Raw genomic sequence first — 55,782 nt, forward strand, 5'->3', positions numbered from 1 at the left:
CAATTGTAATGCAGTGCACTTGATAGGGTGTCACAGGATTTGTATGGGAGCATCCAGAAGGGACACATGACCCAGACTAGGAAGGCGAAGGAAAGTGATACCCAAGGTGATACCTGGAGGTGGAGAGGAAGGAGTCAGCCAGGCAAAGGGAGTGGGAGGCGTCGGGGGCGGGGAAGAAGGTTGAGGAAGCAGTGTGCGCATGATGCAGTCCAGCAGGGCCAGCACGGAGTGGGCGCCAGGAAGAGGGGAAGAAGGGTCTGATATACACCAGGGCAAGGAGTGTTGGACTTGGATATAAAGAGGGCCATGGGGAGCCATTAAAGCATACTAACCAGAAAGGACATGGCCCATTTGTGCTTGAAAAAAGTCACTCCGGCCACCATTTGGTCAATGGATTGAACATGGACAACATTAGAGGCTGTTTCCAGGGTCCAGATGAGAGATAAGGATGACCTGGACCAGGGTGGTGACACTGAAGAAAGAGACGGGTACCCAAAGTCAAGGAATACTGAGGTGGTGGAATCTACAGACTTGGTGACGATTGGATGGTAAGAGAGAAAGGGAAATTCAGGGTCATGTTTAAGCTTCTGATATGGGCAAGTGAATTCCAGAAGGCCTGGTGTCTTAGTCCATTCAGGCTGCTATAACAGAATAACACAGACTGGGTGGCTTATATACAACAGAAATTTATTTCTCACAGTTCTGGAGGCTGGGAATTCCAAGATCAAGGCACCAGCTGATTCGGTATCTGGTAGGAGCCAGAGGAACAGCTGTATTCTCACTGTGCCTTCACATGGTGGAAGCAAGCAGTGAGAGAGATCTCTGGGGTGTTTTTTATAACAGCACTAAACCCATTCATAAAGGCTCCATCCTCATGACCTAATCACCTCTGAAAGGACCCGCCTCCAAATAGCATCACACTGGGGATTATGTTTCAACGTATGAATTTTGGAGGGACACAAACATTCAGTCTATAGCCCCTGGGGAATGTGTGTCCTAAGACCTAGAAGAAAAAAAGCCAAGGACAGACATGCCCCTAATTATTCAGCATGGCTCAAAGGAGCTTCTTCCAGGCAGTTCTCCAAGACTTACAGCTCTTTTTTAGACAAACCCACTTGAAGCCCCCGTGGAATATAACTCTCAGAAGCAGCTATGTTAATCCCAGAGGAACCTGCCTCCTCCCTGCTCCTGTCTAGCAAATCTAACAAACAAACAAATGAACAAAACACCAGCAAAGAATGCTCTCAGTGTTTAAGCGTAGTTGTAGTGGAAAACAAATTGAGCAAAGGAAGAAGACAAAGATAAAAATTCACTTTGGAATCAATCTTCAATAAACATCAATATTTATTGAATATGAACTCTGGGCCCAGCCTTGTGCTCAGGGTTTCAGAAATAAGGAAGAATAAGAGAGCCACTGACTGGTGCATTTGAGGGTCTAGCTCCTTCAATAGTAATACTTCTTATGGTAAATTACTGCACTGGCATTTGGGTTTATACCCCATTCTCGTGTGTTTGGTGACCCAAGTCAGTCCCTAGGGCTTAATCATCTCTGTGTTTTCACAAAACTGAGTTTTTGTACTTTAAAGCTGATAAGTAGACCTACATAAGTGAGAATCATTCCATTGGAAGTGATTGGCAGGCCTCTCTAGCATTTGCTCCAAAAGGAGTAATTTGAGGGCGGGAAGACACAAAAGGTGTTGTCTCTGAGGGTTCCAGAGTATTCTCTGCATTTGAGTTGGAAAGCTGGGCCCAATATTAGCCCAAGACAACTTCTCAAAATGTTTCTGGCTAAGGGAATGAGTCTGCGTGCCTAAGGATCTAAAATGGGACCCCCCCCAAACATTCTGCCTCTGGGGGCGCACTCTCTCTCCCAGAGGAATTGAGGTGCTTGGCTGAGGTTACAAGTGCAACCCACCACTGAATTCACCAAACAAAATTTTTTCCTGATTTGAATTCTCCCCTACTTTCCAAATGAAGGTCAAATTAAGATAGCAAGAACCAACTTCCACCATAAAAAAGACCCAAACCCAAAAGAATATTTTTTTTTCTTTAAAGTTGTTCAATGCAATGATAGTTTCTACATTTGAGATTTGAGGTTCGGGAGCATAAAACCATGCGCTGATGCAATCTTTCTTTAGGTTTCGAAAGAAAGGCAGGTGAGTTTCCATTTGTACTTCCATTTTCTCCCTGGCTTGGTGATGGTGTCGGATCAACATTCCAGAGCTCCTTCCGGACGGCCCTTAAGCCTATGGAAAAAAGTGATTAAAACGTAACTGAGGGACGCCAATATCCTGGTGTATCAGTATATGGGGATGCAAAGGGGAGGTGGGACAGACTCGAGTTTAAATCCAGCGACTTTAAAGGTTAACGATGACTTTGTTTTTATACGAAGGAGCCAGTCCCGGGAACACCCATGCGGCTCGAAGAAGAGGGAACGAGTCTGAAAACCGAAACCGGCCCAGGACACACAGACGATGTCCGCGGGGCTCGCTAGTCCTGCCGGCCGGCGGCACGCGCACTCCGCGGATGCACCGGGCCCACCCCAGGGCCATCTCGGCCGGGGGACCCCCGCCGGGGAAGCTGGGGCTGGGGAGGAGGTGGAGGGGTGGAGGAGGGGCGGCCTGGCCGAGGCCCCGCCCACGCCCTGCCCACGCCCCGCCCCGCCACGATTATAGCTGATGACTCAGGGCGGAGCTCCACATCCAAGCGGCGCCGCCGCCAACTTATCTGGATGGGACCAGAAGTTTCTAGCCGGCCAGTTGCTACCTCCCTTTATCTCCTCCTTCCCCTTTGGCAGCGAGGAGGCTATTTCCAGACGCTTCCAGCCCTCTCCGGCCACGTCACCCCCTCCTTTAATTCATAAAGGTGCCCAGCGCCGGCTTCCCGGACACGTCGGCGGCGCGCACGACTCTAGCTCCGGTCGCGGCCAGCGAGCGACTCTGCACCTGGAGGTCCGGCACCCCGCGACCCCGTGACCCGGCACCCCGCGATCCGCACCCCGGCGGCCGCCCCTCTGGGCCGACCCCGACCCAGCATGAGCGCTGCCACCCACTCGCCCGTGGTGCAGATGGCGTCCGGCAGCGGCGCCGGCGACCGCGACCCCCTGCCCCCTGGCTGGGAAATCAAGATCGACCCGCAGACCGGCTGGCCCTTCTTCGTGGACCACAATAGCCGTACCACGACGTGGAACGACCCGCGTGTGCCCCCCGAGGTCCCCAAGGTGAGCAGGGCCCGCGCCGCAGGCCGCCGGCTCAGCGGCCCCCGCCCCCGACGGCCAGCGGTCGGCACAGGGCCGTAGGGGGCGGCTGGACTGGGCCGGGCTGCGGGGACGCGAGGCGCCAGGTGCCCGCCGGCCGTAGCCCGCCTGAGCTGGTGCCCCGGAGGTCAGTGAAGGCCACCTGGGACGCACGGACCCCCCCAGAAGGATACCAGCTCTCAGGGGGTCGGCCTGCTGCCCCCCCAACGAGCCCCCTCCCATGGCCGGCGTCGGGGCGGGGGGCAGGTCCCGGAGAGGACTGTCCTCCCTGGGTCGCGTTTGGTTTCCGGGGGTCGGGCGGGAAGTGGGACCCGCGCGGTGGCGCCGGGTCCGGTCCACCGGCTCGATTCGAGGGGCCGTGGGCCAGGAGACGAGGGGAGGCCGGCCTGGTTAGCATCGGAGGCCCGGGCCAGGCCCCGCCGCGGCCTCCGCCCGGCTTCCAAGACCGAGATCCTGGTTTCACCCTGCTGACCGTACTTTGGCGGACGCCGGGGGGCCATTGGCAAGCTGGGGTGGGGGTCTTTTAGGGTCTGTTAGGAATTTTACCCCCTAAAGTTCCTGAATTCGATTGAAGGTGTCTTGACTTCACCCTCCCATCTCAGGCACAGAGTGACTCAGGAGACTGGATGTAAATTCATTCTTTTTTTCCCCATTCTGTATTTGAAATTAAAATTGTATTATTGGTTGAAACTGTTTTCACTAAGAATATATTCTAGTATGACTTGTTAAAAACAAGATGCTGTTCTTCCAGGCAGTTTCTAAACTAAAGATGTGGGACTGTCTCCTAGTTGGCTATTGCCTTAGACATTGCCTCACACTGGCAAGAAAGAGACTTTTTTTTTTTAAATGGCAATACATTCCCTTCCTTGTTATGTTACTAAAATACCTAGGATTTGTTTCTAATACACAAATAACTGTGTAGTAATACTTTTGTATTAGAAGGATGCCTCATTTACATATATGCAGGGATATATACTACTTAATCCTTAGAAGCATGAAAATTTGAAAATAGGAGCTTGGAATGAGTCTGTTAACTTAAAAAATTATAACTAATCGTACTACTCTTGTAATTTTCTATAAATTTGAACTTTTTCAACATATAAAGCTTGACAAAAAGAAATATACTTAAAGGGTAGTGTTACGTTGTCTGGGCAAAATAAAAATAAAAGTCATAGAGAGTTAATAAGTTATTTTGAAGATTTAAAAATTCACAAAATTAAAAATGCTTTATAAATCATTATTTTAGAAGAAAGATCTGTGTTATCCACCTTCATTTTTATGCAGTTTTTTCTTAAAAATATTTATAAGACTGGTGCCCAACAGTGAGACATTGTAAATTCAGCAGCTTACATTTATAAGAAATTAATTGTATATTTATTTCTGAAAATTAGTACCAGAGGCTATAATTAGCTGGGATGGGCGTAACCATATATACTTTTTTGCTTGTCTGTTCGGCCCATTATTGAGTGAAACTGATGCTCATTTCAAACCAGCTCTGTTACTGCAGCCTGAAAGGATGTAGATCTTTACTGTGGGCAAAAAAACACAAAAAACAAAAAAAAGTATCATTTTGAGGCTTCCTTCCTATAGAGACAGGGACAGTCGGAATCCGCTGGCATCCTTGGTGGTGAGCGAAGATCAGGTTTGGACACATCCACTGTGAGTGCAGGGTTAAGTCCCGCCTTGCTGGCGCTTTGTTTCCAACATGAAACTCACTCAGCACGTTGAGATCTTCGTGCATCTGTACAGTGGATGGGTTAGGCTGTGGTTTTATAAACTTTTTCAAGGGGGAAGAAAACAGGTTGAGTTACTATTATTGTTCTCGACAAGTAGAAAATGCAAGCTACTAAATCAGAAGTCTGATGCTGGAAAAGTTGATTTGAAAATTTAACAGTCAGAATTTTAAACTGGAAAAAGGTCCTTAAAGACCTTTTACCCCAGCCTCTATTTTTCTGAGAAAGAAACCCAGAGAGGGGCTTCCCTGGTAGCACAGTGGTTAAGAATCCGCCTGCCACTGCAGGGGACACGAGTTTGAGCACTGGTCCGGGAAGATCCCACACGCCTTGGAGCAGCTAAGCCCGTGCGCCACAACTACTGAACCTGGGCTCTAGAGCCCGTGAGCCACAACTACGGAGCCCACATAATAAATAAATTTATAAAAAAACACAAAAAAACACAAAAAACAACCCAGAGAGTTCAAGTGTGTTTCCAAAGGCCACTCAGCTAGTACCAAGAGCAAAGAGAGAACTACACTGAAAAGTCGATAAGAGGCAGTGTATCTGTTCAGAGGAAGGTAGAAGTGTCTTAAATTTTTATGAAACTATGAAGCGTGCAGGCTGGAATACTTGATAATTTTTGTGTCCTCCCAACCATCAAGTATTGGGTGGCTGACTTCTGTTCTGTGACTACTTAGATGGTGATGGCTGGATGTGATCAACTCAAGAAAAGAGCTCTCTTTACCAAATTAATTACTTGAGATTTCTCAGCACGGTACCAAAACATAGGGAGAAAACTAACATTCAGTTCATTAGCTCTGGGCTTATTGCTTTCAAGACTGTGCTTTGATATACACAGAACATCTGTGTAACTAATTCACTTTCACTTATATGAATGACACCTTACTTCAGAGTAAATACAATGGAAAATCCTTCACTGTTACTTTATATTCGAAATTTGGTTTCTTAATGTGGAATGAGAAAAGGGCTCTGGCAGAAAACAAAGGGTGATTTTAGAGGAACTGAGCTAAGAGGACCCTCTGAGCGTCCTTACTTTCAAGAGGAGATGCTGTCAATCAATAAAGAGCTATTCATTGAGCATGAAAAACAGAGAAAGCCCTCTTCTGGAGAAGACAGCTTCTGGGTGTTTACAGTTTAACCATGTAGGTACAGAAATGGCTTTCGCGGAAGGAAGATAAAGATTAGAACTTTGGTTTAGTCTTATCCTCTGTTGTCTTACGATTGATCCTCTCTCATTCCCCTGAGGTGGTTAGAGTGACTTTTCATCCCATTTTTACAGAGGCGGCAACTGAAAGCAAGTGTCTTGCCCTTCATTGCAGAGGCAGGACAGCTAGAGGCAAAGGCTTTGGGCTTAATCCAGCTCCACTCTGAGCAACTGAACCTGCAGTCTTCCCGGATATCGATTTTCTGCACACGTGGGCTTCCCACTAATCTCCTGGCAATTTCATACCAGTCCAGGCCCCGTCTCTGGCAGAGAGCTTGACGTCCACTTTGGAATCAGGGGATGTGCAGTTTCTGTGCAGCCACTCCTCCAGGCTCTCTTGCTAAATAAACAGAGGCCAGATATTTTGGAGTGTGGCGCTGTGCTGCTCCCTCACAATCCTTCCTGCGACCAGAGCGAGACCCTCCTCCCTGGAGGAGCAGGGCTGTTCTAGCTCTGCCGGTCTTGGAGGTCCCCGGCACGGATTCCCAAACCTGGCAGTCTCCAGGGAAGCCTTTTAAGAACACACGTTGCCAGCTGGGTACCCCCTTGTTCAATCCGAGTTGCTCAGGGTAGGGCCCAGAAATCTGTATGTCAGAAAAGCTTCCCTCTTGGTTCTTGGTTCCGGCAGTCTGGCATTTGGGAGCCACCGAAGGACAATGATCCCACTTCTTAGGGGGGCGGGGGAGCTGTGACTTCACGTGCGCCTGCGTAGGCCTTGGCATCCTCAAGGGGCCTGCTCAACATCTAACCTGCAGAGCCATCACCGGAGCCTCCCTTCCTTCGTGGTGAAACTCACCCGGTGCGTGGCTTCTGGGAACAAACATAGGGGTGGCATGGGGAGGGGTGGAGCCGGGTGGGGTGCCAGTGCCGGGTGTGGGGAGGTGGTCCCGAGACCCTCCTGAACCCCAGGAAGAAGCAAGCCAGAGTCTCTCCCTCTTGTCTTCCGCTGCCGGCAGAATCTCACCACAGTAATTTGACAGGTTATCCTCAGGCTCTGTGCGAGACAGGTAGGAGCATCCTTTCAGAGGAAATCGGAAATGTTTTGAATGTCGACTGAAGTAGAGCCCCATTTCTTCCCCTTCATGTTCAGCGGAGCTTCCTGAATTTTCTTAAAGATGAGATCACCTTGTTCTTTGCAGATTGACTGCAAGCTCCTGTGCCTCTTAGAATTGGAGCACAGTCAGGAAGTGAGCGGCCATTCTCTCCTTTGTATCTCCAGCAAGTTGCAGTTACTCTGGAGCCCATTTCTTTGTGACTGATGAACGGTGATTTGCTGGGGGAGCATAAAGAACATGGCCAGATGCCTTATGAGTCCAGCTCATCCGGGACCTTCATTTTCCCTCTAAAGAACAGTCTGTGTTTGGCTTATGCAAGAACTGAGCAAAACTTGTCTCCTGTTTTGTGGAGTGTATTTACCCTTTACAAGGGTAGAGTCAGTGCCTGGGAACCGTGGCAGCGTTTGACATTAGCCAGGGCCGGGAAGGCTTGGTTGTTTGTTGCTGTTGGGCTGCCTGTGAGTCAGAAGGCTTCATACCACCCATGAGGCTTGATTAGCACTGTCCTCGTTTCTGGAATGACACACAGTTGCCTTATATAAACCACTCCGCATGTCTGTTACTTCCTATTGACATTTTAAAATGATCTGGTATTTTTCATAAACATTAAGAAACCGTGCGTAGCCCAAACCTACTCTTTCTCCTTCCTAGTTTTGCTGTTTTCATGTTGCTCTTACATATTTAAGACACCTTATATAGAAAAACGGGGAGCAGGAGACAAAGGCCTTGCTTATTAGGAGCCTCCGAGGACCCCCTAGTGCTGATGGACACCGAGGAGACCTCTCTCCTACCTGACTGAGGAACTCTCCAGCCCCTCCCGGCTCCCCATTGCTCGGGAATCAAGTCTACACACCCTTTTGTGCCTCAGCCCTCAGACTCACAGCTGGACTTTTGAAGCTAGGCTCCGGATCCCCTCCTTCTGCAGATGTGGAAGCTGACCTCTAGCCCTTGTTCGGCGTGTGCAGCTGCGGGAGCTATCTGGTGTTCTTAAACTCTTCACGTATTTCTACGACAATTTCTCTGGGGGCCTTGGCAGCTTCTCAGCAAGCCAGGCAGCTTGTAAAAGCTTAAGCAGAGAGAATTTCTTCAGGAAGGGATGAGCTATTTTTTTGTCTGTCAACATATTTATAGCTATGTGCCAGACGCAGGTGGGTGCTTTTCCAAACCTCTCTTTAAATCCTCAAAGCAGCTCACTGAGGTGGAAGCTGTCAGGCTCACCTTATGCATGAGGAAACAGACTTGGAGAGAGAGGATGTGCCTGGCCTGTCAGCTGTGACGAAACAGAAAGACTGTTGTAGCCAGAGGTTTACCACCCCACCCCCACCCCCGCCCCAGGTGACAGACAGGCTTGCCGCTAGTGGACCTGGCTGCTTCTCTATACTGTCCTTTATGCTCCGAGCTCGCCAGGCACAGTTCTGCGGATAAACAGCCTTGAGTCCATCTCTTACAGCCGATCAGAAACGTTGGCTCGTTTCCTGAGCCTGGGTCTGAACCTAGAAGATGGCCCCCAGTCTTCACTCATTCATCTCTTCCGACATTTTTGAGCACCTGCTCTCTGTAAGTCATGGTGTTAAAGGCCACACAGAGGACAGTGCTGCCTCCTCCGGTGCCATTTTCCACAAAGCATTTATTCCGTCTCTCCGGTGAAGTAGGCTGTCCCTGCTCTGGAGTCCACATTACTTCCATTCGAATCTTTCTTCCAAAAGGCAGCACTTTTCTGGTTTGCCTTGGGGTCACGTCCCTGTGGGCTGGGAGTCGCAGAGGCACAGTCTGCGTCTCTTTCCCCTTTCTGCCTCTCAGAGCCCGGCAGGGTCTGCAGGCTCAGTGTGTGAAGGATTCTGCGTGGGGAAGAGTAAAACATGGGCCTGGGCTCCAGAGTGGACAGGCTGGTTGAAGGAAAGCATCCCTTACTGAAGAGCGTGTCGCGGGAAGCCTCCTGTTGGTTCGTAAGCAGCGTTGTCTTCTGCTCCCCAATGTCTCCCGGGAGCCGGTTCCTTTTTATTGAATTTCTGAATGGCCTTTTCTCCACAGGGGACTTTGGTATTGATTCCCTAAATTCATCCTTACGGGTCTGGAGAAGCTCTTTTTTGTCCCTGCCAGTGACACAGCGTCTTGGAGCAGGCCTGCCGGGGAGGCCGGTTGCTGGCAACAGCCAGACGCCGCTAAGCCACAGCGGCAGAGAGCAGCCCCGGCGCCACGGAAGGAGTCTCTCTCCAGTTTTTTTGTCCATGAGGCTGGCAGTAAGATCAGACGCTGCAGAGCGAAGCCTCTTATTCACTGTCAATTCTGAAGCGCCCAGGATTGTAGATTGCCTGCTGCCTACATTAGGAGCCTGTAAACAGTGCGCCTCCTGAGTCCCTGCGCAGAGCTGTGTCCCCAGTGATTGAGGCGAGACTTTCCCCTGAAAATGCCTTAGCATCCTTTTGAAGAGCAAACATTTCCTATTTTGAAGTAACTTCCTCAGTTTCTTGAAAATTTAATTTAATTTAAAGTAGAATTGTTGTTCTTTTCAGTTATTTTAAAAATTCTTCTTGGACAAAGAAAGAAAGGAAGAATGAATAGTTTAGAAATGGAAACGGCAGGAAGAAAGGACAGGACGTGTGTGGCAGAGAAGGCAGCCACATCGCTTTTGAATCTTCCAGATTATCCCATGGACCCTGAGTGTCAGAGCAGGACCCGCTCTCCTGCTGGGCTAGACCTGGGTTCTGTCCCTGCAGAGGCCCCATGCTGGGCTTGTGTGGAGTCTTGGGGCTGTGGTGACTCAGAGGTGCGCCCCGCTCTCGCTGCCCTGCCTCAGCCAGGCAGTGACTCAGCATCGAGCCCTGGCTCCCTGACCGAGACCACACTCGAACTGAATGTTCCAGGTCTGCGCCTCAGCTCAGCTCCAACCGGGCGAAATGAAATGCTTTCCCTCCTGCTGCATTTTACCCCAGGAAAGTGAAGGGTTTGGAGACATTAGCCAGTAATTATCACACAGTGTACAGGGGTGGCGGGAATAGTGAAAGGGTTAACGTACCCCCGGCCTTGGCGTCTGACAGACCTGGGTTCTGGTGATCTCAGGTAAATCACTCACCTTCCCCGAGCCTCAGTCTCTCCTTCTGAGAAATGGGCATACACCAGTACCTGTCCAGCAGGGTCGTAAGGATCGGGAAAGTGATGAGCCAGGGCCTGACCTGAGGCATGTGTGTGGTCCGTGGCGACAGTCCCAGTCTTCGCCAAGAAGTCGGAGGGGATTCACAGGCGCTTGGCTTTCCCACAGAGTGGACAGTGCTGGCTGGACGTGGGTCTCTTGGTTCCCAGATGGGTATGAAGTCTCGTTTCCCAAGACAAGGCCTCTTCTTATCGCCCCTGGACCACTTTAGCTGACACTCTCCTTCCACCAGTGTCCAGACACCCTCAGCACCCTTCCTGGGGGTTTCCTGTGTCCCTCGTCGGGATGGTAGGTGCTGGGCAGTAACTCAGCGTGAGGGCAGATGAAGGCTCTCAGCCAGACCTGCAGCCCACAGCCTCATCAGCCTGTGGACTCACCCCAGATCCCGTGCCCAAGATGGGCCAGCAGAATTGTGTATCCTGTGTTCTGCAGGGGGCGCTGTGTTTACCCTGAATCCCGACTGCTTGAAGCGGGGCTCTCCCTCCAAGTCTCTGCACAGGCCTGAGGACCGACCAGGTGCCCAGTGGTGTTGCGGGGAAACGGAGCCACGTTAAACGAGGGGCTGGCCGTCTGCACAGGTGTACTGGACCCTGCCCTAAGTGGGGGAAATGTCTCCGTGGGTGGAAGGAGAGAGGCAGGGGGTTTCTAATTGCCACCACCCTTTTGGGGGAGGGTGGTTGCTGAGGAAGGAATGCTTTGAGAAGCTGCTTAGGGTGGGGGAGGAGTCCCTCCAGCAATCCCCCCAAGACTGCCACCATCTGTCAGAGTCTCCCCTTGCTGGAGCTGTGGTTGATGAATTGGAGATTTTTTTCTTTTGTGAAACGGTGTTTTGTACAAAATACGTGTCCAGTGAAGCCCAGCACCCTGATAGCAACAGATGCTTTGCATGGTTGACATCTCACAGATGGAGGAGCCCGGTGACTGAACAGTGTTCTACCTGAGTCTGAGAAAGAACCTTGAGAAACCCATGGAAATGTGTCCATGGGGATGAAGAGGTCTCTTTATCTAAATTCAGACAAGATTTCGCTTCCTCATATGGAAATTTCAGGTACTTTTCCGTTTGTGATTTATGCCTTTAGATTGATCCCTACCCTTTTTTTTTTTTTTTCCTGAAGAGGAAGTAGGTAGTCTTTAATTTCCCTGAAGCCGTTGAGCTCAGGAGCTGAACCCCAGTGACCGGGGATTCTCTTCCTGGTTCTGCAGTCACTTCCCATGTGACCTTGGGCCACATCTGCTCCATGGTATCCTTGAGGAGGGGTCCAGGGGGCCCATGGGGGACTCTGAGCCCCGAGCGCTCTCCCCAGCAGGGGACATACCCAGCTGTGGCCTGGAGACTGCTTATGTGCCCTGGGGGGACACCAGCAGATGTTCTACTCCCAGACACCAGCCTGGCTTGGCTCTTTCCCCTGGGTCTCAGGGGCATGTGTGCAGGAACCGCAGTCACTGCAGGTTGCGTGTTGATTCCTCAGGTGAGTTTGTCTGCAAGGCAGACCCCTTCAGCGCCTGGGGCCTGTTGAAGGGAGAGGGGAGTTTAGGGCTCAGGCCCCTAGAGTTGTTTTTAGCTGTGTTTGCTTCCAGGTTGTGAAACTTTAGATACATTTCTTAGCAGAGAAAGTGCCATCCCTGCTAATTAGCACTCTTAAGACTCTCAATAAAGGGGCTTCAGACTCCAACAGGCTCATTACCAACTTGGTGAGATCACTGAAGAATTAAACCCAAATTCACAACTCTGTAAACAATAGGCCCAACCAACTGTTGCTTGGGAAAAGCTGGGTTCGTCAATAACTATTTGTGGAATGGAGGAATGTAGTTGTATAGGGCATGGGACAGCTCAGAGTTTACAAAGACTTTCTCATGCCTTATTTCACTTAAATCTTGCAAAAAGCCCTGGAAGGCATGGGGATTTTTATAGCTGGGGGAACTGAGTCTTAGTAGCAAGGAGTCCTGTCCGAGGGCACACACCTGGCGAGCAGCAGGGCGGGATTGGAGTCCCGAATGGCAACTTGAAAACAGGGGCTCATCTCTCTCATTGTAAGCACATCTTTAAAATGTGCTTTTCCCTAGCAGAAGCACATAGGGACACCCATCTGAGTAATCCCAGGATCAACTATACATACTTTTTTTTTTAATTTTTATTGGGGTATAGTTGATTTACAATGTTGTGTTAGTTTCAGGGGTACAGCAACGTGAATGTGTTATACATACACATATATCCACTCTTTTTTAGATTCTTTTCCCATATAAGCCAATACACAATATTGAGTAGAGTTCCCTGTGCTATACAGTAGGTCCTTATTAGCTCTCTATTTTATATATAGTAGTGGGTATGTGTCAATCCCAATCTTCCAATTTATCCCTCCCCCATCCCTTACCTCCTGGTACCATAAGTTTATTTTCTACATCTGTAACTCTTTGTAGATAAGTATACATACTTTAATAACAGGGCATATCAGTTAAAACCTCCAAGCACCTGGGACTAGGTTGCTTACAGCACAGACTCTTGTCTCACTAGGAGTGCTGTAAACAGACTTTGGTGGACGTGGACTTTACTTATTATGCAGAATATGCCCGAAGTCCATTACATGCCCCAAACAGGGCTGGGGGCAGTGGAAGAGACCCTTTACCACATTCCAGTGGGAACTTTGAGTTCGGCTGTGGGGATGTAGATATCTCTATACATCACATTGGCAATACCTTATTTCATGTCTGTGGCCTGTAATACCAAATAGAAAGTTTTGGTAGAATGTTGAAGCTCAGGTCTCTATGTGTGCTTTAGAAGGAAGTTTTTCTTTTGTTTTGCTTCCTGCCTGAAAGAGGCAAGCCAAGCCACTTTATTTTATTTTTATTTTTTTTTGTGGTACGCGGGCCTCTCACCGCCGTGGCCTCTCCCGCTGCGGAGCACAGGCTCCGGACGCGCAGGCTCAGCGGCCATGGCTCACGGGCCCAGCCGCTCCGCGGCATGTGGGCTCCTCCCGGACCGGGGCACGAACCCGCGTCCCCTGCATCGGCAGGCGGACTCTCAACCACTGCGCCACCAGGGAAGCCCCAAGGCACTTTATTTTGATCCACGTCCTTGCTAAATGGGGAGTCCCAGGATTCTTATTGCCCGCCATCTTTTTTTCTTTGTTTTAGGAGTTCTGAAGTGTCTTTAGTAAAAGTCACTGCCTGGCAGGCGTGAGACTCTTCTGGCCTAAAAACCCAGTTGATAGAATCGGTGCCCTACTTAGGACTCCAGGCTGTTGAGGCGGAGGTGCTGCAGGGCAGCCCTCAGAGTGGCCTTTGTCGCTGTTCCCCTTCGTTCAGACTGTGGTCTGTAGGTGTCGAGCCCCCGTTTGAAAGAGCACTGTACCGTGGAGCTGGGGTCGGGGCTCACAGAGGCGCCGTCGTTTTCAGGGTTTATGGTTCTGCCCTGCTTTTAAGGAGCAAGATCAGCGGCTTCCTCCTCTTCACTTGGTTCATGCAACTTTGGGGCACCTTGAATTCCAGAGAGTTCTAATGTGATTTAACTGGGTGCAGTCAAGAGTGGTCATTTTTGGATTTCCGCCACGTCAGCTTTTCCTTGTTTTTGAGCTTTATGTAGGTGTTTAGAGCTAGAAGAGATCTTGGAATCAGAGGTCACGGAGAACGTCAGGGCTGCAAGGAACCTCCTTTAGGTCAGTGCTCCCAGTGCCATGGGGGCCGGACTTGCCCACACACGTCCTGAGTCAGACTTTGTTGGGGTCTGAACGTAGCGTCTGCACCGTTTTGCGTTTCCTGGGCGCTCCGGACGCCCCCTAGAGTCTGAGGACCACTGCTTTACAGAACACCTGGGCCTCCCCTTCATTTCGCAGCTGAGGAAACTAAGGCCCAGGGAGGGGATGTGAGTTGCTTGCGTAGCACACATATTTCAGAGCAGAGTCAGCTTTAGGACCAAGCGCAGCCTCTTTCCAAGTCTCCTAGCTGTCCCCTAAGCACCCACATTGTTACTGAAACTCAGTAGTGAAGTTTAGCTGTGCTCTTAAGCAAACAAGACCTGTGTGAGCCGCGGGCTCATCCAAGCTCGGAACCTGGCCCCAGGCTTGTCTAGTAATAATACCTTGTGCTCGATAGGGCAGACTTTGGCTCACCTGAAGTAGTTTTCCCTGCTTTTCATCCCGGCCTTCCCATGGAGTTGTTTGCCACCCGCAGGGGATTTTAATGCAACGCACAAAGAAGAAGCTTGAACCAGTGCATTTTATAAATTAATGCAGTGAGATAAGCAGTGGAAGTCAGGCTCTTATTTCCTAATTGGATTTCATGTGTATGTATTCCTGATGGCTCTGCCCACAGATAAGGATAATGAGCTGAGCTGATTGGAAAACGCTTCCTGTAATGCCGTCACTGCTCCCTAGGGAGCTTAGGCAGGTGGTGATGAGGAAGCAGGGCTGGCCGTCATCTGCGTGGTGACTGTGATGGCACCCCGTCCCTATCACGGGGTCACACAGAAGTGCAACCCCCAGGAGACGGAGTCCCCAGTCCCCAGCGAAGTCAGGGTGGGGCAGGTAGTGCCTTTCCTCTATGAAAGATGCTGGTTGGTATAACCCGTAGGCTTGGGCTTGAACTCGAGGACACTTCTTACGGGACTGAGGAGACATGTTCTAGTCATACTCTAGGAGAATTATAAATATTAAACATTTAAAAAACTTTTTTCTTGGACTTCCCTGGCGGTCCAGCGGTTAATACTCCGCCCTTCCGATGCAGGGGGTGCGGGTTTGATCCTACATGTCGCGTGGCGTGGCCAAAAAAAAAAAAAAACCAAACTTTTTCCTTGGAAAAAAATTGTCTTTTTTTTTTTTTTTTTTAACTAGACTGTGATGAAAACACCACAGAAGGTAGGAAGGGCAATTTAACTCTCTTGGGCAGTGCTTTTTGGTTAGTAAAACTGAAGCATTTGTTGTTGACAGGGCTCTGATGAGAGGAGAGTAGAAACAGAGGTGGTGTCAGCATCTGGTGCAGACCTTGTTATGGGTGGGCGTGTCATTTTCAGTTTAAATTATTCACGTACAAGTGTTAGTTTTCTATTCTGTAGAAGTGAGGTGGTCTTTTTAACTTACCTAAAGCAGTGTTTTCTAAACAAAGCCCCCACCAGAGTGGCAAGGCAGCCCACCTTCTTTCAGAGGCCATCATGAGAGATGTGTGGGTTTTTATCACATGACATAAATGGGTCGTTAATTCACACGGAACCAGGAGTGCAGACCTCAGGGCTGTAGGAAAGCAGCCTCCAGGCCTCCCGTAGCCACCCTGCCTTCCAGCTTGGGCCCCTGACACCCCCAGCCCTGCCTGCGGTGACTGCACGCTCCCTCCACTGACCCGGACCACTACTCCCAAGACCAGGTCAGGTATCGCCTCCGCTGTCGCAGCCCCTGGGGCAGGTGGAACTGCTCTCCCGCCCGCCTTCCCTTCTTCCTTCCTTTTTCTTCCCTTTTCTTTTTCAGCTGAGGCACAAAATATGCTCAGGGAGATGCATAAAAAGCACAACTTGTGGCAGGCCCGCTCCAGTACCTTCTGGATCCGGGGGCTTCCCCCAGGAGCGGGCAAGCCTCAGCCAGGCCTCTGTATGGCTTCCAGGCCCCGGGAGGGTCTGAGGTGGAGGCCCAGCCAGCAGCTGGCTGTGCGGCGATGCTGGGGGTGGCAGCCCTCACCTGTTCGGTCTGGACAGTGTGGGTGGAATGTGGCAGGGGAGGGGCAGTGTGGGGGTCCCAGGGAAGTGGATGGTGTGAGAGACTTCGACATGGATGTAAACCCGTTTACCACGACCCAGAGAAAGACGGAGAACGTTTCCATCCCCTCCAAAGGCTCCTTCCCAGACAACTCCGTTTTCTCCAGGTGCAGTCACCGTTCTACTCCAGTCACCACCAGTTAACTTCGTCCTTCAGCTTTGATTCCTCTGACACTTTGGCGTCTGAGGAGCATAATCATGGGCCTGTTTAGGGGGGATTCACATGCCTTTTGGCCTTCCCGGCATCACACTTTTTTGTGTGTGTGTGTGGGGGGGCGTCCCTCTTGACGTGCTCTCGTAAAACCTCACGACAGTCCTATGAAGTGGGTGTTGCTAGCTCATTTTCTAGAAAAGGGGATTAAGGCTCACCGAGGTTAAGAGAATTACCCCAGATGAAAGAACGGTTACTAACAGAGGTAAGAATGAACTTGCATCCTCTCTAGGAAAGCCCCCTCCCACTAGAAAAGCCCAGGCGGTCCCCCATCCGCAGGGCCTCCTGTGCTTTCCAGGTAGTTTTGCTTCCTGTTTGTTTCATGCAGCCCCCAGTTGGCAGGGATCGTGCCTTGCTGGTTTGGTGATCCCGTGGTACCAAGCAACTCGGGAGCAGGACGTTGACCAGGGGCCAGTCAGCGGATGAGGGCCGCTGGCTGCTCAGCTCTGCTTTTGTGCGTGGCCAGGAGGAAGCCCGCAGAGACGATGCCCCGGCACTCGTCCAGGCCCCTGCTCCAGGCTGGAAGGAAGGTGCCCAGTGCGTGGAGAAAATGCCCGGACGGCCTGTTGTGAGTCAGCTCCGAGCAGCACGGCGTTTCTTCGGTCCCTCTTGCTGCCTCCCTGTTGGTGTCCCTCTCGTGGCAGGAATTTGGTTCTGAATGTGAGGCCTGGACCCACTCCCTGCTCTTGGGTGACCTGAGTTAAGCAGGCTAAAATAATGCCGCTGCCCTGAGCACGTGGGTATTCTAATCTGAGAGTGCCTGTCTGCTGGCGTCCCCAAGGGCATGGCAACACCCTTGCCTCTCCTTCGTGCTGGAGGCCCTCTGGGGCGGGGCTCGGCAGGAGGCAAGCAGTTCATGGGTCTGAAAGGGCTAAGTTCCAGGGTCAGCCCTCGGCTTTCCCCACTTGTGACCAGTTTCGCCCCACTGGGAGTTACACCCTGAAGCTCCTAGAGCCTCAGCTCTTGGCGTTCGTTTGCAGTTCAGAGGGCTGCCTCGTGAGGAAGGATCATGCTCCTTCGTAATAGTTGACCCACTCGGGTGTGTGTCAGCGGCACAAGTCCTCAGCCCCCTCCTCCGTAAGAGGACCCTCTAGTGCTCAGGAGGTCGTCAGGACCGGAAGCCGTGGGGGTCCCTGGTTTCAGTTGCCCAGCCTCTGCTTGGGGAGAAGTGACATTGCCCGGCGAGTGACGGGCCAGCCTTGTTGTCTGAAACAAGATCTTTCTCTGTGGTACATCTGGAACTTGGCCTTCTCAAGGGTCCCAAAATAGCCGGGCCGCTGAAGGGAGAGCTTCGTGAGAGGACATGAGAGAGACCCAGCCGCTCCTCGCCAAGCAAGCTTTGTTGGCATCACAGGACCAGCACAATTAATCCCCGGGTTTTGTTCTCATCCTGTGCTGCTTCTGCATTCCTTGTGTATCTCCCTTTCTCGCAGCTTGTTCTGAAAATATTCCTGAGGAGACAGCGTCCCGCTGCCGCCCCTTCTCGGCAGACTTCCAGGCTGTGGCCTGCGTTGGGGTCCAGCACGAGTCTGTATCGCTAGGAGACATGAGGACCTTTTAGAAAGCAGAGAAGCTGGCTGTGGCTTAGGGAGCTGGAATTGAATGCTCCTCGCACCTTCTGATCTGGGTCTGAAGATTTGGGAGGCGGTCAGTGACTCACCTATATGCACTGCCACCGTGTCACCCAGAAAAGAAACCTGTCTTACCAGTTTGGGAAACTGGGACTTCTCTTATGCTCAACAGTTACCTTGGCTCCCCTGCTTCCTCTGGATGCTTCTGATTCTTAAACTGCTGCCCATACAGCGGCTTCAGTAGGGAGGGGGCGTCTGGAAGAAGTGGGGGGTCAGGGGAGGCACCCACACTCTGTGTGCTCAGCTGCCCTGGCTGGCACTGTGGGACCCAGGGTCACTCTGGAAGGTCGGAGTGCTCGGCGCCATGCTTGCCCCTGTTCAGGGCTGTCTCCTTCCCAGTTTCTAACAGGTCTGTGTTTCTCTTTATTTTAGGAAACCGCATCCTCTGCAAACGGGCCTTCGAGGGAGGGCTCCAGGCCGCTGCCCACGAGGGAAGGCCACGTTGTGTACCCCCGGCTCCGGCCAGGCTACATTCCCATCCCCGTCCTCCACGACGGTGCCCAGAGCCGGCAGCCACATCCTGTCTTCGCCTACCCCCAGCCTGGGACGCAGCGCTTCCAAACCGAGGTAGCCCCGGCGGCCCCGCAGAGGCCCCAGTCACCTCTGCGGGGAGTGGCGGAAGCCACCCAGCCAGATAAACAGTGCGGACAGGCAGTAGCGGCTGCGGCATCCCAGCCCCCAGCCTCCCATGGACCTGAGGTAAGGAGAGGCTTGGCTCGCGGGCCTGTGGGGTGCGACCCGGGGGTGCCGGGTTTTGTGCTTCCTAGGCTGCCCCAGACCCTGATGCGGTGCCCAGGGCAACGCCTGGTGAGATGCGGGGCATCTGGGCCTGGCCCGCAGCGTCAGAGGTCACCCAGCAAAGATCGCTTACAAGACAGCCCAGCGTCCCCCCAGCGTTTCACAGGTTGGTTTTTCAGGTGGGCAGGGATCATGGTTTATTTTGGTAGTTAAGGAATTGGGGCTCAGAAGGGTAAACAGCTTGGTCCACAATCACAAAGTTGGAAGTGGTGTCACTGGGACTGGAAGCCTGGCCTTCTGGCTCCTCACGTACACCCACCGAGCTTTCTATATCAGAAATACAGAGATACTCTGTGTTATTTCATTCAGTTCAGTGTTCACAGGTAAGTATTAACTGCTTGGAGCTGTACTGACGTGAAAATGAGACCGCGTACCTGCCCTTATAGTGTCCACAGTTTCAAAGGAAATGTAAAATGAGGAGTCAGGAAGGCAGCTGCTTTTCAGGTTTTAAGTCTGAAGCCGACACTTCTTGCACTAATGTCTAAAGAATGGTTCTTAATCCAGTTCTTAGCTGAGATTTGAAGGCCAGTGGACCCCAGTAGGAATCCTGAGCCGTAAGCCCTCTGGGTTTTGCAGTCTGCACAGCATCCCATCATGTCTCCTGCACTGCTTTTGAGCACAAATGCTTGCTCCGGGGATGAAAAAAAGGAGGCTCTTTTCCCTTCCTTGGAGAAGCGGTACCTGAATTTGTAATGTTTTTGTTGTAAAAATCAAAAGTGACACATCAGTCAGAGAAACCTGAACAAATTTAAGCTAGCAGGGCCCGTAGAAGCCAGCTGCGGAAACACCCTTCTGATTTTCTAGAACAGAAAGTAGGTGGCCGGGAAGGGAAAGGGGCCTGGCCTGCCTCGGTCCACACAGGGGACACAGTTCCCAGTGCCCAGCTGAGTTCTCTGTGGATAAGCAGGAAGAGAGTTACGGAAAGAGGAAATGCAGTGATAACAATAAATAAAATGTAGCGAGCGCTTCCTGTGTGTGGCACTGGGGCTGGGACACACGCACAGATTATTTTACCGAATTGTCAGGTCAGCCCAGTGACTGGGCTGGGGGTTAAACGCGGCTCCTAAAGCTATTGAGCTGTTAAGAATTTGAGCCCAGGCCTCTTGACTCCTGAGCTCCCAGTCTTAACACTACATTTTGAAAATGGAAAGGCTTACAGACGGGAGGTCATATTAAACCTGCTGCCCAGAGCAGGCGCATGACGGGGACAGAGTCGGAGGGCCAGACAGCGGTGGCTCACGGGGCTGTGTATCCACCCTTTGCGTCTTGCAGCGATCCCAGTCTCCGGCTGCCTCGGACTGCTCATCCTCGTCCTCCTCGGCCAGCCTGCCCTCCTCCTCTGGCAGGAGCAGCCTGAGCAGTCACCAGCTCCCCCGGGGCTACATCTCCATCCCTGTGATACATGAGCAGAATGTCACCCGGCCGGCAGCCCAGCCCTCCTTCCACCAAGCCCAGAAGACCCACTACCCAGCTCAGCAGGGCGAATACCAGACCCACCAGCCTGTGTACCACAAGATCCAGGGAGATGACTGGGAGCCCCGGACCGTGTGGGCAGCACCCCCGTTCCGGTCACCCGTCCGGGGTGCGTCCAGCCGGGAGGGCTCTCCAGCCAGAAGCAGCACGCCGGTGCACACCCCGCCGTCCGTCCGCGTGCAAACCATGGTCGACAGGCCTCAGGTATGGGAGTCGGTGTCGGCAGACTAGCTGGGGCAGCATCTCTCCAGGGCCTGAGGAGCTCTGTGCAGGTGCCCTGGGTCCCCCCACCCCACCCCGCCCCACCAGCCTCTCCTGGTTTACGCACATAACTGGGGGGGAGAGCGAGATCCTGAAAACGGCTGGTCATCAGCAGAAATGCAGGCGAGGGCTGTGAACCTCCAGTGCTTTCTACAGCTTTTGCTCATTTTTCGCTGCAGCTGCCTCAGGGGCAGAGCTCCAGCCACCACCGTGGGCAACGGCGGGCAGAACACAGCGTCACACACCTGTGGGGGGGGCCCAGGTGTCTCAGTGCCCACCATACCCTTGCAGTGCCCTGCAGCTCCTCCACACCCCACCCTCAGCCTCGTCTCCTGCCTCACTCACACCCCTTCCTGCACTCTGCAGGCCCTTCACTCTGTTGTCTCCTCTTTTGTGCCTTTGCTTGTGCTGGACCCACTTCCTGACATGCCTTCACAATCCAAGTTGTCCCCATCCTCCAGGGGACAAGCCAGTTGCCACTTCCACAAAGCCTCCTCATCTTTCCCACGGTGCCTAGTATGAGTCCCTTACAGTTCAGCTCTGATTATTCTGTGCATTTATTTCAAAAGTGTTCATCCACTCTCTTCAGCTCTGCTCTGACCTTGGCCACAGGGAGCATGTCTTACTCCTTTCTCCTCCTTTGCGGTAAAGGACCACGTTCCCTGGCCGATGCCTGGCTGGCTGGGCAGATGGGAAGCCTTCCTTCCTGCCTGGTGAAAGTTACAGGCAGGGCCCACTTATCCTTCAGTAGAGACGTGCAGGCACTGGTTCCTGGGGGAGGAAGTCTTCTAGTTTTAGCCGAAGAACACTCGGCAGCCGGGGCCGCTCAGCTGCTGAGTGAATTCTCGGCCACAGGTTTTATTTTTTATTGTTATTTAAATATTTATTTATTTTTTCAACATTGTGGAAGTGCCTTTACATTTATTTATTTATTTTTGGCTACGTTGGGCTTTCCTTGCTGCGTGCAGGCTTTCTCTAGTTGCGGCGAGCGGGAGCTACTCCTCTTCCTTGCGGTGCGTGGGCTTCTCACTGCGGTGGCTTCTCTTGTTGCGGAGCACGGGCTCTAGGCGCATGGGCTTCAGTAGCTGTGGTGCGTGGGCTCAGTAGTTGTGGCTCGCGGGCTCTAGATCGCAGGCTCAGTAGTTGTGGCGCACGGGCTTCGTTGCTCCATGGCACGTAGGATCTTCCCGGACCAGGGCTTGAACCCACGTCCTCTGCATTGGCAGGCGGATTCTTAACCACTACGCCACCAGGGAAGTCCCTTGGTCACAGTTTTTAAAAGGAAAGTGCCCTGTAAACAAATGCAGGGCATCTTCTTACTACAGATGGTGACACTGTTCAGGGCCCTCAAACAGAACACCTCCTTTTATGGTTTTTTTGTTTGTTTGTTTTTTTGCTTTTTTATTTGGAAATGATTTCAACCTTACAGAAGAGAAGTCCAGTATATATGAAGGTCATGAAAGCAAAGATTCACCCATATTTACTGTTAACATTTTGCTACATTTGCTTTGTCATCTTTTCCTCTCTCCATATATTATCTGTATTTTTTGTTTGAGGTTTAATTGTAAATATCACGTCCAGTACCCCTAAATATGTCAGCAGATATTTTCCTAAGAGAGCGACCTTCTCATTCATACCCACAGTAGAATTATCAGATGCAGGAAGTTTAACGTCCTTAAAACATTGTTGTCTCATACGCAGTCCCTTCTCAGATCTCCTTTATAGCATTTTCCTCCTGTTCCAGGAACTAATGTAGGATCACGAGCACTGCACGCAGATGTCGTTTTCCTTTAGTCTCCTTTAATCTGGAAAACACGTTCTCAGTCTTTCTCTGCTTTCATGACCTTGACATTTTTGAAGAGTACAAGCCATAGGGCACCCCCTCTTAAGTGTTTCCAAAGTCACTTACTCAGCCATTGTTTTAAAACCCAAGAAGAGGCGTGTGGCTGGTTCATGAGTGCTAAGGGCCAAAGTTAAGCATTTCTGGTTGGCAGAAGAGATTTGATGGAAAAGGAGGCTACTGGTGTTCAAACAAAACAGCCAAGCGTCCATCAGATCCTTACTCAGACTCAGTATTCCTTTCAAATGGGAAAGAAGTGCCCATTTGCAAAGCTGGAGATGTTTCCTCTCATACCTTTCCCATATTATCAATATTTTCTATAATCGGTGGAACAATATTTAATCCTATTTCCACTTAACCCTATTTGTTTGTAGTGGCCTCCCTTTTATAGCTTGTCTAGAAATCCCTTTTTAGCGGCTTGCAGAGATTTGACCTAGCTGAACCTTATAGTGGGATTTAGAGTTTTTAATATGGAGTACTTTAGAAATAATGTAGTCCAACTCCTATTTCCCAGTTGATTAAATCAGTGTGTGAGATTTTTAAGGGGGTTTTAGATGTTCACTTAAATGCTAGGTGAACCAAGATGTTTCTGTTTCAAGCACAGTTCATTTTTTAAAATATCGCTAGAGCTTACAGTCACATTAAAGAGTATCTCAGCCTCTGTAGCCAATGTAGTCGGTGCAGAGATTCTGCGCTGCTGAGTGTTAGCTCTGGCACAGCTGTGTCCAGGCGGAATTCTTACTGCGTTACCCATTTTCAGCATCTTGCTTATTCTCAAAACATACATCAGTCTGGGCAGAACCCACAAGGCTGTCATAGGTTTGTTTTTTTTTTTTTAAAAAAAGACGATTATAACTTTTCTGAAACAGGAGATGGGAAGGCCACACCCTGAGCGGAGACTGTCACACAGGGTGATGAAGGGGGCCAAGTGGCCATTACTATTCCCTGGCTCCATCACCTGAAAGTCTGAGTCACCCAGGACTTTGCTTTGGGGTAAAGTAACTCAGCCGTCAGCATGCATTTTTGGTATTTTCATTTTTGAAAATTATATTGGTTTTCTTTTCATTGCCGTAAGAATACCACCTCCAGAAAAATTCAGTGAGAGATGACAGACCAAGAGACCAAGGTTAACGAACGGAAGCATAACAATGGTTTGGTCACATACATGATGAATATCATATTTTAATTTTGTAACAGGTTTGGCTGACTTTGAAAATCCCTCTTACACTATTAAACTTTAAAAAAGTCATTTCTGTTTTCTTCTAGTCAGTACTAGCTACAAACGACTGCCTGTGACCCTCAGCCAGGTATTAAAACTATCTCTGTGTCCTTGCCTCTTCTCAGCAACCCATGACCCATCGAGAACCTTCACCTATTCCCCAACCTGAAAACAAACCAGAAAGCAAGCCAGGCCCAGCTGGACCAGATCTCGCTCCTGGACACATCCCGATTCAAGTGATCCGCAAAGAGGTGGATTCTCAACCTGTTTCGCAGAAGCCCCTGCCTCCCTCTGAGAAAGTGGAAGTAAAGGTTCCCTCTGCTCCGGTGCCTTGTCCTCCCAGCCCGGCCCCTTGTGCCGTCCCCTCTCCCCCCAAGAACGTGGCTGCAGAAGAGAGAGCAGCCCCCAGCCCTGCCCCTGCAGAAGCCACACCCCCAAAACCAGGAGAAGCTGAGGTACCCCCAAAACATCCAGGTGTGCTGAAAGTAGAAGCCATCTTGGAGAAGGTGCAAGGGCTGGAGCAGGCTGTGGACAACTTTGAAGGCAAGAAGACAGACAAAAAGTACCTGATGATAGAAGAGTATTTGACCAAAGAGCTACTGGCCCTGGATTCGGTAGACCCAGAAGGACGCGCTGATGTCCGCCAGGCCAGGAGAGATGGCGTCAGGAAGGTTCAGACCATCCTGGAAAAACTTGAACAGAAAGCAATAGATGTCCCAGGTCAAGTCCAGGTTTATGAACTCCAGCCCAGCTCCCTTGACACCGATCAGCCACTTCAGGAAATCATGGAGATGGGTGCCATGACAGCAGACAAGAGCAAGAAAAGTGCTGGAAATGGAGAAGATCCCAGTACTGAAACCCCGCAGCCAGAAGCCAAAGCAGCAGCAGCTCCAAACCCCAGCAGCACGACAGACACAGCTGCAAACCCAGCAGCACCATAGTCTCCACGAAATAAAAAATCAGCCCCGGAGACCGGGAACTGATTGTGTGCTTTAGAGAATTTTAAGTTGCATGCATTTCAGGGCCTTAAAACCAGTTGGTTTTTACTCTTCATAGCTGCTTGGTAGGCAGTAACTTGGGTGGAGGCGAAACACACTAATAAAAGGCCTAAAAGGAGAATGATGCTTTTCCTGTGTATTCATATTCTGTACAAATAAAGAAGTTGCTTGTTACAGAAGTTTAACCCCATAGCTTGCTGTTTTGGAGCCCTCTCTGTATGGGTCCCACATGTTAGTCATGGATGTGAACTGTCTTTCTACAGCTCTGGACTGAAGGAGTTTTTGTGGGGGTAGATGGGGAGTCGATTTCTCATCAGTAAATATGAAACCCATTTTTCAAAAGTGTTGCCATTTTAGTGGGATGATTTTTGTCATCTCATAGCTAAAATACTTAACTTTAGATAGAATAAAATGTGTAAGGAGCCGTAGGAATATCTGTATGTTGGATGACTTTAATGCTACATTTAAAAAAAGGAAAATAAAGTAATAATGTAACTCAAAATGTCTTCTGTGGTTTCTAAATTTTGAAGAGTGGCGGCATCAAGATGGTCTTTCACTGGCTTCAGGAAAAATAAACAGACACATTTACAGGCCTGCTCTGGGATTCGTAACATCTCTACTGGCCCGACCCATGAGAAGATGAGTCTTGGTCATTTTTCATTCTCAGGTTGCAGCTGCAACCTGGGAAGACTCAGAGCTGTGAACCCAGGTAATGGGAACGTGCCCATCACACCTCTTCAGATTGCTCCAGCAGAGGTGCCTCTCTGCCCATCTGGCCCCAGGCCATCCGCAGGCCTCACTGAAGGGCTGAGTGGGTTCAAAAGTGCACAGTTCCCAGTATTGTCTGAGGCTGGCCCAAGCGTTCCCTGGAGTCCAGCTCACTGGGGGTTGGGCACATGTTCTATGAGAGTCTTGGGGTCATCTTTATCTGACACTCCTCTGAGTCACCAAGCCAGTCCGAGACCAGGTTTATCTTCCCACATTGGGTTCCTCGAAGTCACTGGGGTTAGGAATCAGATGCACTGTGAAGCCACTGGGGGGAAGAAGATTGTTCTAGGCTAAGGTTTTTTAAGGGCTTGGGAAGGACCACCGCCCAGAATGTGGACACGTGCAAGATTTTGTTTTCTTAAGTCCTTTGCCAAATAAACCTGAAATTGAGAAGGAAGAGAAAGATGGGTCTGAGATCTTGGAACTCCAAGGGAGCCCTCTGGCTTAAGAGTCCCTGGGCTGAATTCCTCATGACTGTATTGAGTTTAATATTGGTGCCTGACGATGCTGCACAAAAATACACGCCAGTGTGCTTGCCACTCCCAGCTTCATGAGAAAGGTTGAAGTCATTCTGATGGGAATCGCCAACATCTCTACAGGGTGAACTCATTTGAGGAGTAAAAGCTGACTGCTAACAACACCACCGATTCTAGAAATGCAAATTTGTAAATAGGAGAAAAGCTTACTGGACTATTTCTTAGATGAATCACAGATAAAGAACGTGACCATCTTTTTGGCGACTTGGGCATCTACTCTCAACGGATCTCAACGTTAAGGCTTCTTAAGTGGTTACTGAATTAGGTTGATGTTTTATCACTGAAGATCATCAACAGGTAGCCCTTTAACGTGGTTAGAATGTTTTCAATCATCCAAATTAGATGGTACGTGGATATCAGGCAGGAGTTACCCGACCTGTGTTGGTGGTTCCTGGGCCTTGCATGGCGGCAACCAGCTGGGCATAGGGCTGGCTGCAAGGCTCTTGTTAACGTGCCTGTCCCTGTAGGAGTCAGGGGACATAAATCCACCGAGTGTCTCCTAGTGTCAGGGGAGTTCGGCTTATTTAATCATCCCAGTGCTCTCTAAGAGAACATTAAAAAAAGAGAGAACATTATGGGCTTCCCTGATGGCGCAGTGGTTGGGAGTCCGCCTGCCAATGCAGGGGACATGGGTTCGTGCCCCGGTCCGGGAAGATCCCGCATGCCGTGGAGCGGCTGGGCCCGTGAGCCATGGCCGCTGGGCCTGCGCGTCCGGAGCCTGTGCTCCGCAACGGGAGAGGCCACAACAGTGAGAGGCCCGCGTACCGCAAAAAAAAAAAAAAGAGAACATTATACTTTAGAACACAGGCTTGATTCAGAACTCCTGGGTTCAAATCAGAGCTTCACAGAAAAGCTCTGGGACGGTGGGCAAGTTACATAGCCTTTTCTTTCCTGGTTTCCTCGGTTGTAAAATGGGCCGGGGGAGCGGTAATGATTCAATGAAATCAGACATGGGAAGCAGTGAAAGGGGTGCCTGCTGGCATAGTAGCTGTAGTTAACGTCCTGGTGTAATGGGCGCAGGGAGTGACTTGCGCTGGCCAGGCCAGGAGCAGGGGCAGGATTGAATCCAGGCCCAGGAGACACTGAAGTGCATGCTGGTCTCACCATCTTCTTTAGCACCGAGAAGAAAAGGACTCCGCGTGAGGTACCACAGAAATTTGAGAATAACCTCTCACCTCTTCCTTGGTCAGAAGGTCGGTTCTTTTTTTTAACATATTGCGTCCAAATCCTATGAGATTATTCCTGTCTCTCAGATAAAACAAGTGACTTAGAACTATTTTTTTTCCGGCTGCGCCACGCGTCTCACAAAATCTTAGTTGCCCCGTGGCAGTGAGACTGCGAGGGAATTCCCAACTTGGAACTATTAAGTAATGGCGTCTATACTAGAGTCACCAGCAGACTCAACGCTGGGCGCCCAGACCCCTGGGTTTGGTTTCCAGAGGTTCCTGGAGCTCCCCTCCCCCTCTCACCTTGCCTCTGCTCCCCTCCAGCCATTCCCACCCAAGTCTGCGCCCACCCTTGAGGCCTACCTGTCTGTGAGACCTTCCTGGCTCAGACAGTACTCTTCTTCTCAAACTTCCATTTCCCGAGATTCCTAACAGCCTTCAATCTGTTTGCCAGGGGACAGTTGTCTTCCAGCTGTTTTAGTATCTTTAGTCACTTACTAAGCAAGACTGTAAGTCCCCTGAGGGCAGGTCCATTCTGACCCCTTATTCCCACATTGTTGTCCAGACCTGGCACATGGGCACCCTGGACGGCCAAGGTCCCTTAAAGTTCTTTTGACATAAGGTCTTAGGATTCCAAGGCTAAATTGACGTTTACTCAGAAATAAACATCGGTATTAGTTGACGAGAGTTTAGAGCCAGCTCTCCCACCAGCTTTCTCTTGTAATCCCCAGAATGTAAGTTTAGGCAAATTGATTCCCTCTCTGGGCCATTTTCTCCCCATCTGTGAAAGGCAGGCGCTGACCCAGGCTCTGGCTGGTGGTCTGGACAATTCCAGCAAGTTGGCACTTCTTCCTGTTGTGGTCTCTGTGCTTCCTTTTTCTCCAGCCATGCAGCACGGAGCTCCGTCGTGGGCTGGGCATTCCTGCAGCGCCTGTGTGAGTGTGGCCGCCACTCTGTAACGTTATACAAACGTAATCATATGCCAAGGGACAGGATCCAGGGTTGCAGTTATTTTGGGACGTGCAGGAGCCTGTGGGAAAATGCTGGAACATGTCTGAGTCACCCAGGCAAATACCTTTCTTTCCGTGTTCCAACATGTTTTGAACTTCCAGGCAGCACAAAAGAAGCCCCAAGCAGGGCACACACGCCCTTTGTGTCTTTGTGCCCTTCCTGGGCTGCACCTCTGTTTCTCGGCTGTGTCCCTACATCCTCTGAGCACTGAAACGTTTGCATGTGGAGGGGTGCGAGGCGGGGCTGGATTAAGCCCTTGGAGGCCCTAAGCGTGGAAAAAATCGTGGTGCCTCCCCACAGTGTAATTCAAAATAAAAACAACCGTAAGCCTCAAAAGAGAAGTAAGGATGATCTGAGTTTACCCCGCTCTATACTCTTGTTGCTTTTTTAAAAATTAAAAAATTCCTCCAGCTGTGTGTGTGTGAGGTTGGGCGTGTCCCTACTTTGCTGATACGCAAGCTGCCTGTTGTCCAGCGCTGCCCACTAGCAACCAGTGGAGACCAGGAAGGGCTGCTTCAGTCCCGGGGGAGAGTCCTGAGCAGGGCGAGGAGGGTTCAGGAGCAGAAGAGAGAGCAGGAGAGGCCAGAGCTGGTGCCATCCACTCTCAGTGGGAGGTGGGGGGGAAGGCAGCCACGGGTCACGTGCTCAGGTCCCCGTACTCGGGCGCCCAGGACAGTGGGGGGCAGAGTTCCTGGAGCCTCTGGAAGGCAGTCTTTTTTTTTTTTTGTATTGCTTTAATTTTTATAATAATTTATTCTCATGGCAATAATTTGTGTGGCTAAAAAGGCAGTCTTAAGGAGGTACAAGGAGGTGGGGAGGGCATGGGAAAAAGAATTCCAGGCAGACAGGGCCTTTTTCTAGAACACTCCCTTTCCTGTCCTTTCCTGCCCTAGCCAGCCCTCCACCCTGATGCCCTGGGTTGTCCACAGCCCTGTTGCTGAGGAAGCAGGTCTCCTCTGATCCAAAGAGAAATCCTACCATCAGCCCCTCCCTGTTCCTGTCCACCTCACCTCTCTTTCTCTCTCACCTGGCTCCTTCCTTCTCCTGAGCCTACAAAGTGCAAACCAAAAAGAGGCATTTCCTCCTCAATCCCCAGTTTACCCCCCTTATTATTAAATACCTGGGAAGAGCAGCTGAAGTCTACCTGGCCTCCCAGGCTCTGCTCTTCCTGCTGCAGTCCGTCCCCTGCCCGCGCCTGTGGCCCGGGCTGCAGTCCCGGCACAGCGGCCTGGACTCGCCCCCTCCCCTGCGCACTCTTACAGTGAGGTCTCCCAGGCTCCCGTCCCCGTCCCACGGCTCCTATCACTGTGTGACGCTTAGTTTTCTGTGTCGGCTTGGCTTGGTGATAGTACCCGGCTATTAAGCAGACACTAGTCTAGGTGTTGCTGTGCAGGTATTCTGTAGAAGTGGGTGGGCCTCATAAAATCAGTCGAAGGCCTTAAGACCACTAACAGATTTCTTGGAAAAGAAGACATCCTGCCTCAAGATTGCAGGGTCAGCTGCCGCCCGAGTCTCCAGCCTGGGGACCTAACCCACAGATTCCCCACTTGCCTGTCCCCACAATCGCCAATTCCTTAAAATCTCTTTTAAACACACACACACACACACACACACACACACACACACACACACACACACACACACACACACACACACACACACACACACACACACACACACACACACATTTTCTGGGGAACCCTGACTGATGATACATACTGTTTACATTCTCACTGGGTCACTGGCTTCTACTTCCCAGACCCCAGTCACCTCTGGGTCTGTGTTTCTGGTACCTACTTTCTCCTGAGCACCAAACTTCTATGCACAGTTGCCTTCAGGGCACACAGAAAAGTGAGCAGTCACTTGATACCCTCCAGGAACCTAGAATCTAAACTCCAGAGTTCCTTCAGCACCATCAGCGCTGTCACAGCACAAGCCTTCCGTGGGGCACAATCCCAGATGCTCACGGAGGCCACCAGCTGGAGGAGCAGCAGAGCCAGCCATCCCAGAGGGCATGGCTGGGGGCAGATGCCACCCTCCTCAGTCCCAGCCTATGGTTGCCATGTGAGGACATGGGTCCAGTGTTGTAAGAGCTTTCCAATTTTCAAGCAAGGCCAGAAATCTGTTTCTGTGAAGTCTCTCAATTTTTAAATATTTTAAAATGTTAAAATCCCCCAGCAGGCCCAACAAAACCCATCTGCATGCCAGATCTGGCCTTCAGCTGCCAATTAGCAAGGCTCAAGTCCAACTGTGCTATAAATACTTAATTCTGTCTCGGTCCCTCCGTCCTTCCCTCTGCCCCTGGGAGTTGAGAGAGCAAGACCTGTGGCCCAGGTTCTTGGACCACTGTGCCCCGCCTGGGGTGGACCACGTGACCGGGAGAAGTGGCAGCAGAGAGGCAGGGCTCAGCTCCCTGCTCCCCTTCTCTCCATCTTGTTGAAATCCTGCTTTGTTCTCCACCGCATCCACGGCTTTCATCCTGCCCCTCAAGACTGCCAGCAGTGCCCTGTGGTGTCTGCTTCAGAGCTGGCCTGCCTGCGAGTTCTCCAGCCCCAACCGCTCCGTGCCAAAGGACTCAGGGGCTGTCTCCTGGCCCCCTCGTGCAAGCACATTCAAGTCCCTCCTCTTTTCCTGGCTTGCGCTCTTCACACACGGTTTAAGGGCAGTGGTTGGGAGTCGGCGCTGGCGTCAGATAGGCTGAGTCCCAATCCCAGCCTCATCACTCAATGGCTTTGTGACCTTAGGACAGGTTCGCTAACCTTTTTGAGCCTTGGTTTCTCCCTCAGCTAAATGGTGGTAATAAGAGCACCTCACGCTACATGCCTTAACACATCTAAACCTGGGGACAACAATTTGTCCAACTGAGAACATTGTTTCCACCATCCTTCCCTACACACCACCCAGTGACAAGGAGAAGGGGCCAAGGAACCGTTCCACAGGTCCTTCTGGTCTCCAACCTCAAGGTGGTATCTGGGCAGAGTCCAGGGGAGGGGTAATCAACCACATCTCGATTTCTTCTCTCCCAGCCCTCACCATCCCTCTCTGCAACCCCCCGCTCAGGCCTGGATTATGTCATTTTACAGTGCGTTCCAGGCGGGAATTTTACAGTTGCAAGGAACAGGGAACAGAGACCCCCCCTCCCCGCATAAGATCTCAAGCAACAGGGTTTGCTGCAAAGATCTTTGATCCCCAGAACCCAGGAAACACCCAGGCCAGGCCTTGAGAGGATCAGAAGCTGAAGGAAGGCTGGGATCCAGAGTGGCCCAGGGTCTGCCATTGGACTCAGCTGCCAGCTCTCCCTGAAGTTGCTCTGCTCTTCTCTACCCAACAACGATTAGGACATAAGAATCAGGGCACGTTATGCCATCAGGGAAGCACTCAAGTTGGCAACTACTGGCCATTCCAATTGCCATGAGATGGAACCTTTGGGGAGAATGACCTCAGCAAAGAGACCAGGAATCAGAGTGGTTCCTGGGAGCTGGAATCTGCTCACAGCTTCTGGAATCTACACACAAGAATATAGAAATGGGGGCTGTAAGAGCACACTGACCCTTAATGCCCCTGGCAGTTGGTATCTAACAATGGCAGTCACCCTTCAGGGCGCTTCAACCCTATGTATATGGAAGGGTAATGTTTAAGGGGACAGTCCAATTCCAAAACTGAGACACAAAAAGGATGCCCCTTTACACATTTCTAAACAAAATGTAAGCAAAGTCAATCCTAGGTGGTGGGATGTTGAGCCAGACAGAGCATGTGTGAGGACCAGCTCATGACCTAGATCCTTAAAGGCATACATGCCCAGCCTCAGAAAACCCCCCATGCCTTCCTAGCATCCTCCCACTGATACGGGAAGGGTGTGACAGAATAGACAAACTTCCAGCAAAAAGGCCTCGGTTGGGAGTCAGTCACATGGAAATTCACAGTGGACAAGCTCCAGGAGGAATACCTACAATGTGGCTCTTTATGACCTAGAGATTCTTGGAACTGCTTAGCTTCGAATGACCACGCCAGTGTGGGAATAATGTGAAAAGCAGTGAAATCACACAGCTTTAGGAGACCTTATCACCTTCCTCCTCCTTCCATCCCTCCTAGCGATATAGCTTCTGTACACCCAGAACTTCAGTTTACATAGGCTCCTCATGGCCACATGGTCTTTCTTCATATCTGAACCGTTTAGCTTCCTCTCCCATTGTTCACTGTTTCATTATCTACATGTCTTTTTCTTTTAAATTCATATACCATACAATGGACCCATTAAAATGTACAATTCAGGGCTTCCCTGGTGGCGCAGTGGTTAAGAATCCGCCTGCCAATGCAGGGGGCACGGGTTCAATCCCTGGTCCAGGAAGATCCCACATGCCGCGGAGCAGCTAAGCCTGTGCGCCACAACTACTGAGGCCACACGCCTAAAGCCCGTGCTCCACAACAAGAGAAGCCACTGCAATGAGGAGCCTGTGCACCGCAACGAAGAGTAACCCCCACTCACGGCAACTAGAGAAAGCGCGTGCGGAGCAACGAAGACCCAACACAGCCAATAAATTAATTAATTAAAAAACCAAACAACAACATTAGAACATTTCCATCACCCCCTAAACAAAACTCCACACCCATTAGCATTTACTCTCCATTTCCTCATAACCCTCTCCCCACCCCCAGCCCTTGGTAACCATTAATCTACTTTCTGTCTCTACAGATTTACCTGTTCTGGACATTTCATATAAACGGAAGCATTCAATATTTGATCTTTTGTGACTGGCTTCTTTCACTTAATGTAACGTTTTCAAGGTCATCCACATTGTAGCATGAATCAGGACTTCACTTGTTTTGGTGCTGAAAAACATCTGTTGTGTGGATACACCACACTTTACTTATCCATTCCTCAGTGTATGAGTATTTGGGTTGTTTCCACTTTTTGGCTATTATGAATAATGCTGCTATGAAAATCTGTGTGTAAATTTTTGTGTGGACATATGTTTTCATTTCACTTGAGTATATACGCAAGTGAATATATTTGCTGGGTCACATGGTAACTCCTATGTGTAACTTTTTGAGGAACTGCCAGACTGGTTTCCAAAGCGGCTGCACCATTTCTACATTCCCACCAGCAGTGTAGGAAGGTTCCAATTTCTCCACATCTCACTCTTTACATATCTTAGTTAAAATGTTTGCGTATAGATTTGGCTGACAGCTCATCCCTTAGCACCAGGAGATACAGTTCACTGACTAGTCCACAGATTGTCTGCCTTGGGTTGGATATTCAGCCTTGGTCAACTCAGCTAGGGCCAGGGTGATGAAGCAGAGTAACATGTTCAAAGCAAGGCTGCAGAATGCCCATACCTTCAGCACAGTCCGTGGGGAGCAGAAGAGGTTTGAATGACGCAATTCCCTAAAGGCAGAGTGCTTGAGGATGAGACCAGCTTCATCTCAGGACCACACACACCCAGAGGGCAGCTGGCTACAGAAACAAAATGGGATTGCTTTTCTTGGGACTCTAAGCAAGGCAAATTAGGAGACCTTGTAACTAGTTTTATCTGCTTCAACCAATGCTTTGGGGTCCACATACAGTCAGGTCTCTAATTTTTCCAATTAGTTGCTGGGGCACCTGCGTGCCCTCATGGGCAAGAAGCCCCGTGTCTTCATCACAAGGCCTCTCCTTTCCTCCCTGAGTTATCCAAGAACCTCAGGAGGCACTCAGGTCAGTGGGCTCCACCCTGCTGCAGGTACAGAAAGAGAGAGAACAGGAGGTGAGCCTTTTTCACCAGCTAGTGCCTCAAAGTCACCCCGGTGTTGCCATTGAAAGCAGGCCCTTCCTTTTTGGGTGGACACTTGCTCCTTTTGCAGAGACCTGGCCTGGATCCCTAAGGCCACCACCTTGGGGCCACATTCCAGGCTCCAAGTTCATGGCTGTCTTGGATCACACTGATACAGCCAACAGCTGGATCCAGGACTTTCTCCTCAGCCATACCCTGTGCGGGAATCAGCATGTGGTCCCCATGAAGATGCAGCCCAAGCTTGAGGCCTAGGAGTAATGGACACGGACCTTTCCAGCTCATTGGATCGCAGACTCACACACCTGTTAGCATAAGCCGATAAACAGTTTACTTAACACAAAGAATATGGCTGCTGAGAGGGGTTCACAGTTCACCTTCCTTCCCAGGTGTGATGCAGAACAGGTGTTTATCACCATAACAAGACTCTTCTGAACACCTTCACCTGAACAAGCATCTTAGCCAACTTCAACAGAACGCAGCTGAAACAGTCAAGCAATTTTTACCCATGGACCTCCCCCTTTGGGCCTCCAGGTATGTCCTCCTGTGAACCTTCGCTAAGCTCCTTGCCGCCCCCCAACAATCTCCCCACCTTCACACCCCACACCCCTGGTCTCCAGTTCAGATTTCTCTCACAGAATTTCCCTTGGGGCCTTTGGTATTCTTTTCTGTCCGCAATCTTTCATCTATCCCAACAGGTTTCCTGTCTTTGAATCTCAGAGAGAAAGGCCTGGGATCTGGAGATTTCACCCCAGCAAAACTCCTTAACTGTCAGGCAAGTTTATATTCTTTCTCCCTGGCAACCGGATTTACTTATCAGGAGGTATTAAGGGAGAAACGGGCTTCAGCAACCCTTCATAAACAAAGTTGACGTCACTTTCCACTCATGGCAATGAGTGCCTACTTGCACAAAATCTTCATAACTAAAAGAATCTACACGGAGACTCTTGCCTGAATAATGAAAGTTCTAAGATTACTCTGGGTCTGACACAATCATAATTATGGCATAATTTATAAATTTCTCCCAATAGGTGCCAAGTTATATTTTTAAAAAATTTAAGATAATTTTGGTGAATTATTGGGTCACAAAGTTCTTTCAGACAAAAAGAGACAAAATGATCATTAGCCCCTATATATATATATATATATATATATATAAAATTATTTTTTTTTTTGCGATACGCGGGCCTCTCACTGTTGTGGCCTCTTCCGTTGCGGAGCACAAGTTCCAGACGTGCAGGCTCAGCGGCCATGGCTCACGGGCCCAGCCGCTCTGCGGCCTGTGGGATCTTCCCGGACCGGGGCACGAACCCGCGTCCCCTGCATCGGCAGGCGGACTCTCAACCACTGAGCCACCAGGGAAGCTCCCCCAATATATGTTTAAACCCTGAGGGTTTAGAAATACTAAAAATATGGTAACTCTTCCATTTTGTTCATTATATTTCACCCTAACGATCAAGATTTTATAAAATATATAGTTTAAAAATAAAGTAACATTTCATAATAATGAAATAACATTTCATTCATTTCATGAAAGGTTTTAAGGATTAAGTTTCTTCGAATGATAAGAGAAAAGAGGAAGTAGGAGGTAGGAGGAAGGAGGGAGGAGGGGAGGAAGGAGGGAGGAGGGAAGGAAGGAGGGGGTCCCAAGAATAACATTATCAATTAGTACAAAAGGTATGGCCGAGACGGTTTATTTTATTATAATGTGATTTTATTTGTGATACATTGGAATGTGAAGCTCGAAATACTTCTTTAGAGCTAAGGCTTTACCAAAAGCTATTTGAAACTTGGAAATCTCCAGGGAAGTTAATTTATGAGCACAGACTAAAGCTGGCAGCTTCTGGCCTGGGTGGACTGTGGCTATTAAATTAGGCCCTGGGGTCCTGAGATCCTGGCTCTTCATCCCAGCACCCCCAGTAACTCACTGTGTGTATTAGCAAGCCGCTTCCCCTTGGACTCACGAAATACAGCTTCAGTTCCATGATTGCTAACAGAGGACTCAACGCCACAAATAATTAAAATCTGAGGTCAGTGATTTAACTCCATTGAGCGGTAGGGGGCGACTCATGACTGTGCTTTCCATTTTTACCCCAGCCCGAAGAAATCCTTTCCTGCTTTCTCAGGAAGTCATTCTTGTGACTGTGGGCTGCATTTCAGAATGAATTCCTTCTTTCATTATTTTTTTATTTCTTATAATACAAGTGATACACTAACAGAGATCAAGGCCTTCCTTGAAAACCAAGTAAAAAAAGCAAGGACAGGATGTGGTGCTGGTCTAAGATTAGAACACAGCCGTGCATTCATTCATGTTTTCATTCCATGAATAAATGAGACACCCCCATTTTCTGAAATTGGGGAGATTTGTGAATCATAAATAATCTAATTCACAATCTGATTAGAATTCTATTCCAGTAATGGAAACTGACCACACCCATTGAGATGAGATGATATGGCCCACTCATATCTTGGTTGGTTTCCTAGCAATGTAAGCCTGACTTTGGGGGGAAAATGCAAATGGTCTTAGCACTTAATGCCAGGCTTATTCTTTCATAAGGAGCAGGGTCAAAATAAAATTTCCTCGTACAAGACAGAGCTATTTTATCCTTGTCTGAGAATGGAAAAATTAATGATGAGTCATGTTTACTTCTTAGATGACTAGTAAGACACCCCACCACCCCACAGCCCTCTCCCGTTGCTCTTGATGGTGGCAGTAATTATGGGAAATCAGAGCACCCATCATCATTCCTGCCACTGGGACTAGAGATGCCCCTCTCCAGGCAAAATGGGCAAGGTATGGGCAGAGAAGAAACTCAGCATCATGGTAAGGCCTAAAGCCTGCCTTTGAAAAACTTGAGAAAAGAGTCAGAAGCAACTTCCTCCCTCTGTGGAAAGCGATGGTTCCATAATGGCAGATCGGCAGATCAACCCTCCTATCGAGAACAGCTAGAAAAGCTGAACAAAACATCCAAGACATGTGTTTGAAGGTGAGCTACCAAGATGGTGAGGATTTGAGGGCCAAGATCCTAGAGAAAAGGGTTAACAGAGACGTTAGTTTTGAGATATTTTCCCATTCTTAAGAGGCAGAGAAGTTCCCAGCATCTTACGCTAAGGGGACAAAAATTGGAGCCCAAGGAGGAGGAGCCCAGGTAATCACCTTAGGCTTTCAGCTGGGACTTCCAAAGGGCTACAGCAAGGAGTGGGGTGAAAATAGAGAAACCCTCACAGAGATTGACGTTCAGCTTCCAGTCAGCTCTATTTCTGATTGGCAAGTTTATAGTCTTGCAAGGTTTCTCAACCTGAGCGCTATTGTCATTTGGGGGCAGCTAATTCTCTGCTGAGGGGACTGTCCTGTGTTGTAGGATGTTTAGCAGCATCCCTGGCCTCTACCCACTAGAGGTGCCAGTAGTACCCCCTCTCCCAAGTTCTGACAACCAGAGCTGTCTCCAGGCATTGCCAGTGTCCCCTGCTGAGCAGAATCACCTCTGGTTTAAAACCAGAGTGTAAGGGTATCTGCCCAGACCCTACTGCCTGCCAGAAGCAAAAATAAATCTTACCATCATCCAGAGCCTCAAATTATATCTGTAAGTTTTCCTACATGATATCCAGCACCTGATAAAAGCATCACTTTAAAATAGATGACAAAGTTGACAGACATAAAAACAAATAGACACAACCACAATCACAGCGGGAGATTTTAGGACACATTTCTCAGGAATTGATGGAATAAGCAGGGAAAAAAATCAACAAGATTTGGGCAACAGGGTTAATAAACTGTGAAGAAGGGAGAGTTTCTAGAAGGAAAGAATAGGGCAGCAGGTCCAGTTCCACAACGGTGGGGTGTGGGGGCTGGAGGAAAGGGAGACATTAGGGGAGATGGACAGAGATGAGGAGAAAAGGAGTGTATTTGTGGATGCCCTTATTCTGAAGGCCTAATGCTATAAGACCTCTTCACTGTGGGTGGTACAAGGGAACTGCCTAAGTGCAGACATTTCTTTTGTTCCTTCCTCTAAAAACTATACTGGCTGCTCTGTGAGATCTCCCGGCATCTCAGTCCACAACTGTGGCCTCCATCACATTTAGTGATGTTTGTGTTAGCAAAGACTAGTAAGGCAGGCAAAGGAGTGGTAAGCACTTTCTGATCAACTGGGAGTGTGTCTCCAACAGAGGAGAAGCTGAAATTCTCCTCCTCCCGGACCCCTGCCATTGAGGTACCGCTGAATATCAGCAGACTTAGAGTCCTATTGTCTGAGAGCAGTTTCCAAATTGGGAGACAGTAGGACTATCTGATTCCTGTTACCACTCTCCCCTCAATATGTTAGCAAGAAGCGCTCCAGGACACAGAAGAGGAGCCTGTCCCACCTGGGTTGTGCAGGTATTGTTGATACCTGCTATGTGGCAGATGTTATTCTAATTGCTGCCATGACACAGAGAGTATAATAAGGCTGGGATACAGAGATGGATGAGACCTATCCTTTGCCTCCAGGGAGCTCCTCCCAGTCTAGCAGGGGTGAGGGCCTGAGCAGCAGCAAAACAAGCAAACCAATAGTTTGAACACGGTGTGCTGAGGCTCTGCATGACGGAACATAGCATGCTAATAAAATGCAGGTGTAATGGGACTCGAGTGGTTCGTGGAGAGAGAGGACAGTAGATAGGGGAAGCTGGTTTAAGCATCTTCTGGGGAGCAGGAATAAAGTGAACAGAAGTCTGCAGGTGGAAAAGTATGAAGTTCATTCAGGGAAATTTTTACTCAGTAGTTATTGAGTGCCTACTCTATACCAGGCATCATGCTAGGAGCTAGATGTACATCAGCAAGCAAGACTCAGCCCTTCCCTCTGACTTGCTTAGGGCTGATCCAGTCGGGAAGTTTGAAAAGGAAACAGGTGATTTCTGGGCCTTGCTGGGGAGAAATTCTACAGTGAGCTGCCTGGAGTAGCTGGAGCATGGAATGTATACAAAGAAGTAGTGGGAAATAAATACATCTGTCAGGTTCCCTAGGGGCCATATTACGCCTTAAAACTCAAGGTGAGGCCTTTTTTGCCAAATTTGACTGATAATAGGGAGCTACTGAAGTCTATTGAGCAGAGAATTGGTGTTTTACACATGTGAACTCATTAGGCAAGATGCTGTCTTATCCTCGATCCCTTCACCAGGGCCAAATCAGAGCTCAGGGTGGAATGGACAGCAGCACGTGTGTGATTGATAGGATGGATGTTGAGGCCTGAGTTCAAGCGTGTGGGGCATGGAGGTCCCCTGTCAGTATCCATCCTACTCCCACCGCCTGGGAAGATCAGGTGCCTGGCCTGATGGAGGGGGAAGGCTCAGCAGCTGACACCCTCAGTGTTTTTCTGGAAAAAAAAATTTTTGTGACACTGACTCCTTATAGCTAGAAAGGACATTAGAGATTTTGGGTACAGCTCTCTCATTTTCAGATGTGGACATCAGTGTCCAGAGAGTTTGGGTGACTTCCCCACAGGTAAGGCAGATCTCAGAATAAACCTGATCACCAATATGGGCATCTGATGTTGTTGCCTGCTCACTGTTTCCCCTTCTGCTAACAGAAGAACCGCAGTTTTACTTTGGGAAAACTCTGATCCCCCACTCTCAGGCCACCTGGCTCAGCTGGGGCCTTTTTCCTTTCTATACCATTTCTCAGGCTTGGCTCATCAGAGCCCCAGCACCAGCTCTGTGGCTTTTGCTGAAGCTATGAGAATCTTTTCCTGGAGAACCTGGAGCTTCCAGGGGTCACTGTGCAGAGAGAACATGCCACAAAACCGTCAATCAGGGGAGAACAAAGCTGAGAGGTGGAGAGAGTGAGACCAAGGTCTGATAACATAGTTTGACCCCTGGATCCAGCCATGCCTGATGGATATTGACTCCTGGACTTTTTTTTTTTAATTAATTAATTTATTTATTTACTTTTGGCTGTGTTGGGTCTTTGTTTCCGTGCGAGGGCTTTCTCGAGTTGTGGCAAGCGGGGGCCCCTCTTCATCACGGTGCGCGGGCCTCTCACGGTCGCGGCCTTTCTTGTTGTGGAGCACAGGCTCCAGACGCACAGGCTCAGTAGGTGTGGCTCACGGGCCTGGTTGCTTCGCGGCATGTGGGATCTTCCCAGACCAGGGCTCAAACCCGTATCCCCTGCATTGGCAGGCAGATTCTCAACCACTGTGCCACCAGGGAAGCCCGACTCCTGGACTTTTCAGTATGTGAACCAATACATTTTCTTCTTTGTTTTGTGCTGTGTTTCACTTGCAAGTGTGTCTGAACTAATACATTCCTGACGTGTGTTCCTTTTTCCTTTTGAGCCACAAATGCTAATCCTTGGGTTTCTCTGGCAGGGTCACTGAGGTCTGTGACACAATTTCTTTCCCCATCTATTATTGCCTTCTGCTGTGGAGACTCTCCAAGCAGGACAGTGATGGCAGCAGGGAGTGAGTGAGGCAGTTAGCCATGAGCCTGCAACACAGAGAGGAGGAACACCTAGGGAGTTCCCTGGTGGTCCAACGGTTAGGACTCAGTGCTTTCACTGTCGTGGGCCCGGGTTCAATCCCTGATTGGGGAACTAAGATCCCGCAAGTGACACATGGTGTGGCCAAAAAATAAAAATAAAATAAAGACTTGAGCCTGCATTTCATTCATCTCAGTGGATTTCTGTAGTAACATCAACGTTAGCAGAAATACAGGCAACTTGTTCAAATGAGAAACTAACCAAGATATAGATAATTCATCATTTTTGTCTCTTGTTTTCAAATTATATGTATAATATGTGTGTACATGTGTGTGCAGGTATACATATTATACATATATTAATATGTGTGTATATATGTATGTATATATAGATTATACATATATGAGTAAGTGATATATATATATATATACACATATTCTGATTTTAGAAGTAATATACTACTTCCATTGAAGAAAATTCAGAAGGCAAAAAACATATGCAATGAAGAAACTCTTCCATAATGTTAACACCCAGGGAATACTGCTATTGGCATTATGTTATATTTACCTTTACTGTTTTTTCTATACATGTATAATTTACAAAATTATCAGGTTGTATATTCAGTTTTGAGTATTGTTAAATGAAAAAGCAAGCTGTAACATGTAAAAGAATGAACTTAGAACACTCCCTAACACCATACACAAAAATAAACTCAAAATGGATTAAAGACCTAAATGTAAGGCCAGACACTATAAAACTCTTAGAGGAAAACATAGGCAGAACACTCCATGACATAAATCACAACAAGATCCTTTTTTGACCCACCTCTTAGAGAAATGGAAATAAAAACAAAAATAAACAAATGGGACCTAATGAAACTTAAAAGCTTTTGCACAGCAAAGGAAACCATAAACAAGATGAAAAGACAACCCTCAGAATGGGAGAAAATATTTGCAAATGAAGCAAGTGACAAAGGATTAATCTCCAAAATTTACAAGCAGCTCATGCAGCTCAATAACAAAAAAACAAACAACCTAATCCAAAAATGGGCAGAAGACCTAAATAGACATTTCTCCAAAGAAGATATATAGATTGCCAACAAACACATGAAAGGATGCTCAACGTCACTAATCATTAGAGAAATGCAAATCAAAACTACAATGAAGGGCTTCCCTGGTGGCGCAGTGGTTGAGAGTCCCCCTGTCGACGCAGGGGACATGGGTTCGTGCCCCGGTCGGGAAAGATCCCACATGCCGCTGAACCTGTGCGTCCAGAGCCTGTGCTCTGCAACGGGAGAGGCCACAACAGTGAGAGGCCAGCGTATCACAAAAAAAAAAAAAAGAAGAAAGAAAAAGAAAAAGCAAGTTGTAGAAGAGAAGATGAATGGCAGCTTTTTTGTTGTATTTATGTCTATATCATATGTTGGTACTCTCAGGTCTGGGAAATATATGTCATACTATCGATATAAATAGATTATCTCTGGAATTGAGCTTTACTTTGTAAGCTCTACATTACTATATTCCCTGAACTTTTTGGAAAAACTATGGGTTTCCCTTTGTTTTTGTTTTTTGGAGTTTTTTTAAAGCATTTTAAAACAATTAATTTATTTATTCTTGGCTGCGTTGGGTTTTGTTGCTGCGAGTGGGCTTTCTCTAGTTGCAGAGAGTGGGGCTACTCTTTGGTGCAGTGCGCAGGCTTCTCATTGCGGTGGCTTCTCTTGTTGTGTAGCATGGGCTTTAGGCGCTTGGGCTTCAGTAGTCGTGGTTCAAGGGCTCTAGAGCGCAGGCTCAGTAGTTGTGGCATGCAGGCTCAGTAGTTGTGGCATGCGGGCTCCAGTGCACAGGCTCAGTAGTTGTGGCACACGGGCTTAGTTGCTCCGCGGCATCTGGGTTCTTCCCGGACCAGGGCTCGAATCCGTGTCCCCTGCATTGGCAGGCGGATTCTTAACCACTGTGCCACCATGGAAGTCCCTAAGGGTTTCCTTTGTTATCTAAATAAAGGTAAATAGCAATTTCTTTAGCATTAATTCCTCATTCCTTGTTTAATATCATTTATGCAGCTGAACATTACTATTTATTCCCCAACTCATCTGCTAAAACCAGTGTTTGAGTGAGCTGTATCAAAACAGCCAGAATATAACCAACTCCATCGGTTTTTTTTCCTTTGGCTGTGCTGCGTGGCTTGTGGGATCTTAGTTCCCTGACCAGGGATTGAACCCGGGTCACCTGTAGTGAAAGCACTGAGTCCTAACCATTGGACCACCAGAGAATTCCAACCAACTTCATCTCTGAAGCTCTTTATTAGAGCCGGGTGCTGATAAAGTCCAACGGGAAGCAATCACATACAGCAGTCAGATGTTACCAGGCAGTGACTTAGCAAGTCTGTGAGGCATTTGACATGACATATTATACATCGAACCCAAGCTGCTAAAGGCCTGATAGAATGACATGGTAGATTAAGACAGAGCACAAAGTCTTTGTGGCTCCTCCCTTACTAGGAAGCATGATCAGTGGGGCAGCTGAGAAGAGACCCACTCTGACCTGGGGAGCAGATGCAGGTCAGATGCATCAGTGCCAATGACACTGGGCTCATGGGCTCTGTTTGAGGATGATCTCACCACCCACCTCTTCTGAGACCTTGCTTTATCCATTATCTCAGCTCTTTCGAGTGTCCAACTTCTCTCTCTCTCTCTCTCTCTCTTGATTTTCCCATCAGCATTAAAATATCCTTAAGTCATTCTCATCACTCTATCCAGTTAGTGCCCCATCTCTCTCCTCCCTTGCAAAACCAAGGTTCTGGAGGGAGTTGTCTACACTCACCACCTCTACTTCCTCACTTCCTGTTTTGCTCAAGTTCCTTTGGAATAGAGACACTTCTGGCTGGCACAAGGGAGCTGCCTCTTGCAGGAACACACTAGAAACCATGTGCAAATCTAGACATAAGACACTGAAACAAAGCTGGTCCCGTAGAAACTTGGAATAAGAATTGCAAGCCCATCAGGATCAGATGTTCCTCATCTTTCCTCCCTTCCCCTCCACTCTTCTCCCTTCCCCTTTCCTCCTCTCCTCTCTCTCTGTTTCTCTCTGACCATCTCTTCTATTCTCCCCTCTCTCTACTTCCCACCTAGCACCATCCCATAATGACCACTCCAGCTCCAGTCAACCTCAGAATCTTTAACCCAGCTCCCACTGTCAACAGACAGATGCCCAAGAGAGATGGAACCTAATTAGCCTGGTAATTTCCTCAATAGAGGAGACGAGTCAGGTCTCTGACCTCATATTACAGGATGTGGCTATTTAGGGCCAAAGGATCATGCACGGGGCAGCCTCCCTTATAAGGGACTGCGGAGGGGGAGAGCAGGCCATTAGAAGCATCTTTGTTTTCCTCCCATTCACTCTTCAACCCAAGGCAATTGGCTTATGTGCTCAGCAGTCCAGAAGCTGCTCTCACCAAGGTCATAAACAAGGTCTTCGTGGTTGAATCCAATGGCTAGTATTCATTTCTTTCTGTCTATGAACATTCCGTGGCTTTTAAAACTGTTGACCCTTTTCCTGTTCCTTTGCATACAACTTCCATGACATTGACACTCCTTAATTCTCCCCCTACCTTTCTGGCTGCTTTCTTCCAGCCTGTCTTGTGGGCTCCTCTTTCTCTAGCTCTCCTTTCTTTTTTTTTTCTTTTTATTTATTTATTTTTGGCTGCGTTGGGTCTTTGTTGCTGCACATGGGCTTTCTCTAGTTGTGGCGAGTGGGGGCTACTCTTCATTGCGGTGCACGGGCTTCTCATTGCAGTGGCCTCTCTTGTTGTGGAGCAGGGGATTTAGGTGCTCAGGCTTCAGTAGTTGTGGCTCAAGGGCTCTAGAGTGCAGGTTCAGTACTTGTGGCGCACAGGCTTAGTTGCTCCGCGGCATGTGGGTTCTTCCCGGACCAGGGCTCGAACCCGTGTCCCCTGCATTGGCAGGCGGATTCTTTTTTTTTTTTTTTTTTTTTTTTTTTTTTGTGGTATGTGGGCCTCTCACTGCTGTGGCCTCTCCCGTTGCGGAGCACAGGCTCCGGACATGCAGGCTCAGCGGCCATGGCTCACGTGCCCAGCCGCTCCAGGACATGTGGGATCTTCCCGGACCGGGGCACGAACCCGTGTCCCCTGCATCGGCAGGCGGACTCCCAACAACTGCGCCACCAGGGAAGCCCTTGGCAGGCGGATTCTTAATCACTGTGCCAACAGGGAAGCCCTAGCTCTCCTTTCAAAGTCAGCCTTCTTCTGTGCTCTGATTTCCTTTCTTCTCCAGAGTCCTTTCTTCCTGCTGGTCCCTCTACAGGCACCCACACGGCCTTAATCACCTGCTCTATACTAATAACTTTCTCTACCTGCCTGACCTCCTCCCAGACCTGTTAACCAACTGGACAGCTCCACCTGGGTGCCCCACAGGTACCTCAAAGTCATTGTGTGTACATTTGAACTCACCACATTCTCCCTCAAACTTTTTCCTCCCTGGATGTTTTCTTTCCTTTTTCTTTTTCTTTTTTTTTTTTCTATTTATTTGGCTGTGCCAGGTCTTAGTTGTGTGTTCAGGATCTTTAGTTGCAGCACACAGGATCTAGTTCCCTGACCAGGGATCAAACCCGGGCGCCTGCATTGGGAGCACAGTCTTAACCACTGGACCACCAGGGAAGTCCCTCCCTGGATGTTTTCTACTTCAGAAGATGTCACCACCCCCTAGCTCAAGCCAAGAACTGGGCCTCATAACTTATGCCTCTCTTTCCATCACTCTCCACACCCAACCAAATACCAAAAAAGAATTGACAGTAATTCCTTAATATATCAAATACCTGGTGCTCCACCTTCTAAGTGTCTCTTCGTTTTTTTTCTTTTTCCTTCCCGCCATCACCATTACTCCTAGGGTCACTCAAACAGCCTCTAAACCGGGCTCTCCACCTTCAGTTTTCCAACCCCTCCAATCCAGTTACCCCACTATAGCCAGAGTATTCTTTTTCCTTTTTAAAAGAAATATAGTTTTACTACTTTTATATATATACAAAAACTCAAACCACTATGAAAAATGGAGTCAGGCCTGCTTTACTATAAATATATACTTTTATTACTTTTAACCTTTTTGCAGAATTTTGAATGTACATTAAAGAAGACAGAATACTATAATGTCCCTGTGTTCCTATTCCCCCAGCCCTAAAAACCATCAACCCAGACCAGACCTGTTGTATCCCTATCCCAACCTGCTCCCCACTCACATAATATTTTGAAGCAAATCCCATATGTCCTGTGATTTCATTCATAAATATTTCAGTATGGATTTCTAAAAGGTAAAGACTTTTAAAATACCATTATCACGCTTTAAAATAATTAACAGTATAACTCCTTTTGCATCCCCATCGTGTCATTTAACTAGATCCTCAGTCTTCTGTATTTGCTATATATTGGTAGTTGGACTTAGGAGATATTTTAGTCAGGTCAGGCTGCCATAACAAAATACCATAGGTTAGTTGGCTTAAACAAGAGAAATCTATTTCTCTAGTTCTGGAAGCTGGGAAGCCCAGGATTAGGGTGCCAGCATTGCTGAGTTCTATGAAGGCTCTATTCCTGGCTTGCAGACAACTGCCTTCGTGCTATGTCCTCACACGGTAGAGAGAGAGCTCTATCTCTCGTCCTCTTCTTATAAGAATATTAATTCCATCATGGGGACCCCACCCTCATGGCCTCACTTAAAACTTAATGGGCCCACCTCCAAATACCATCACATTGAGAGTTATGGTTTCAACATATACATTTTGGGGTAGGGGGGGTAAGGGGGGCACAAACATTCAGCCCATAACAGAGAGTATCATTTTTTATTAGCAGTATCATTGCATCAGACTCTTAATATTCGGGTCTTAAGGTTAATTGGTTTTCCTTAGCATCAATAGTTTGAATTTCCTAGACAAGTAGATGTTTCTAAATCTGATTATGAGGACTTCCCTGGTGGTCCAGTGGGTAAGACTCTGCACTCCCAATGCAGGGGGCCTGGGTTCAATCCCTGGTCAGGGAACTAGGTCCCACACGCTGCAGCGAAGACCTAGCACAGCCAAAATAAATAAATAAATATTTTATCAATCAATCAATCAATCTGATTATGTCCTCCCCTACTTAAAATCCTTCAGCAATGCTCCCATTTTCTTCAGGCTAAAGGCCAAAGGAGTGATCATGTGATTATTCTCTGGCCACTACAGTTGGCTAAGGGGTGAATATGTGACCCAAGCTAGACCAATGAGAAACTTTATCAGCTTTTTCTGCCAGAGCTGCTGGGACTCTCTTTTGCTGTCCACTGACCCTAGGTGAGGCTCAAAGAAATTCCTCTGGAACGTCTCTTGTTTCCATGAAGGGACCTCTACTAGCACCTGGTTCTTAACCCTGGCTGCACAATCAGAGAGATGTTTTAAAAATACACTAGCCCATGAAAGAAGCCAGACACTAAAGACCACATATTGTATGATTCCATTTTATGAAACGTCAAGCAAATCCATAGAGAGAGAAAGTAAATTGGTGGTTGTCAGGGGATAGAGATAAGGAGGAACGGCCAGTGACTGCTAATGGATCTGAGGTTTCTTTCTGGGATGATGAAAATGTTCTGGAATTAGATGGCAATCATAGGTGCACAACTTTGTGAATATACTAAAACCACTGAGTTTTACACTTTTAAAGGTGCGTTTTATGGTATATGAAGTATTTCTCAAAGAAGCAATCCACGAGTCCAGATGCCCCCCCAAGGCATGGACAATTTTGGAAAGCTCCCCAGGTTATTCTAACGAGTAGCAAGGCTTTCCATCCACTCTTAGACTAACACACCTGCTCCCTCCCTTCCCCACTCCCTCGTCTCCAGGAGAAGTGGAGAAGCTAGGGAGAGAGCTTTTAGCATGCCTGCTTGACTTGTGTCTCTGTCTCTCTCCCTTTCTCTTTCTCTTCCCTCTCTCAGATTAGTTCCCCTGGGAAGATATCAAGAAGCCCAGTTATGGCCATAGTCTCTGTTACAGACTGAATTGTGTTTCCCCCCATTTAAATGTTGGAATCCTAACACCCAGTGTGAATTTCTTTGGGCATAGGGCCTTTAAAGAGGTAACCAAAGTAAAATGAGGTCGTAAGGGTGGGGCCCTGTCCTCATCAGAAGAAGAAGACACACCAGGGATGAGCTCACACAGAGCAAAGGCCATATGAGGAAAGAGAGAGAGTCTCAGGAGAAACCAAAATTGCCGACACCTTGATCTTGGACTTCCAGCCTCCAGAACCGTAAAAAAATAAACTCCTGCTGTTTAAGCCACGAGTCTATAGTATTTTGTTATTGCAGCGCTAGCTGACTAATACAGTCTCCAGTCCAGCTGTTCTGGTGGTAGAGCACGAGGTAGGCAATCATATCTGTACATAATGATAATTTTGTCTTACCTTTTCTAAGTGTTATGCCTCTTATTTTTAAAAATTGTGTTATTGTGGTGTCTAGAACTTCCAGGAAAAATGCTGACTAATATCTGGAATAACAGACTTCCTTGTCCTGTCCCTTGACTTAATGCCTCTAGTATTTCACAGATAATATGATGTTTTCTTTTCATTTCTGATTGCTGAGTCAGGTTGCTATAACAAAGTATCACAGACTGGGTAGCTTATAATCAACAGATGTTTATTTCTCACAGCCCTGGAGGCTGGAAGGCCGGGTGCTAGCATCTCTTCTGGGTCACAGACCTCTCGCTATTGTTATGTGACAGAAGGGGTTAGAGACCTCTCTGGAGCCTAAGAGCACCAATGCCATTCATGAGGACTCCATCCTCATGACTTAAGCACCTCCCAAAGGCCTCACCTACTAATGTCATCACCTTGGGAGGTTAGGATTTCCACATATGAATTTGGGGAGATTACAAATATTCACACCACAGCAGACACTTTTCTTCAAGTTAATCCAGCTTGACAAACCACCTTGTTCCCGCCCAGCTGTCCAGACACTTCTGGGGTTTCCTCTACACACTCACTAGGCTATAAACAAAATGAACTACAGACTATTTCTTGGACTTGCCATTCTCTCTTGTGGCTCCGTGCCTTTGTACAACCTCTTCTTCATCCCAGGAACACCCTTCCCAACCTTCAAATGTCTGGCAGCTTAAAGAGAACCAGATAAAATTTTAATTCCTCTTTAAACCCAGGACATAGGGAATAAGATTTCTCCTTCTCTTCCCATTTGGGAGAATATCAGAGGAAGCATTCCTATCACCCTTGCTCTCTCCTAGGGCAGAGGTGGACAGTCTGATTGCACCACTCTCAGCAGTGGGTGGGGTGAGTGATCTTAAAGGCAGGGCCCAAGCTGCACCCTTCTTTCACTTCCTGAGTTCACACATGATGCTGACCACATATGTGTGGTTAGCGCCCCTTGACAGGGCCACCCTCCTCGGGGTGGGCCAGGGAAGCAGGGATGTGTCTTTCTCTCTTTTCCAACATCTCCACTGTGACTGAATGGGTAGATCCCATGACCCTTGCCCTGGGGTCCTGCTCTCTTCAGCTCAGCAGAGAGAGAGGAGGACTACGTCTCCCTTAGGCCTAGGTTTAAGCATGTTCACGTCAGCTTTTATCGGAGCTTTGGTTTTCTATTTCCCATTTAGCTGGAGGTCCTCGGACATGTGTTTAGCTGGTGTATATCCTGGAGTACGGGGAAGGTGAGAGACTCTCATGCAGTGCTCTCATCAAATGTTTGCCAGGTAAATGAGGGGATTGATTTATGTACCCACCCTTTCCCTCCTCTGGTAATAGCTACCATTTACTGAGTACCTTCCAGGAGCCAGGCCCTTACATGATCTCACTGCATTGTGCCAACGACTCTATCAAATATGTATCATTATTTCCATTTTATAAAAGAAGATATCCTATATACCACTACCATATTAACTCTCCTGGAGAAAATCTCTGCTTTAAAAAATCAACCCCCATTCCTTACAAAATCCACCCACAGTGTCATCAGTCTTCACTTCGGCTGACTCCTTGGGAGCTCAGAACCCACCACACTGCTGTGTTGGCCGTTGTGTTACCGATCTTGCTGAAACATGCACTCTCCTCCCTAGTTCCTTCATTCATTCAATCACACATATTTATTGAGCACCTACTATGTGCTGGGTACTGAATCAGGTGCTGGGGACATGGCGGGTGATGAAGATAGACAGGGTCGCTGCCCCCAGGGGGCTTTCCTGTACCAGGTCAAGACTTGAACAAGCCCAGTGAGTGTTGCAAAGGAGAACTGAGGGCTGAGTGGGTGTGAGACAGAGAGACGTAATCTAATTTGGGGAGCCAGGGAAGGCTTTTGTGAAGAAGTGATGGATTTAAGCCTACATTTCTGTGTGTTTGCTCAGGCCGCCCCTTGGGCTGGAACACCCTTCCTGCTGGTTTTCTCTGATCCCCTTTCATTATTCAATATCCATGTCCATTGAAATCTCCAGAAGTCTGTCCTTGATCTTTTTGTTAAAATATAAAGTAAGAAGATGATAAGAAGTGCAAAAAAAAAAAACTTTAGAAATAATTTCATCATAGAAGTAGAGACTGTTCATTGTCTTCCAGTATCTCTTCTCCTCTTCTCTTTGGTAATAGAAACCTAAATTTTAGCTGAAGACTATTTCCCCACCTCCTTTGCAGCTACGCTTGGCTGTGGGCTGTAAGTGGAAGGGGAAGGTGCTACTAATAGATGTGCCCTTAAAAGGAGGAATGAGCTCCTTTTATTCTCCTTCCCATCCTATTGCTCAGTGGACATGAAGGCTGGATATCCATCTTGGACCGTGATAATGGGACCACCTCCTCAGGATAGGAGAAAAGAAGCTGCAAGTAGCCTGTGTCCCAGGCGCCTGGAGAAACACTGTTTCCTGTGGCTGCCATAACAAATTACTACTAAGTGTGTGGCTTAAAACAACAGAAATTTATTCTCTAACAGTTCTGGAGGTTAGAAGTCCAAAATCAAGGTGTTCGTAGGGCCAGGCTCCCTCTGAAGTCTCTAGGGAAGAATGCTTCCATGTTTCTTCCCCCTTCTGGTGGCCTCAGCTGCTCCTTGGCTTGTGGCAGCATCCCACCTGTCTCTGCTTCAGTGTTCACATAGCCTTCTCCTCTGTGTGTCTCTCTGTCTTCTCTTCTTATAAAGACACCAGTCATTGGATTTAGGGCCCACCCTAAATTGAGGATGATTTCGTCTTGATATCAACATAATTACATCCACAAGGACCCTATTTACAAATAAGGTCACATTCTGAGGTTCCATGTGGACATGAATTTGGGGGAGACACTCTTCCACCCACTATACCCACTATCCATCTCCAGAACTTTTTTCATCTTCCCAAACTGAAACTCCATATCCGTTAAACAGTAACTCCCCATTCCCCCTCTCCCCAACCCCTGACAACCACCATTCTATTTCCTGTCTCCCTAAATTTGACTCTTCTAGGTACTTCATATACGTGAAATCATACAATATTTGTCCTTTTGTGACTGACTTATTTCACTTTTCAGGATGTCTTTGAGTAGGCAGCATCACTCTTAACTGCTTCAGCCTAAAAGTGACACATGTCGCAGTCCATTGGCTAGATTTAGTTACATAACCCCAGAGGAACTACAAGCAAGGCTGGGAAATGTAGAGGAGGACATGGAATATTTGGTGAGTACTAGGTTCCACGACATACACCCATGTCACGTGACAAATTCTCTTTTTACTTAAGCTAGCTTGAGTTGGTTGCTGTTACAACCAGGGAATTCAAATCATACCCATTCTGTACATGCATCTCAATATCTGGTGAATGAGGAAGCTCAAAACTGGGAACTCTGGGGTTTCCCTGGTGGCGCAGTGGTTGAGAGTCCACCTGCCGATGCAGGGGACACGGGTTTGTGCCCTGGTCCGGGAAGATCCCACATGCCGTGGAGCGGCTGGGCCCGTGAGCCATGGCCGCTGAGCCTGTGCGTCCGGAGCCTGTGCTCTGCAACGGGAGAGGCCACAACAGTGAGAGGCACGCATACTGCAAAAAAACCAAAAAACAAAAAACTGGGAACTCTGTAAACAACAAGGTCCTACCGTACAGCACAGGGAACTGTATATTCAATATCCTATGATAAACCATAATAAAAAGAATATATGTATGTATAACTGAATAATTTTGCTGTTCAGCAGAAATTAACACAACATTGTAAATCAACTATACCTCAGTAAAATTTTTAAAAATTAAAAAAAAATTTTAAAACTGGGGACTCTGTTACTAGCTGGTAATATTTTTGTGCTGCTATTCAAAATCAGAAGTATAGGTTGTTGATGTTAAAGAACCCTGAGTCCAGAGTTAAGGTAATCTTCTAGTTTGACTTTCTGTAGACACGTACCCATTCGACCAGCATTTATTAGACAAAGTGCATTGAGCACTTATGACGGATGCATCAAGAACTATGAGGACTGTGGTGACACCACACCGAATAAAATCTGGCTCTATTCTAGTTAATGGAAAATATTGTCTTTCCTCTGTTGATTATAATTACTTGCTTGACCTATGACCCACATGTTTTATTATTAGATGGTTCTCTTGATGGAAATTTATGAGTATACCATGAGTATATTTTTGAGTTGTGTAATTTCACTTCCTTTTTCTTTCTCAACACTTTTACTATTGATAATACTGTATCAAAATTTCCCCTTTTTTCTTTTCTTCTTTTCTTTGTATATGTGCTGCCGAAGCGAGCACTCTTCTTTTCTTTGTATTTCTCTTTTTTGTGAAGTTAAATAACAACAATGCCACATTTCATAAACTTTTATGAAATCTTCTGCCATCTAACCGGGAATGACTTCTCAAAACTTTTAAGCAATGGAATAACTTTTCTAAATCTGTACTTGATGACCCAGAGCCTATGATTTGACATTACTGCACAGTGTAAGAGATCAGCATGGCAGTGATATGTAAATTTCTTATATGAATGTAGAATTAGGTACAAAGAAGGAATCAGTGATGTGTTGAGGTGATCAAGACACCTGGGTTCTAGTCCTGGGTCTGCCCACAAATTAACTGCATCACTTTGGGCAAATTCCTTAAATTCCCTAGACTTTGGCCCTTCATCTGTAAAATAAAGCTGTTAAACTAACTGGAAGTCCCTTTTCCCCTTAAATTTCTATGCTTTTATGATTCTAGAGAGAGCCATAAGGAAGAGAGAGTGAAACAGCTGGGACAATTAGGAAACTGTTTGGAGAAAGAAAAAAGATAATGAGGGGAAAGGAAAATTCCAAGGACAAAGAAGCAATATAAAATAATTCAGAATAGCAGAAAGCAAAGGAGTAAAGTAAAACAAGGTGAAAAGGAGGAAATAGAAGCTTAAATTTTTTTTGGAATTGCAAAAGATAAATCATGTGAAGTTTTAAGCCAAAGAGGAAGAAGAAATCTATTTATATTTCTCTTCCATTAAGACAAATCCTTCAGAAGTTACTATGAATTGCCTCTCTAGGGTTTAGCAATTCTAAAGAAAAAAAAAAAAGAGCTGGACTTCCCTGGTGGTGCAGTGGTTAAGAATCCTCCTGCCAATGCAGGGGACATGGGTTTGAGCTCTGGTCTGGGAAGATCCCACATGCCGCGGAGCAACTAAGCCCGTGCGCCTCAACTACTGAGCCTGCGCTCTAGAGCCCGCGAGCCACAACTACTGAAGCCTGCATGCCTAGAGCCCGTGCTCTGCAACAAGAGAAGCCACTGCAATGAGAAGCCCTCACAGCAACAAAGAGTAGCCCCTGCTTGCTGCAACTAGAGAAAGCCCATACGCAGCAACGAAAACCCAATGCAGCCAAAAATAATAAATTAAATAAATAAATTTAGTTTTTAAAAAAAGAGCTGATATCTAGCAGTGACTTTGAGCTATCAGCTTGTTAATACTAGCGCATTGTCATTATTGAGTGAATAAATGCTTTTTAAGGAGAAGGTAGACAGAGAATGTTGTGGGCTAAAGTGAGACAAAGTGGGGTCACCCATGAATGAACCATTCAACTTTGTTGGTTCTCCTCCAGACTAAGAAAGAGCGATTACATTTCATGACTTCCTCCAGCCTTCCAACAAAGCACAGTACAGAGGAGGAGAACAATGCTTAGCTCACAGCCACCTGACTCACATGACAATGGGGCCCTGTTGTAAGGTGTTGTATGAGTGGCTTATTCTGACTCTGTTGGTGGGTCAGAGGCAACACTGCACAAGCAGAAACAGCAGCCCCTAAACAAACCATGGCTTAGTACAGAAAGAAGGAAGGAAGTGTCTATTCCTGGCTTTTCCCATCCTCTCTACTCTTCTTGCTGGTCCCAGTTGTCTTGCTCTTGTGGTCAGAAGTAGGGTGCATCTGTCCATCCCCTTTATCCTCTTAGGGCCTCTGAGATGTTGGCAAATTCCTGTGTGCTCTGCCTCTTATCGTCCTCATCCCTAAATAGGGATGATCATGTACATCATGTTAAGTAGACTGATGGTGCCTACTACAGAGTCTCATGCAGAATGAAAGCTCAAAAATGTTAATCATTCTTATAACATGCTTTCCCTCCATGGACAGTCTTTTTCCTTTCCAAAGAGTAGATGAATTGTTTAGAGCAGAATACCACATTTTGGAAGAAGTTTCCTCTGAAAAATGATGTTACCAGCTTTAGGGATGGGAATGTGAAATTTTTGTAATGGAAAAGTCACACAAGATATTACAGATAGAGTCTATGGGACAATAAGTTTTAAGTCATAGAATCATGAATCTTGGAGATGGAAAGAACTCCTAGAGAGCTTATTCAGAAAGGGATTCTGGGCTATTGCACCAGTAAACACGTTGTTATTCTCCCTTTTTGCCTGGAGAGTCATGGCTTTTGGTGGTTTTGAGAATATTTACCCTAGGTAGCAATATCCTGTTCTTAAAATGACCATTGTGGATTGAATTGTATCCCCCCAAAAGATATGTTTATATCCTTACCCCTGGTATGTGTGGATGTGACCTTGTTTGGAAATAGGGTCCTTGTAGGTGTGATTGAGTTAAGATGAGGTCATACTGGAGCTCTAATCCAATGGCTGGTGTCTTCATAAGAAGAAAAAAATTTGCACACAGACATACAGACCCATAGGGAGAACACCACGTGACAATAGAGGCAGAGATTGCAGTGACGCATCTACAACCTGAGGAACACCAAGGGTTGCCGGCCAGCACCAGGAGCTGAAAGAGGCAAGGGAAGATTCTCCTGTAGAGCTTTCAGAGAGAGCATGGCCCTGCCAACACTTTGATTTTGGACTTCTAGCCTTCAGAACTGTGAGAGGATAGATTTCTGTTGTTTTAAGCCACTCAGTGTGCGGTAATTTGTTACAACAACTGCAGGAAACTAACACATTGACCAAATAACATCTCTTTGTCCCCTGTCTTATCTGTAGAATAGAACTAATTCTTGCTCTCAATAGCTTTGAAATTTCTGATGGAGATAATTATCAATACACAGTATTTTATATTAAAATAATATACATTTGGACTGGGGAAGCTTTCTGATGGCTGAGTTGGTAAGCTCCTAGGAGAAAGAGAGACACTCTCTCTACAAGTCCTCTTCTGTGCTGATCCATCCAGGGCAGGAGATCCTGTTGGGAGAAGCCAGGCCCCACCAAAACCATCTGTGAGCGCTACTGATATTTACTCCCTGCTACCTCAAAATAAAAATACGTCTTTTAAGTATTTTGAGCTCTATAGAGGCTGCTGTGGAAAATTAGAGGTAGCAGTAGCTTCCTTTGCCTCGTTTTTTTTTTTAAACTGGATTTCCCTTCCTCAGAGCTTATTATTCATATCTTTTCCCTCAGGACATCTTCTCCTTGGTACCTGATGATAAATAATTCTTGTTCTGATGTCACTGGTGATTCCACACCTGAGCAAGGTATTATTTTTCCATTCTATCAGGAACTCAGCTATTTATTTCCATTCATTCATAGACTTGTAACCCAGAAGGATATTTTGGTTGAATATATTCCCTTACATGTAAGGTTGTAAAAATGAATTAAATGGAATACATCCCTAGCACTGTGGGGTTTTTTTTCCTTTTATATGTGAAACCCTGTTTTAATAGGTAAACCCTGTTGACGTCATGCTTTTTTTTTTTACATCTCTCACTGCTACAGTGAATCACATAGAACCTGCAACTGCCACTAAGCAGATGACTGGAAAAGGATCTGTTGCTTAACTACATCTTCATTAGTGATAAGCTCTCTGGTCTCATACTTTCTAACTCCAAAACAGGTTTTGTCTTGGCTGTTGAAAGAGAAATCCTCTGTCCTGGTGTTGGGAATATTTTTCTGTGCTTACTTTCTGGCTTCAGCGTTCATCTTCCTCTAGGGCATTGCTAATATTCTTTTTCTTCAAGCCCTAAAGAGAAATATGAATAGTTATTTGGTTTTATTTTTTTCTCCAAACACAATCCTTTGGCTCTCATTGTGCCTCTGAAATGTAGGCTTTTTCTTTTGCCCATCATTCACCTTTTTTCGTGTGCTTTAAGAAGACACTTT

At 47.9% G+C, this 55,782-nt stretch overlaps 1 protein-coding gene and 1 long non-coding RNA gene across 4 annotated transcripts; one reads left to right on the forward strand and one right to left on the reverse strand.

The window, feature by feature from the left end:
* The first annotated feature begins 2,191 nt into the window (after nt 1–2,191).
* BAG3 (BAG cochaperone 3) lies at nt 2,192–25,072 on the forward strand. Of its 3 annotated transcripts, XM_060127076.1 has the most exons (5): nt 2,192–2,258; nt 2,393–3,220; nt 18,354–18,680; nt 20,052–20,456; nt 23,698–25,072. In XM_060127076.1, exons 2-5 carry the CDS (start codon nt 3,035–3,037, stop codon nt 24,511–24,513), a joined length of 1,734 nt encoding a protein of 577 aa, XP_059983059.1. In that variant the 5' UTR covers nt 2,192–2,258; nt 2,393–3,034; the 3' UTR covers nt 24,514–25,072. The 3 variants fall into 3 exon arrangements, with proteins under 3 accessions (XP_059983059.1, XP_059983058.1, XP_059983060.1); XM_060127075.1 differs by having other exon boundaries at nt 2,212–3,220; XM_060127077.1 differs by lacking the exons at nt 2,192–2,258; nt 2,393–3,220 and adding an exon at nt 17,344–17,997.
* Nucleotides 24,850–27,965, reverse strand: LOC132507571 (uncharacterized). The gene is made up of 2 exons (XR_009536219.1): nt 27,404–27,965; nt 24,850–25,718 (listed from the first exon to the last, which is right to left on the reverse strand). It is a non-coding gene; the product is annotated as an uncharacterized LOC132507571 (long non-coding RNA).
* Nucleotides 27,966–55,782: the final 27,817 nt, after the last annotated feature.

The sequence above is a fragment of the Lagenorhynchus albirostris genome, chromosome 16, assembly GCF_949774975.1.
Source record: "Lagenorhynchus albirostris chromosome 16, mLagAlb1.1, whole genome shotgun sequence".
Lineage (NCBI taxonomy): Eukaryota > Metazoa > Chordata > Mammalia > Artiodactyla > Delphinidae > Lagenorhynchus > Lagenorhynchus albirostris.

Excerpts from the sequence above, each read along its gene's own strand:
- BAG3 (XM_060127076.1), top strand. The coding sequence starts at position 3,035 with ATGAGCGCTGCCACCCACTCGCCCGTGGTGCAGATGGCGTCCGGCAGC. Across the intron at positions 3,221-18,353 it reads TGCCCCCCGAGGTCCCCAAG|GAAACCGCATCCTCTGCAAA; the intron begins GTGAGCAGGGCC and ends TCTTTATTTTAG. Across the intron at positions 20,457-23,697 it reads CCATGGTCGACAGGCCTCAG|CAACCCATGACCCATCGAGA; the intron begins GTATGGGAGTCG and ends GCCTCTTCTCAG.